The sequence below is a fragment of the Aplidium turbinatum genome, chromosome 2 (assembly GCF_918807975.1).
Source record: "Aplidium turbinatum chromosome 2, kaAplTurb1.1, whole genome shotgun sequence".
Classification (NCBI taxonomy): domain Eukaryota; kingdom Metazoa; phylum Chordata; class Ascidiacea; order Aplousobranchia; family Polyclinidae; genus Aplidium; species Aplidium turbinatum.
In genome coordinates this window covers 39,471,504-39,534,657 of record NC_137473.1, presented here as the reverse complement: position 1 = coordinate 39,534,657, position 63,154 = coordinate 39,471,504, and the positions used below count along the sequence as shown (strand labels likewise).

Sequence of the window (63,154 nt, the reverse complement as noted above, 5' to 3'; positions counted from 1 at the left end):
AAGTGAGTGGTACAGGATAGCCTACTTCCGAAAAGATCTCGAACCATACAGGCTGCTACCACTGTACCGTCTGCTCTATAAACTTTACGTTTGCTAGCTTCTGATGCAAATGTTTGCAGATTTTGACGCTATATTCTCTTTTCAAACCGGCTTGGATCATTAACACACTCATTAATGAACTTTTGCCTTTTTTCTTGTCCAATCTCAACCACCGTAAGAAGAAACTTTTCGGTATGATCTGATGCTGCTGTACCTGTCTCAATTTAATCGCTTTGAAAAAACTTACCTCAACAAATTAGGGCAGCAGAAAATCAAAACTTCACTAGGCTATGCCATATGGGAACTGTGGGCAATGTAGGACTTCGTTTTGACTAATATTGGTACAGGTACCGTATGGGGTAAAACAAACTCTGATGGCCTGGCCCTGGGGGGTCACTTTTGGGGGGTCTTACATCATCTTTCCACCCGAAAATATTGTTAGATTTGATATTTTTGTGATGTCCTGACATAAGACTTCGTTTTGACCAACTTTGGTCCATGTACCTTATGGGGTGAAATTAACCCGTGGGTGGTCACTTTGGGGGGGTCTTACATCATCTTTCCACTCAAAAATATCGCCGCTTGAATTCAAAACTGACTTAAGTCCATTTTTAGCATTTTGAGATAATTGCAAATAACTGCACTTGACTGTACAACTGAACAAATTTCTTTGACATGGATGTGCACACAGAGACTTACTATTTACCAGTGATAGGCAATATGTTGGTCTACAAAAATCACTGAATACTTTGTCACTAGGTGGTGCCATTTGTGTTTTTTTTGTATGTTGTTGGACTTAAGTCTTTCTTGCTCCGAAATATTTTTGATTCATTTTTATGTAAATGGACATAAGTCTAATTTATCCTGAATGTTAAGGTACGTACATGCTGAAAAACACGAATGAATTGTTTAACACCAGTGCAGCATCATTCATTTTCATTTGATGAATCACTTTTAGAGGTAAAGTATCACAGCATACAGCAAAATAACGTAATTTTTACTCAAACTTTCATGTTCAAAATTTCTTTATCACAAATTTAATCATTTAATCATACCGACACAAACTCTTCCAAAAAACTTTTTTTTTTCTTAACAAACTCTTACACTAACTGTGAATTTGCAACATTTTCCCAAAAGAGAGTAAAACTGCTGTGTAGTTGTGCTGAATTATCTTTTTCTGTTTAATTCACATGTTGCCGTTTCATACAGTCAGTGCAATTGAACCTTCAGTCACTATTTAAATTTAATGTACTTAAACAACTACCACTGCTAACTCAACTACTGTATAGCACATAGTCACTACCGCACTTAATTTGTTTATCAAATCCAATGCACTTCAATAATTACCACTATTGCCAACTCGATTAAAATTCACCAGCACAATCCTCTTATTAAATTTACTCTATTACTATCATATTTGCTAAATTCAATGCACTTTCATTCACTTTACTACTGGAACAACTTATATATACCACCATAATGCGTAATGGCTTTGACTAGTTCACTGGACATAACAGAATGATGCGTTATCATTGCTGACTTGATGTTGTTATCATCAATATGCATAACTTCAAATGAAAAGTGTCTGCAAAGAAGCGCTGGCACTTAATTCTGAGCCTAGTTTATGAAATTATACTTCAATACTGTCTTTGTTGGGAGTGACTGGAAGATTTCGAAAAAAGTCATGATGTTGAATTGGAATCGAGCCTTTGAGGCAGAGTTTTTTAAAATCATTCTTCTTATCCATTGAAGTGCCAGGAAATGATTTATATAACCTTGGCATAGTGGTAGTGCTCAGCTTCGTCTTCCTGTATTTTCGAAAATTAGGTCTAGTTTTCTGAATGTGCTTTCACTGTAGCTGTTGTTGGCTCTACTTTGGTGATTTTTAGTTACATGATTTTGGACCAGTAGATTCTTTCTCCATTGCAATCATTGACATTGGCTTTCATCATTTTCGAAAACTGAGCTTTTGAAATCAATCACATCACTATGTTGCATTCAACTGGTTGATGCCTTTTGAAGGGAGTCATAATCAAAGTTTGCCATTGTGCAGTAGTGTAAATGGTCATTTTGCTTGCAGCACGTTCTATGATTGAATGGGCTGTGTCATTTTAGTTTTGGCTATGCTCAGATACCAAAAAGTTCAAGGTGATTTCATCGAAGCCATAAATCTCGAGAGCAATAGCCGGCATGATATAAACCATACAGTTACTGTTCTGGCCACAGCATCAATCACAAAACAAGTGAATTTTCTTTACACCATAGGTGTTTGCTTTTGATAAAAAACTAAGAAGACATGATGCTACTTCACAAGAACCTTTTCTTGCATGACCTTCGTTCCACAAAAATCAAGCAGTTTGCATAGAGTTCAAATTAGTCACAGTAAAGTTGTAATTTTTCAACCTTAAACGGTAATACAGTAAAATGAAGATGCTTTTCCATGAGGTGAAAGCAATCTTTTTTGGAAATCGAATCCTGCAGTAAGAACAGATGCATTATTGGAAGCTTCCTTCTTCATTTTTTCTTTATGCTCTCTTGCAAGTTGTTTTTGTTGATCAGCCTTCATTTGATTGGTAACAAGATGTTCTGGACTGGAGTATTATCAAAAGCAACACAGCTATCGCATTGATCCTTCTTTGGTTTGTGAAATTTCAGATAGAATTGTTGGGTTAATACTTGGTAATATGTGGAATAATTATCTGGTTGAAACTTACGTTCACTGCAGCATTCAATATACATTCTGTGCATCTCTGCTATAAGTGGAAATGATTGTTTAAAAAATGTTAAAGATGTTACAAACAAATGACTGATTCATTCCTGTACTGTCATGAAAGTGCGTTTCCCCGCTAGAAGGTATAACCAACAATCTTTTCTGATGCTGTATTGGTATAAAATATGTATTCCCTAAGAGATCATGGCAAGACTGTGTGGTTTCTGTTCGTATCTTACGTACAGGTGTACAACTGTACATGACATATTGCAGTTAATCTGAAAGTTGCTTAAAACTCCGAACACATAGATATAATGTGCATACGACTTATTCAATTAAACCGCACTTGCCATGCTGCCAGTTGAAGTGCAGGCCAACTGCTATAGCTTTGTTGCAAGGCAAAGTGATTGTTATTATTATGATGTTGATACAATGCAAACTTCACTACTTGCCAGTAATTGGACATGGACTTACAACTAAAATTACATGGATAGTCATTGGACATAAGTCCAAAAAAATATCTTAAGTCCAAATTTTTTATAAAAAATTTTATCTTATGTCCATGCATGGACATAAGTCTACATGGAATTAAAACTTGGAAAAATATGTGGACATAAGCCTATGGTATTTCTGTTTTTAAGGCAGGTACAGCTTAGCAGATTTGCTCATAATATGGATGAAAAGTGGACTTAAGTCAGTCTTGAATTAAAACGGCGATATTGTTAGATTTGATATTTTTGTGATGTCCTGACATAGAACTTCGTTTTGACCAAGTTTGATCTATGTACCCTATGGGGTGAAATAACCCCCTTTTGGGGATTTTTAGGGGGCTCTAGGGTCCAGACCCACCCGGTGGGGTCAATCTTCCATACTTTTTGTGAGTGACATGGTTGACCCCAGTAACTTCAAGGGGTCAAACCTTTTGTACCTTATGGGGTGAAATCTTCTGTCGTAGGCTCCCGGTCTATAACTTACTGCTGTTAATAACTTTTGCAGTTGTAAAGAAAACAATGGGCAGTTTTTATATTTTACCTCTTCTTATGTGATATTCTTTTTCATTCATACAAACACCGTTCATTACCAGTCATTACACAAAAACTTTACCATCCAACAAAATCTCTGCACTGTTAACCCACTGTTGAATGTTTCCGACAGAAACTATTTGCAACATTTTGCTGTTGCCCCAGAAAATAGTAAGATTTTATACCTTATAAAAGCAGACTTTCTCACATTTAAGGCAAATTATTAAAATCTTTAAAGTTGGCTAGAAAAACTCTCATTATGTACAAAGTACTACAACATGTGTGGGAGCTGGTGCACAAATCTTCACCATGGTCAAAAATATTACAATGTCATGCATTCGCATTGACTAAAAATATATTCATACGGTAGGGTGAAACTACTTTCCCTTTGGTTTATTGTTCATACACTTCACCTATATGTTTTGGTCGATTCCAATCATTGACATATAATCGTACATAACATTATAGTATTAATGACCAGGGCGGAGTCTTGTGAACCAGCTTCATTTGAACAACATGTAGGCTACCTTAACATGAACTTCAGTGTTTGGCCTGCAACTTGGATCCAGGTTTGCAATAAGTAGATATTAACTTGCCAGTTTCAAATTCGGGCAACACTAAAAGGCGGAAATGCGGAAACAAGCGCGGAAAACTGCCAACAGCTCAAGAGAAGACATTTTGTAAAGTTGAAACGATAGTAAAGTACAAGTAGAAGTTAAACAGCGACTTTAATTTATTATGAGAAACAACACTTTCAAATGCGTCACATTAGGTTGGCTTTTGAGTAAGCAAAAAACTCAACCAAATAACAATTACGAAATCTCATATATTTGCTTTTTGTCATAAAGTATATTCACAAAATTGTCATTTAGGACTGCATTCTTATTTTTTAGAAGCAAAATGCAAATGTTGCAACATTTCATTCTTTCATGATGGAGTTATCGCTATGTTAAACAATATGGACGCCAAGGGCCCAAGATCGTATTTCCGCGTTTTCTACATCGGTGTTAAAGCGCTATATACTTCTGCGGACAATACGCCATTTCACGACCAGCTTATTTCCGCGTTTCCGCCTTTTAGTGTTGCTTTTCAAATTCTGCTAGGTTATATGCAAGCATGGGCGACCAACCATGGGAACCATTATTTTAGTCTGATAATAAGCCTGTTGCAAACTTTGCTTCAATAAATTGACAATTTATTAGCCTACACATAACAAAAAAGGAAGTGGATATTTTTCCACACTTAATGCCATGGTTACAATCAGGTGTTGCCAGAGTTAGGATTAAAGTTAGGCAGGGTTAAGGGAAGGGTTAGAGTTAGAAATAAGATTATGGTTTTGATCTTTGCCCAGGACAAAAAAAAATTTCCAAAATACTAGTTATATACTGTTTTCAACAACTTTAAAATTTACTCAAATTAGAGCAGAATTCCTTATCTGGCAACACTATTGAGGCTATTATTACACTATATAGTGTAAATATAGCCACAGCCAACAAAAAAATAGGATATGGAAAGATAAAATCTTATAGTTTTGTAGTATAGGCCTAGTCCAGGTGCATATTTGCGACCATTTTTTCAAAGATCTCTGAAAATTGTAGTTGTTAACTTAAACAGTTACTCTTTTTTTATTAGAAAGATAAGCTATTTTCATACTTTTGAGAATGTAATAATTTGGTGGTATGGTTGTGTGTATTAAAATTACAATAGCGCACTTTGCAATTGCTATTTTAAATACAAAATGCATCTAAACACCACTGTTATTCTGGCGAAATAATTTTATGTGATAGTCTTCAGATAGCTAAGTCTCTTACAAGTCAGCAGTTGTGAACTGAGCAAATGACAGTTGAGCAAACTGACAATTGAGCTACTAACATTTCAGCAAGTAACTGAAGTTGGCAAATGATGAAACTGAGAAAGTGACAACTGAGCAAGTCAACAAATTCAGTTTAACAAGCGATGACACGATATCAGCAGAAAAACTTGTTGAGTTGTCGCATGCCAAGTGGTCCGATGACCGATTTAGTACAGTACGGTATGTCATTGCCATCACATCGTTACCCGATTTCCCCTCACTATGGTACGTTATGCAAGAAAGAACATAATCGGTCCCTTTTTTTTGAATTCTTTGATATGTCCTGACCTGGAATCGTAAGCAGATCCACCAGCAATAGAGCCGAAGGTGATAAGGATAAGTTATTTATAACCACTACTGGCACTACGCAACCAATGCTGCCACAGCTTACTTTGCAAAATAACTAGAATCACCAAAATATATATATCACTAGATTGGAAAGAAAATCACTAGATTTAAAATGGTTGCGACAAAGCAACGGTCTTGCTTATAATCGTTTTAGAATGTATGAAAATAAGGTCATAATCTACATTACAGCAATACACAGGGCCCCCAATATACAGTGGGTACGACAGAAAATGATAAATACATATATAAATGGAAAAAAATTGGATACAAAATGCAGAGAAGACAAAAACAAAAAACAAGATAACCATAAAAAACTTGACAGTTGCACTTACTGCCCGGATAAACATTAACCTCCTTATAAAAATTAACATTAATGGTACAATACCGGTACTGTTGTTGATAGTGATAATTGTTAACTACAAATTACTCTGTCATATATCGTATGCTTGATCTAATTTTCCTTTCAGTGAAAAATATATACGGGTACTCAAAATATCTCTTGCGTTGAGCTTTTTTACAAGTATCAATTAGCACTTGCTTTGATGGTTTCCAAGAGAAACAAGAGGTAGCATTTCTTGAGATGGTTTGTTTTGCGAGCAATCTGTTAGCAACTGTGGATGCATGCAGGCAGTTCGTTTTCTTGGCTTTGACCATGTTTACTTGCGAAAACACTCGTTCTACACAAGCAGTTGAATGTGGCAACACTAACAGGTTGCACATAAGCTTTGACGATATATTCAACCTCGGTTTTCCAAGACCATTCCTCACTGGCTTTAGCTTTTGCCAGAACTCAGGTGGGCTGAGTTCTAACAAATCATTTAAAGCATTTTTGGCTTGTGGAAGTACCAACCACTCTTCAGCCCCAATTCATCCATTTCGTCTAATAAACCAAGGATGGGAAGCTGCAGGCAAATAGTATAATTGATCTCACACCTCCTGTGGCTGATGTAGCAATTTTTAGATACAACGCTTTGCTAACGTACAAGAACCTGACAAATCAAATCTTTGTTCAATTTGCTTACACAGTTCTACCAAAAATGAAAGATAGTCTAAACAAAATTGCTCTTCATTGTTTTTGAGAGGTTCTTGTAATAGCACAGCTACCACCAACAACAATATTTTCTGTTGCTTTGTAATGGTTAGGGTGGCTTTTGTAATGGTCTTCGTGTAACGAAATATCATTCTCAATGTCCTTTCCATCAGACTGCTCCACCTGTCTACTATTACAGCATTATTTTTAATTCTTTTATTAAAATATAAACAAATGACCTGTTCACCTTAACTTGACTAAAAACCACTAGATTGCACCGAAAACAGCAAAAAGTAACTAACGGTATGTCAATAGGTCAGTGGTTCTCAACCTTTCTTCTTTTGTGGCCCATTTTCATCAAGCAAATATTTCTGTGGCCTACGATTTGTTTTATGCAAACAAAGTTTTCCTTATCAGTTGTATAACTGCAGCTGAAGCACACAGCACAAGCATCTTGTAGTTACAGTGGTTTTTAAAATTTATGCCGTATTCCGCTTTTGACAGCCTCAATTACTATGAATTGGTCCCCCACTATTCAAAAAAAAATATTAAAAACAAATCTGCAGAAGTTCAAGTAGGCTACGCTTTCAGTTATGGCTTCTGTGAAATCACGAAGTTGTCTATTAAGTACATCATAAAGTGTTTTAAAAATTTCTCCCAAAATGATTATTCCTTTTTTCAAGTTACAAATTTCTGCTTAGGAAACCAAGTGACTTCTTTTGAGAACCATATCGTATTAGTAACTTAAAATCAATGTCCGTATATGATGCAATAGAAGGTGGAGTTGATTGATGCAATTGTTTGATTGATCAATCAATTGTTTTGTTTTTTTATGTTATGTTCATATACAATCTTCTCATGTTTTGGCTTGCATTTACTAACCCCCACATTGCGATTGTAACCTTATTCAACGTTTCATTATTTTCTCTAAGTGTTTTCAGTATAATTTTCATTGGTAGTATTTTTTTGTAAAATACGGTACTGCCGCTGGGGTGGAAGCTGACTTGGTGACCTCATAAGGTCTTTCGCTTCCTTCCTCTCTCACTTCTATGTAATGTACCAATGTATTTGTCGTGATAATTTGAGAAAAAAAATAAACCAGTGATTGATTGATAAAAAGCCACCAAAACGATTATGTCAATAATAGACCTTTTGCATAACAAACCAACAGAGCGTGACGTTGGAGTCGTGAACGACCAGCCGCTGTTTGCAATGCTGTGCGATAGGGTTAGTGGCGTAGTTTGCAGGCGAATAAATTGTTTAACGTTTGCTTGAGCTTTTGTTTTGTGGTCTTTACAAGCGTGTATCAGTGTTTCAGATTTTCAGTATAATTTTCAATAAAATAAAACTCTTTTAAGTTGTAAAATTAGGCTACAGAAGTGTTAACCTTCGACCAGTTCTTTACTGTATTGGAAGCGATCTTGCCCGGCAAAGATAGGAAGGATTTCCTATATTATACAGCTTCAAAAGCTAAGCATGCAAATCAAAATGTTGATGCAGAACTTGATGACGATGCTACTTTCGAAATACCTCAAAATGATACAGGAGCACTGCATCTAGGCTACATAGACTAGCGGTGGAAGATGAATTTTTCTTGGTGTTGATGAAGCTTCGCCTGGGTTTGTTTTATACAGACTTAGGCACAGGGTTTGGTATTAGTTCTGCATTCGTACTGTACACCGTATTTTTCATTCATAAATGCATCTCATGTATTTACGGTTGATTAGTTTGAATATATTCCCTCATCGTAATGTTATCATAGCAGCCATGGAGCCAGACTTCAAAAAGGACTACTCAACCACCATGATCATCATAGACTGCACTGAAGTACGTCTCGAAACACCATCCTCATTGCACCGTCAGTCGCAAACGTACTCGAACTATAAAAGTATGAACACTGCAAAGGCATTAGATTAGTGGGAGTTGATCCAAGAAATGGGGGTATTATGTTTGTATCTCAGTTGTACACTGGTAATGTGAGTGACAAAGAAATATGTCAGAGGAGTGGATTTTTCACCTTTTGAAGCAGAAAATAGCTGCTAATGAACTGCACTTCAATGATTATGGCCGAAAAAGGGTTTCTTATAGAAAAAGATTTAGCCATGGTATTGGTCTACATTTGAATATCTCACCGTTCCTAGGTAAGCCTCAAATGAGTGAAGACAAAGTGTTGAATACACGAAGTATTGCACGTCATCGCATTCATGTAGAGAGTGGGCCATAAAAAAAATCGTCAATTTCACATCTTCGACAGGAAAATACCAGTGACTATGCTTGGCATCACCAATGAAGTGGGGTTGGTTTGTTGCATATGTTATGCAGAATGAAAATAAAATGTTGCAAGACAAGGTACCACTAACGTGATCCATAATTCCCGGTCAAATCAAAATGCACACGCTCCACAATGCCGTCCTAAATTGCCTTTCCTAGTCTGTTAGCCAACACTATGATTAAAACGAACAAAAACTGAAGTGTATCGATAACCTACAACAATTCATAAACACAAAAAATTTACTTTCATCTGCCAGCGACCTCACGTTTGCTTGCAATAACAAGAAACGCCTTCATAAACCGTAGAAAACAAGCGATTCTTAACTCTCGGACTCCGCGTAACTCAAACGTCACGCTCTGGTGATTTTGAATGTGCAAAAGGTCTATTAGAATGAAAATTACCACTCTGTAGCAAAAAACAGCGACATTATTCGTTCTAACTATAATAAAAACTACTAAACAAACACACAAGTGTAAAATTAACTATTGTGACTAAATGTTTTCATAAATCCAGCATTTGTTTAAATAGGTCTGTGCATAGGCGCCGACTTTTCAAAAAACCTTGGGGGGCGAGAAAGGTGATGACGTAAAATAGTCTTTAATTAAGGTTAGTGTCTTGTTTATATTGACACCTAGGTCGCAAACCGAATTTATCAATTTTGGGTTTTGTGGCCGTGCTAACTACTGATCTATAGCCTACTACATAATTTTTCATTCAGGCACGTTTTAAACCTTTCAAGGTTTTGCCACCTTTCCCGTTCATTAACGTGCTGGTAGGTCTATATCGATTTTTGTAGTTAGTATCTTTTTCGTCCCGAACGCGTTAATGACGAAAAATAAAATGATTGATCATTAGAACCGCTGCTTGAAACGATTAGTTTTACGCATGCAGTACGCCTAGTCGTAAAAATTTTGATATTGTTAGCTCACAATTGGAACAGTTGGAAAACAAGCCGATAATTCATTTCCTTTTCGTGCGAGTGAATATCAACGATCAAGACAGTGAAGTTATCGAAATAAAACTCAAAAAATCACGATCTCAAGCAGAGTGGAAACTTGCTATCAGTTTTATTAACCTCGTTTTGCTAATTACTTATTTTCAAAGCGCTAACAACGACGAAGTGTTTTCTGTTTTTTATCAAAAGTCTTTACTCTTTATAGTCTTTTATCGAATACCGTATATACTCGAGTATAAACCGAGATGTTCGCAAGTGATTTTCATCTCAAAAAGACAGGTTCAACATAACACGGGACAAGCTGTTGTCTCCAGCTCGGCAGTTTTCAAAATTTTGGCTGAGGCGAAATCATTGCCGACGTAGATTACGGAGGGTGTAATGGCGTTGGCCGAAGTCAAAGTTTTGAATACGTTTATTTGCAGTGATTCAAATTTAATTTTCAAATTTAATGATTTCTTGTCAATTCTAAACCTTATGCACATGTTAAGCAATATGCAAAGCTCACGAGACAAAACAGCGGAAAGAGCTGTTTTAAGAGATCAATTTTTTTATTTTTGCGTCTAGGATATAACCGTTCTCATTACGTAACATTCCATGATCGTTGAAGTTGATGTCAAACCTTAGAGGCCGCATAAAACAATGATGTCAGTTGGCTTGGTGATAATAGCGGTAAGAGGCGTCGTTAATGCAAGCAATATCTGCGACCAAGACTATTAAACACCTTTTCTTTTATCGGTTTTCGATTTAATTCTCACACATTGCGAACAAAACAATGCGATCTGTTGAATCATAATTGATCTCACAGCGGGAAGACCTCGTTGAAAATAGCGCGTTTAATTTAGCTGGTTTACTTAATATTGCAGTGAAGAGTTACGTGACTATTCCAGCAGCGTAAGTTACTCTGGGATCTACTTTGAAATTTCCTACCGTATGAGAAAGCCATGCGATCAGCTGCTGTTTTGCGGGCAAAAGCAACGTAGGCTATTTTTCGCTTTCGGCATTCTTCAAGTCCGTTTAAAGGATCTAAATCTCTTTCGCGAAGTGTTTTATCTTTGAAACAACACTTGTAATAACCATTTTTCTTGCCCCTCAACCATAAATTTACGGGGGGCGCCGCCCCCCGGCCCCCCCGGAAGTCGGCGCGTATGGGTCTGTGGCCCACCTCAAAAAGTCTCCATGGCCCACTGGTTGAGAACCGCTGCACTAGGTCAATCTTGAAATCACTAGATCTAGTGAAAAATCACTAGCCGTGGCACCACTGTACGCAACTGAGTTTAGTGAGCTGTTTTGTTGTACTTTGCAAGGTTGCCAGATTTTAAAGCCATAAATATGCCAAATTTTTCTGAAAAATAAGCTAAAAATATGCCAAATTAAAAACGCAAGAATTCAAGGTCAAATTGCATAAAAACAATGGAAATTCAAAGAAATATTTACACAACTATCAAGAATTCAACAACTAGCAAAAACCCAAGGTTAAAATTAAAAAAAAATTGAAAATTGGAACGAAATATTTACAACTATCAAAAAATTGTGTAAACTTCACCAACTACAAATAATCAACTTCAAAAAGAGCACAAATTCATTCACGTAATGTGTAATACATTTTAGAATTCAGAGCAAACAGTTTAAAATTATTTATTTTCATTCAAATCATTACTTTCACTCAAAATAAGCCAAATTTACAAAAATATGCCAAACACAAAATTTACATGCCATACAACAAAAAAATATGCCAAATTGGCAACCTTGGTACTTTGTAGGCGAGTTTTTGAAGCCCAGAAGGATGAATTTTAAGTCAGTGTTGCCAGATTCTTACGAAAGAACCTCCTTGGCTGTCGCAAAATTACTTGTCACCATCAACTTCCCGGGTTTACCAAACTGAGCGCAATCTCTCAAAAAAGAAGTGAACACCTTTTTGAAGAGATTTTTCTATCCATTTCAATGCAATTTATGAAAGATAAAAGTCTTCGTCTGCTTTGGTGGTGGTTAAATGTTTGTCCTCTCTCTTTCTTAAAGACTTTGAAATTTCCCAAATTTGATCAAAGTTTCTCACTGATCAACGAAACCCTTTAAATCTAAGGTCCTGTCGAGTGTCGACCATCCGCTCTAAGTCTCTGTCTCTCTCCAATCTGCAGAATAAAACTAGAAGTTTCTGAAGCAGTTCAATGAGGCAATATGCATGTTATTTTCCTTTTTCACTTTCACATTTAATGGAGAACCGAAACCAAATTACTCACAGACAACACGCGATGGTCGGTTATTTTTTTTTCCATTTTAATGTATGCTATTAGGCTATATAGCTTCTAAGATTCAAAACTTATTAATGAATATGCTGATAAAACATGAATGCTTGAAAGAACTAAAATTGACAAACGTGACAAAACTAAAAAAGTGACACAACTAAAAAGACCACTGCAATGGTTTAATAATTGCACCATAGAAGCTTACGAAAACATGTTTTGGTCAATCAATCAATAGTTTATTTGCCAGAAACAGGAACAGTACATGGTCGAAATATGCAAGTTGTATGGCCCAGTAACGTAGGCAGGAATTTTGAAAGGGGGGGGGGGGGGGTTGACCACCCAGCGGCGGGGGATCTGGGGGGCCTCCCCCAGAAAATTTTGAAAAATTACTTTGAATTTGGTGCATTCTGAGATCATTTTCAACAAAATATGGCTATAAATATTCCTGTAAAATGGTGCTGTCCGGTGGCATAGCAAAAGGATAAGGTCATGTTTTCTTCGGCATTTTTCGGAAATCAAGCTAAGTCTCTATGTTTTCTTGTTGCTAATTCCAGGCTGAGATGTTTGAATGTTTGGTATTGGCAAAACTCGCTCTTTTAATGCAATTTTGTTTAAAATTAGGCAATTTTTTTTAGACTGAAAGCATCATTCTCAATATCGTGACGTCACAGGCGTGCCAAAGGGGGTTGTAACCCCCAACCCCCCCCCCCCCCCCCCCCCCCTTGGCTACGCCACTGGTATGGCCTATACACTGCAAAAGCGGCACAAGTTCCCATGTGGTACTGACAGGGAGACAACGAAACGACCACACGGTTGGTTTGGTAACGGCTGTCGGCTGGTTGGTACGGTTTGTACTTTGTTATACAGGTTGGTTATTGAGTCTTTATCGTCTGACTTGGTTAATCCTAGTAGTGTCCAGAGATGGGCGTGATCTTGATCTTGAAGATCGTGATCTTGATCTTGATCTTCAAGATCACTTTTTTTTTGGTGATCTTGATATTGATCTAAGATCACTTTTTTTTGTGTGATCTTGATCTTGAAGAACAATAAGATCAAGATCACTTTAAAATTGAATTTTACTTCCTAAATAAAGGCGTTTTTTTAGAACTCGTACTGTACAAAGCAGTTAGTGGCAACTACTAACATTAAGCCACTGTTAATATAATATGTGTCCAACAAAAGACGATAGTCTCCGTTTAATCTGGTCAGTGTTGCCATTTCAAAATTGAAAAAGTTTTCTGTGTTGGTCATAATAAAGAAGTCAACTTCCGTGTACTTTATGTTGACGCATAATAAAAAATGATTTAATTTTGTTCACAATTTCCATGTGTGAATTTTAAAGAAATGTTTTCTTTCTTTGACTCAATTTTAGATGTTTCAAAACTCTAGAATGGCGGCGTTAAAAAATCTGGACTCTAAGACGCCGACTTTGGTCATGTAAAGTGGTGTATTGCAGCAAATCAACCAGACCAAGACTTGTTTAAGGTCTGAGTATGGAGCGGTTTGTCTGACCTCAGGCCTCTGAACTTTTTTGAAAGCAGACAACAGCATCAAGGTTGCCAGATAGGTAAATGGTGCAATAAACATTGACATAACACAGTGAAAGTTAAAACTGCTTAGTAACACGAATAAAAACTCCCACGAACCAGACAAAAATTTGGTAAAAAATGATGCAGTTCAAAGTTTATTTTTATTTATTTATTATAAATAAAACGTATAAAACTAATTGCAAATTTTGCGACTTTTTCAGAACAACTGTAATTAACCTCGGCCTTGGGTGTGACGTTGCGATTCTACGCAAACTACATCAACAATTGATAGGCCTAATAGCAACAGTCACTAACTTATCACAATTCTTAGGCCAGCGATCGAGTAGTTAAAAGTAAAAGTTAGCAATACCAACTATATACCTTTACCCAGGTTGCTTATAGTAATTATTTTTTGCAACATCACTGATCAAAAACTTCATTTTTTTTTCAAGTACACAAAAAGTGATCTTGAAAGTGATCTTGATCTTCAAGATCACGATCTTGATCTTGATCTTCAAGATCACATAGTTTGGTGATCTTGATCTTGATCTTCAAGATCACCTATTCTTGGTGATCTTGATCTTGATCTTCAAGATCACCAATACTGGTGATCTTGCCCATCTCTGGTAGTGTCGCATACTTGTAGTGGCATTTGACGCAGAGTCGGTTACTGAGTTTGACAGAGTGAAGTTTCTGATTGTTGTTGAAATGTTCTTGATGGTGAATTATTCCATCGAATTCATCCACTAAGTGCCGCTAAATGGAGAGCAGTCCTGAAATACGTTGCTCAAGCGTAGCCTACACCCTGAGAGCCGAACCAGGCAACCAGCGCCGCTTGATATTGAGTGGTGCGCTGATCAACGAAGTCGATGCAACACTACAGTTAGTATTTTTTGCCATGCAATAATGAAACTTCTTTTGTGAGCTAATTTCTATCATAGGTCACTGGTATAGGAGAGATTGGGGTCAAGTGTGCAATAGGTAAGACGAGCAAACCCTGATTGTGTAAAAACCAGGCTTGCCAGATTGGCCCTTTTGGGGCCAAATATGTGAAATTCGGCCCTTTTAAAAGGTAGTTGGCCCCCAAAAAAATTGTTTGGCCCCTTGGCCCTTTGTTTTCAATATTTGGCTCTTTTTGGAAGCAGTTGTAACATACTATCAAACTAGCTATTTAAATAAATGTCTTTCGGAAATTGAGACTGAAAAGTGTTATTACGATTTTTTAGACAGTGTTTAGCTGACAATTTTTATGCCAATGCCAAAGATTCGAGTGGAAACACTGTAAAAGATGAAGATTTGGAATTGTTCTTGTAGAATGTAGCCTAGACTGTGTTGTTGCAATGTTGTAACGTTATTGACGTTGTTAACGTTATTATGTTTTATTAGCAACGTTATTAACATTATTGAACAATTTGGCTCTTTTTTACCCAGTTTGGCCCTTTTTTCGACATTGTTTGGCTCTTTTTCTCAAAAGCTGTCTGACAACCCTGGTAAAAACTAGAAGGCAGGTTTTTTATTGTTTGAATCAGTGGCGTGCGCAGAAAATTGTTATGAGATGGTTGAAAAAAATACATGAAGCTACCGTAGCTACGCTAACCAAGTTTTACCGCACGGCAAAAACAAAACTGGGTTTACAGGCTACAAAGTTACAACATGTAGGCAGGGTTGGAAGTAACGACTAGTTGTCACTATTCGATAGCGTTATTTGTTGCTTTCTCAATATCGAATACTTATAGGCTACCCATTCCTTTTAAAAATAAATATCGAATGCGCGTTATTCACTGCTTTTTTATGCAAGCAACGAAACCATTATTCGTTTTTCACTAATCGATATTTAGGAGAACTGCTGAATCATTTTTTGCTGTTCGCTTAGGCTACTTCGTCGTTTCAAAACGAATTTACGAGATTTAGTTTTCGAATTAGGCCTACTATCCGACCTAGTCCCCTTCCGGTTTTCGAACTTTAAAGGATTAAGGAAAATTTTGCCGCCACACAGTTCAGAAAAACCATGCCAGTGAAAGTCGTTAACAGTTTTGCCAACCTTGCGGCTTTCCCGCAAGTTTGGGCTTGTTTTTTTCGAGTTTGCGTATTTTTTTTAGTTTGCGGGTTACTTGTTTTTGGGCTTGTTTTTTAGCCAGTCAAACTTTTTTAAACATTGTTTTTGACATTGAAATTGCGAGGTTTTTATTGTAGTCAACATTGTATCCCTTCTTTTCAACATAATTATTGATTGGAATAGCGTAAACAAATGTCATTCTTGAAGTAAACGCGATGTATGGACATGCAAACGTTGTATTGAAAATTTTGAACTGCTAAACTGCGTGCTTTATGCTAATTGGTATTGGTTGCAAATTATTGGGCTTGTTTTTGTGTCGTAGTAGATGAACATGAATGTGTAGGGTAGGGTTGCTTTGTGCAAACTAAAGTTAACCAGTAACCACGCTATGGTAAAAAAGCAAAATTATGTAGAATCCTATGCAAAATTACAAATGCAATTCACTGTCCACAAATGACCTATCGCACGTTGTAAGTTGGTCAGTCTTTTTTGGGGAGTAGCCTATTAAAAGAATTTACTTAGATTTACGTTAAGACTGCATCGTAGCCTAATAGGCCTCTTGCTATATAGTGACTTGCTTTTACCGTACGTTAGAAAAAGGTAGGTCAATCAATGGTAATTGGCAAATAACTTCTATAACTACAAATATAAAATGTCTCAAAGCTTTGCACCCTTGTTGATACAGCGTTTCAACCATAACCAACATGTCATATTAACTAGCTTTATCATAAAACAATTTTTTAAACAATTATGGTTTTAGCATTAGTAATTTGAGCCAGCATCGTCATTGGTTCGCAAACAAGTCTTCAAATAACCTCGGACAAAATGAAGGACCGTACTGATCTACAACAGTGCTCTTCAGCAGAGGTTTCGGAGAACATGTAGTGGGGTTCCGCTCCTCGATGACAAAAAGACAAAAAGGTTGAAGAGCGCTGGATGATCTAAAATTTTGCGATTGGCCTATTTTGTTAAAAACAAATAAAATTAGTAAATCGCGAGTAGTTTACTGTAGATTGTTGCTCATGGTAGCTAGAAGCTGCAGGTTTGGTCTGTCTATCTTCAGGAGCTTTCGTCAGAATAAAACAAGCCTAAACGTGGTGAACTATTTATAGTAGCCTAGAAGAAAAACGAAATGTAAATTTGGTTAATCAGAGAATAATAATTCAAATTTAACGAAGAAGTTTTAATCTGGTGCGTATGACAACAATTGTCGTCGGAAACAGTCGCTCTGGCTGTGCGTTGTGTGTAAGACAATTATTGTCGTTTTCGTGATCGCAGCTATTCATGGTTGCCTACTTTTAATTTCGCTTTCCCCTATTCGCCTTGTCAGAACGGCGCAATGCAAAACCGAAGAACATTGTTTCAAATGACAAGTGCAGTCTAACAGAAATAATGCAGTGATAAATGACGAAATAATGACGTCCTGTCTACAGTTACATATTAATATATAAAAATATCATAGGCCTACATCCAGGGCCGGATTAACCATTAGGCTAATAAGGCTATAGCCTTAGGCCCTGGAAAAATTCGGCCTTCAATTTTTTTTTAAGGTTAAATTTTTGTAAGGCTGATAGTGATAGGCTACAGATCCAGTACAGTAAGCCTACAGTTTTTGCTTAAAAACGAATGACCGAGTTGAGTCAATACATATGAAGAGCCCATTTCCAAAACCACGTAGGCGCCACTTTTACAGAAATTGAGTTTAGAGCAGGGGTTTTCAGCCTGGGGGTCAAGAGCTGTTTTTCGGAGAGTCGCGAGGCGCTTGAAATTCCAGTGTAGTCTTTTCAATTCTTTTTTGCCAGAAAAGATTAAAAACTGTGTTTTTTTCGCAATTGACCATTCCTCTACTTGAGGTTATTATATCGTTTAAGCTTTCATACGTTGCAAAAGGCTTTAACTATAGGAAAGCATTCGATATTTTTCACCCAGTTCTTGTAGCCTACGTTGCTTTGTGCAAACTAAAGTTAACCAGTAACCACGCTATGGTAAAAAAGCAAAATTATGTAGAATCCTATGCAAAATATAGATTTCTCAGTATTGTTTTCAATGGCATTGAAAACAATTAGTGTCGGCTATTTTGTTTGAAAGTTCTTTCAGCAACAGGTGCACGCATTGACAAACTTAATAGTTAAAAATATGCAGCACCAACCGTCTCACTGAAATTGATTTGAATAAATCCATAAAAGATTGCAATAAATTCAACCGGTGAAAGTACGAAAACGTATATTATTCTCATTATTTTTCTCCTATTAGCTAAGATTGATAGAAAATGGAAATAGCAATCGAAGGAAATATAATAAAAGCCGTAATAACATCGCTAAAATCGTTTTTCGTTTCGGAAGTTTACGTTGGAACAGCAAAACTAAACATAACTGGATGTCTGCATGAATCAAATTTGGTTAAATTTTGCATTAAATATGCTTTTGTTGAATACTTTTATAGGGGTCGCGAGACTACATTGATTGCTCTGAAGAGGTCGCGGTGGGATAAAGGTTGAAAACCCCTGGTTTAGAGTGTCATTAGGTAGAGTAGGCTATTACCATAGGTACCTATTATCCATTTCTTTCTTTTCAAAATCTTTTCCATCTGCTTCAAATTTGACACAAAAATTACGTTTGTTTCCAAAACCAATTCGCTACGCGCCATCATTTGCCATTTTTCTGTTATGTTTATGTTATTTTGCAGTGAATAATTTGAATTTTTCATGTATGTATTCTTATTACTTTTTGTAGCTTGGTATGCAAAATTAGGCCCTTCTCTAGAAAATAGGCTTAGGCCTACTGTACCCTTAATCTGGCCCTGCCTACATCAAATTCAGTTACTATTTTGTAATAACTTTCACACTCTGTTTCGCACTTTACTGGGATCATCAGAAGGATCCTTATTCAAATAGAATCTATTATGTTTATTCACATAGAATCTTATTTCAATAAATTTATTCTATTTGATAAGAACCTTCTGATGATCCCCAGTGAAGAGTGAAACAGGCTGAAGAGTTCATTAGAAAATAGTAACTAAATTTGATGTAGCCTAATTTGCTTTAGCCTACTTGGCTTTTTTGCTTGGCACTTTTTGTGGTAGCCTAAGCTATTAATAGTATTTATTATTTAATAGCCTATATATATCACACGGTGATCAAACTCAATCTTAAATGTAGCTAATTTACTGGAGCTTCAAGTTAACCCTTGTAAAATTTTCTAAAGAGATCCGTTTTTTTTGCATATTGGCTTTTTGAAACGTTAACACTGCCGCATGACAAAGTTAATTTAAATCAAATACTGTTCTATTTGGACTTTCAAAGCTAACATATCTGCTATGCCTTGGGCTACCTAGGCCTACTGGTTGGTAGGCTATGCCATAGCCAGTGTTTTACGTTGACGCTGAGGCTCAATTTATTTCTTAGTTGACGGAAATGATAGCGCCGTCAACTATGTTACTGGTTTCAAGCGTCAAGCGCTATGAGTGTTTTCATGGAAAATCTCGTTTCACAATGTATTCTGGCCAGCGCGACTCATCCGAATTACCGGCTTTCGCGTTGGTTGGAATGGCTACCTGGAATACTAACAAGTGGAAGAAGTTTTCCAAATGGTGATCAGGGCCTCCAAGAGAAATCAGGACTGGTAGGGAAACAACACCTAAAATGGGCCCTAAAATTTTTTTTTCACTAAAAATAAAAGCAACGAATTTGTATCATGCATTGCATCATATGTTTTAAGCTGAACTGGTCTACTTTCTTCAGCGTGAAATTGAATTTCTTTTAAATTTAGATTTTAACAACGTAGCCTATCAATATGAAAAAAAAACTTCTTTCAATATGAAAATCAACAAAAATCACTCGACTACACTTGCAGCAAAATTGCTAAGGTTGTTCACTATTTTGTCTAGAAAAGATTGATAGAGTCGTATGGTCTGCACATCTCATGCGCGCCAACCAGTTTTTAAAAATGTCGTCACATAAATGCATATGCTATATACTGTCAGATATCAACATCTACACATAGCCTACTGCTCCATATCCGACACTGATTTTGGTGACTGGGCAATCCTTAACCAGATGATTGACGTCCTGAATGATGGATTTGCAGTGTGGGCATCCAGGACTGCTGAAAGTGTGCGCTAACGGGCCAAACGTCACAAAAGTACCCCATCTATGTAGTGTTTGGGCACTGCGGGCGTGTTTGCTGATGATCCTGTTATCCACTTTTGTCTGTTTGCTGGGTGGAATCTTGGAAGAGCCGTTGTTGGGTCGGTGATGACGTCTCCTCTTCTTGACAAATCTGCGTACCAGTAGCCTATTTGTTCCAATCATGATGCGAATCGAACTTATTGTAGCTGGTAATTTTAGTATAGTGGAGAAAAAATTATAAGCACAGTGAAGCTTCCGATTATTGAAGTGCTGTTGCCGGGGAATTGTTCCATCCATTAGGTGCCGCTGAATTGAGAGCAGTCCTTAGAATGCGTTGCTCATGCGCACACTCAGAAAGTTGGACTAGCGCCGCTTGATCTTGTAGCTTCTTCGTTCACGAAGTCACAGTACGCGCTAACCAACTGAGCTATCAGGGCGAACATCTATTCATTGAATATCTAGCTATCCATTGAACAGTTCTTTATCGCTGTATGAATAGGTTAGTCGAGTGAATATTGTTTAGAACTGTAATCCAGAAAATGCAGAGAAGCATAGATATGAAACTGCTAAAAGTAGGCTGCTTAGATGAAACAGCTTTCTTTAGAATTTCCTATCTGGCCGAGTTACAATTGAAAATGACACAACACAAGTTTAGCCTGCAGTCGATCAATTAGGCCTACCCCAAAATGATATGACATCTGGACAACACTATGAACTCCAAACAGATGCAATGATATCCAAAAGCAGACAATAGGCAAAAAGGGTTTAATTCCCTTAAATTGAATCTTGCTTGAACATTTTTAATCTTTCCAGACATGTTGGATCAATAGCCTACGCCTGGCCAACGCAGTTTTTGAAGTCAAGGTTAAGTTGGTCAAGCAAAAATAGTAGGCTACACGCTTAGCCAAATGCAACATCACCAGTTTTCAAGTTAAAACAATAGAAATCCTTTAATGATGCAGAAATCAGTAGGCTTAACAGCATCAAATTTTACATCTTAAAGCAATTTAAGTTAACATCGCCTACCTTAATACGAGAATGATTTGTTCTTGATGAGAAACATCTGAAATAGCATCTACCATAATCGAAAAATACTCGAAACTGCCTATTTCATTCTAACTGCCTATTTCATTCAAAAGTTTTTAAGTTGGCACACTATTATTTTAGTGGCAAAAATGGGCCCCCCTCAAACGTGAAAAACGAAAAACTACTCGTTTTTCCTTTACAATGCTACAGTATGTTAGGGGAAAAAGTTGCCCGACTTCCCCTCCTCTCGGAGCCCCTGATGGTGATCACTCATATCGTGAGCAGTATCGAGAACGAGGGATTAGAGAGAGAAAGCGAAAAAGCAATGAATGTCGGAAGTTGATGATACTTTATTTCAAGAGCTTTATGCCCCCGAAAAGAGCGATGTTGGTGCAGTATGGACCTCGAAAGATTTATATATGCTAAACTATCACAGCACGCTTGGAACAGTGATACCTTTCCGAGTAAAGGTTACAAGGCTTGTTTTTGAAATACTGTACAACACACCAATACTATCCAGCGCTGCTGTGGAACGCATGTTTTCACTTGGAAAGGACATTATGCGTCCCAAACGCAACAGATTGTTGGATAAACGTTTTGAAATGTTTGTGTTTCTACAAGGAAATAACTAATAGGCTAAGCACTAGCAGCCAATTACAATACAGTCTCAAAACATATTCTTGCTCTTTATTTATAGCTATTGTTAGAGCCCAAACTTGGTTGAAATACTTCTGTTTTGTGAGACCCTGGCTAAAATAGCGCTAGAAATTAGCGCTGACGCCGTCAATTTCTTTAAGAGCTGACGCAGTACTTTACGCCGTGAAGTTTTTAGGCAATTCGCGCTGACGCTGACAATTTATTTCATTGACGCGTACAACACTAGCCAATAGCCTGTAGGTAAAGTAAAAAGTGAGTTCCATACTTAAATTAGCATCAAGAGATGAGCAGATAAGGTTCTAATTACTAAGCCTTCGGCACTAAGAGAAGTAGGGTGGCCAGTTCCTTTCTCTCGGCCGCCTTTCTTTCAGCAACTACGCTCATCCAATTTATTACACCTTGGGTAGAGCTGTTTTTCAGCAAAGGTCTTCAAATAGTGCATAGCGAAACCTGCCACTATGAGTGGTAAAACAGCTTAAATTTAATCATCGCTTTTTCAAAAATATTTTTTATTGTGTAATTGTTAGCCTATTGTATTGTTATCTGAGATGAGTAGGCTAATTGAGCACTGAGCAGATATGTATCCGAATAGGCATGCATAGTCATACTGTGATGAACAAAATTGACTCTCGGGGTGTGTGCTTGATCAACGCAATTCAAGGGCAGTGGAATAAACTAACTCACAGACGACAGCACTTCAACGAGCGGAACAGTTATTGTCAATGTCGGATCTGTATCAGTGGTTTAAATCCTCTAGTCTACAAGCAGGCTATGCGAAACTGACAAGATGAACCTCTCAAAGCAGCTTTCTCGACCCAGGGCAGATTTACGCAATTGGGCTTTGAACCATTAACGCGCAGAACTGGCAGTTGTCATCGAGGCTCACCATTGTTAAAATTATTCACTACTGTAGGCCTATTGCTAAGTAGCCTCACCAGAAACCTTGACCGATACGTACCGAAACAAATTTCCTGAAACATTAAAATCACTGTTTTTCATAATATGCATCAAAAACACAAGTTTAAATATCGTTTATTATAAACTTAAACATTTGCAGCTTATGAACAGACGAAAATCACAACATCTTTGCGACAATGACACAAGTAACCGAAACAGTACACTGCTTTTTCTTTCATCTCACAAGTTACAGATGCAAGGGAGATAGTCTCAGATGGGCAAGCGGGAAAAAATGAACACAGTAAGGCCTACAACTTTTACAAAACATGCAAGTCTCGAGTAGGCTATGTCCACCTTTGCAAACAAGAGATAAACTCAGCTATTTCTTAAACGTTTAGATATACAAGCAGATAAATTATACAGAACAGTGGGTAGCCTACTCAAATTCTAAACTGCTAATGCCTTTGCTCTCTTTATTGAAATAGGCACATACTAAACAGCCCTTTCAAACAGAACTAAGCTTATACTGCAAATCGTGGTTACTAAAATGCGCATTAAAAACCTTTAAAGTGTCAATGAATCAAATCAACCAAAATCCACTAATTTTAGAAAAGAAACTTATGCATCACTAGTAAGCAAAGCAAGCTCTAAAGTAGTGGTTTACCGGGGGGGGGGGGGGGGGATGCGAGCTTAAAAACGATATTTAATCTTTTTTGCAGTAATTTTAATGTATTAAACTATTTTTTTGCCATTCATATTCTTTTTAAACTGGAAATCACTCGTAGGGCTATATGTAGACAGAGCTTTTGTTGCCCTTGATCTCCAATCTGATTTCGTTATACGTGAAAATACAAGTATAAAATCTTTTAAGTGTTAATACTCATTGTATTATTTATTGAAAAAGCATTAGCATCCAAAACTTTGCCCCTAGAAAAGCAATGTATAGGATTCTGAACTTTATTATCAAGGTAGTTAACTTAACCACAGCAGAGGGCTTTATAAAAAGCTGGAGTTTTTTACAGCTGCCTCTACAATATGATTAAGGAGATGCAGTGAGTCTGAATGCATAATGCGGTATATTTTTCACACAAATGTTTAATGGTTGACCAAAAAAAATCGAATTAGAAGTTTCATTTCCAAACTATACATTTGGAAAAGTCGAGAAAACCAGGAAATCCAGTGAGCTTCAGTAAGGTGGACGCTGCACTTGCAGATGGTAACTTTGACTTTGGACGGACTAATCAAGCAACAGCTCATCTAAATGCCTTGAAAGCAAAAATCATAAAATGGTTTTCAAATGCAGGTGAAAACATGGAAACCAATCAAAAATGTTTTAGAAGAAGCACAAGAGGAATTTTCTGCCGTGAAGTTTAACAGCCAAGTTGGACTTTGAAGAACAGGAACTCGAGATTACGTTTCTATTTACACAATTGTCTGAACTCAAGATATTCAAATACTAACAGTGCTCGGATCCACGATCCACATGTCTTGCTCTTTTTTTGCTGCTGTTGTTGTCAAGACCAAGCACAGACTGCAGAGTGAGAGCTGAAGACTTAAGCAACGTTGCGCAATTTCTAGAGTTAAACCTGGGCGCAGTACATGTAATTGTAGCATTGTTAAAGAGAGGCGCTTCGTAAAAAAAAAGCTAAGAACCACTGCTCTAGGACTTCATAACATTTTGTCCATGAAGAGATAAGCATTGACAAAGATATAGAAAAATGTTGAATAAAGTGGCCATGGCTCAATGCTGAACAGTAATTTGAAATTGCTTGATAGATTTTGATTGCAAGACAATAATATTCTGTTCATGGTAAGGTTCACAAATTAAATTGTACAAAAATCGTATTTTGCAATTCAACAAGCAATACATCTAACCAGACAATATTTTTTCTTCATCAACCTGAGATGGAATTATACATATGTTGAATGAACAACTTAAACACTTCTTTTTTAACTGTCACAATCAAGGTGCAATGCCTCGCGATGGCTTGCTTTGTATCTTCAACGAGCGTGTTGTTTTGGTTGTAGAATTCTGGTGCGATGTGTTATTATCGGTTATGACCTGAAGTAACCTCTGATTACGAAATCTGTATTATGTAAAATGTGTTTTCTGGAATCATTTTCCCTACGTGACATTCTAGAGACTTCTGTTGTTTACATTTAAATGCTGCTTGATAGAACAATGGTTCTTTATGATGTAACCTTACGTAACCTTCTCGAAGTTGCTGGACTGAGCAACCAACTATAAATAGTGGTGTAGTTTGTGTAATGTTTATTATTATGATTATTATTGAGTTGATTATGAGAGTTGTGCTATGAGTTGTGGATTGGTAGTTGATGCAGAAATTATTGGTGATTGAGACTTGAAGTAGTTGAATACAAGTAGATGAGAATTGGTGCTGATATAGATTGTGTTCGAAATTGGAGTTGTTTGAGAGGCCGTTCGTTGAAGTTCTTCAGGAAGTCAGATTATCATTTCACTAGTAGAATTATTCGACATTTAATTGACTGCTTTTCGGTTTGACCCATTAAACTACGTCATTGAACCTTTCCAAGTCTTTTTCCTGGTAAGAGATAGAAAGAAATCATTAACCTTTGCTATAGCCACCGGCTGTCAATATGAAACATACTTTAAAAAAAAATTTCGATTCGGTAATTTACGTGTTTGTGCAGAAAAACAATAAAATTTAAAATAATGATAAAAATTTCTAGAAAACGTTTTCCCGATAAGTGTTGAAAACTGATTTGAAGCAAAGCTCAAACCATCTCCGACTGAAAACACACATCGTGAAAGTTCCTGAATACACCGAAGTAAAATGAAACACTTTCGAAGCCTGAGTCGACACAAAAGCAACACTAAGTGTAAATGTCAGACAGAAATTATGTTCCCAAGGCAACGATTAATATTCCCCGCACCACTTGAGGTTTCGCTCTAAATTGGTCACAAGTGAGAAAACACCGAGTTTCTGCAAGAAAATCAATGCGAACAAACGAATCGTAAAATCATATCGGAAACATAATTTTTGTTACATTTGACTTTTGTTGCACTGATGTTAGTTCCATCTCTAGTCAACAGCGACAGGTCGTCTTCGACACGGGTGCACCTCATACAAAGAAGGATATTAAAGGGTACTAAGTGCAATTACTGCAACACTGCATTATTGTTTATTAGAACTCTTCGTGAACGCTTTTAGCGTAATTGTACAATTTACTTCCAGTATAAAACTCGCTGTTCTTGAGGAGTTCCCCAAGGGATAATTTACCGTCTCCGTCATCGTCTCCAAACGAAATCAACTGAACGGCTTCCTGCTGGGCCATGGGTTCGCTCAGCGGGTCGAGATATAACTGAAAGTCAACAGCAAAAATGAACACGATACTGATGAAGGTGGTGGTGGTGCAAAGTTTATCAATAAATTATACAACTTAATATAACTGCCTGGTTTTATTCACTTGATAGGTTTAATCGCTCAATTGCATACTAGTTGATGGATCCTTGCATAACTTATATTATTCTTCATAACATCCAGAAATCCATGAACGTCGTCGTATGGGCATCGGGGCCGAAGGTCTATCATTGTACCACCCCAGATTCACAATGTTTCCAGGCTACAATAGAAGACTGCTATAGAGCAGCCAGTGTTTGGTTTTATCATCCAAAACGCGCAGACTTTCCACTCCGTTAGGCCGGCTGAAGATGTTGCAGACATTGATGATATGGTCTGCGGTCTGTTCCTCAGCACCACACTCACAAAAGGAGAGAGACCATTCCCCATTGGTGCATTGTTGAGCGGAAAAGCCTGACGCCCGTAAGGAGACGGTTGAAGCGCACACACGCCTGTCTTGGTAGCGTCAAGCCGGGGGACGGGTGTCGGCATCGGGGATTAATGAGTGAAGTCCGGTGGTGCTTGACTTCCATTCAGAATAATTTTGAGGTGAAAAAAATGACATTATAGGCTACAGTACATACCGAATCCTATTTTTTGATTAAAATAGTTTAGGATTGGAATCCACTATTCTCAATTGTCTAACACCAGTCACGACTCCGAGGATGACTTATTATAGCAGTTGCGGTGTTTTTCGTTTGGTTTTATTCAATGTTTACAGAATTCATTTTTTTGATTTTGAGTACATTTTGTGCAAATTTGTTATATTTTAGGCTACTTTTGAGCTTGTTTTATCACTTGTGACGAATTGGACTACTTTTCAGTGACAACTGGGCTGGAAATTTTCAAAACATCTGGCAATCTTGTCAATACCTGACGACTTAATCTACAATTGCTTGAAGCAGGGGTTCCGTTCATAGTGGAAGTATTGTTGTATGTAAACTACTTCGTTCACTGAGATCTCGCTGAATGAAGAGGTGTCTCTAAAGCGCACTTCTAAACTTGACAGAATGATAACCTTCGTTGTTTGCGTTTCATTTTCTCATTTACTGAAAGTGGAGTTTAGTTTTACTGATATCTTTATAGCACTATGCTAAAATTTCATGCATCCAAAAGCAATGGCTCACTTCTAATTCTTTGATGGTCACTTTTCCGTCTTTATCTTGGTCGATCACGTTTCGAAACTCGTCTCTTCTCTCTGCAGCCCATGTGTCCGCTTGGGTGTCGACATCCACGTCCGCACCCACGGCCATGTACTCTCGAACGGTGAGAATCTTGTCATCGTCCAAATCTAAAGCAATGTAAAGGTAAAGGTGAGTCCCATACTTGATCCAAGCATCGGGGGGATGAGAAGATAAGGTTCTTATTATACTAAGCCTTTTGCACTAACGAGAGTAGAGTGCCCAGTACCTTTTTCTCGGTCGCCTTTCCTTCAGCAACTACGCCCACCCAATTTATTACACCCTGGGTAGAAGTGAACGGTGTTTTTTAACAACCAGCTTAAGCCGGGAGTCGAACCAGGATTGCGAGCGCCTTATCCGCTGCGCCATCTCAAAGCAATGTAAGGCCAGATTATAACATTATTCTGTAAAAATAGTGTGATTTACACAGAGAGTTGATCTTCGTACACATCCGGGTGATTCTTTTGTCAACTTTGCTCGTCAAAAGATAAAGTACTTTTAAGGAACGTTATTAATTATATAAAACAACTACATAAACTAACCAACCTGCTTCAAATTCAACCGGTCAAAAGCTGTTCATTGATACACCCAGATCGTATTTTACATACGTCATATTTTGACCAGACACTTTACATAGTTTTACTTGAAAGATAGCATTTAAATTATCATTTGTCATATTTCATTAACAATGTTACATAACCGCTTCTTTTTACAGAGTATCTTTTATTTTGGTTTGCTATTAATTATACATGGTATTGGTAGGGCGTCTTTCACAAAATTTCAGTAAAATCGAAAGTAAAATCTGCCAGATCATGGTACTATTTAATGCAAGGGTCTCAAACACGCGGCCCGCGGGTTGCATGCGGCCTATGAGGACTTTTGGTGCGGCCCGAAATGCATTTTTAAACTTTGAAATAATTAACAATTACAGTACATATTTTTTCTGTAGATTTAGAAAGATAAAATACACTCTAAAATTGCTAAAAAATCTGAAAATGCCCACCAAACTTCAAACGACTTTTTAGCACAACTGTCGCGCCATGTTATTACGTGCGAGAAACTCATATTGTTATGTCACAATCACATTGCTTATTCACTTATTGTGTCGTTATCACAATAGCAACCTTGGCACTTGCTAAAGTCAGTTTTTCAAGCGTTTAGTTTTTCCGTAATTTTTGAAAGTTGATTGCAATATTTTTACTCTCCAGGTCCGTCCTTTCGTTTGCGTTGTTTTTTGTTTTTCTTTTTTTTGCGTTGTTTTTTCTTTTTCGTTTTTTTGCGTTTATTCAGTGTTTTTCCTTCTCTTTGCTATTCTACTTTTTCTTGCGATCTATCGTTTTGGTGTGTTCTTACTACCTTCGTTATTGCGTTTTCACTGTGTTATTTTGTCTATTGATTTCTTATTGTGCATTGCGGCCCTCGGATTAGTTTAGAAATGTTCATTTGAAACTCAGAGCAATTTGAGTTTGAGACCCTTGATTTAATGGAATTCAATAACACAAGAAATGCATGACGTTTTTTTACAATACGAAAAATATTTCAACAGAAAAAATCCTATCGGTATTTTAATGCAGCATGGTAAGTTTGAAGATCTCGCCAACCACAGATTCGTTTTATATTGGTAGGGGTAGAGTATAGGTTCAGCATAGTGACGAAAACAAAAAGATACCAACGGAAATAGGTAGCGGTATTGTGTTATGCCACGGAGCATTCAGACGTGGTTTAAAGGAAGTTATACGAAGCCACGGTAGTAACTGTCTGATATGGCAAACAACCAAGACAACAAATCAGTCGTTTTTTACATTGATTCAACGTCTGCAGACGTTGAACCAATATTAAAAACGACTGATTTGGTGTCTGGAAATGAGGATGCGGGCAGGAGCAGAATATCGTATGTTGACAAACACGCCGCGTATTTTTATTTGTTCAGTCAACCTAGAATGTCAAGGGATTGTACTTTCACCCAGAGTACATTTTGTTAAATTATTTATCTAAGCGTTGCAAATGGAAGCTTTGAAACATACTCCGCAATCGTACTCGTTTCTACCACTGGTCTATTTACGACCAAGTATATAAAACCAGCCTTTCTGAAACAAAAGAAGTAATTAGCAAAAAACAACTAATTTTGCTACAAAAGATTGATGCAAAATGCAACAGATGGTCGTGCATAGTCTGATAAGTTGATGCTTGGCTGCACATATTTAACTTGCGGGTTAATATAATTTTCTCAAAACGCTAAGCACAGTTTCAATGTTGGTAAAATAGCCTCTTCAGACAAACAACCCAATAACCGCGCTATAATAAGAAACTTACCCATATCGTGCATGAAATCCTCAACCAAGTACGCGAGCATTGCCTTGCTAGCTTCAGGGTGTTGAAAATCTAAAAACTGCTCTTCGTTCAAATATTCAACATTCCCATTGTCGGCAGCAGCCTGTCGGTATACAAATAGTTTAGTGTTTTAATTGACTGACAGCTGTGCCTGTGCGGATTGACTTTAAATGCATTTTCAGTTGGAAACTTAATCCTTGTACTTTCGCCGACCCAGGCATCGAGATTTACAGAGCGAATTTTCTGCTTGTAGTGTTGTCTGTAAACTATGTCCTTCACTAGGTGCCGCTGAAGAACTGTCCTTGGGATAAATGGTTCAAGGACGAACAATAATTGCATCGTCATCAAAAATAGGTTTTGTTTCACTAGTGGGGGTGGCCGATTCCTTCCTTGCAGTGATTGTGAGTGACGGTACCCGGACATTTTGCCGAAAGGACATTTTACCGAAAGACATTTTACCGAAAGACATTTTGCCGAAAGACATTTTGCTGAATGGACATTTTACCGAAACTCATTTTTGTGTTATATGTATCGATATTTTCCACAATGTGGTTTAGTCTATCGTTCACAACCTTAGTCCTTTCGGCAGTTTGTCCATTCCGCAAAATGTCCTTTCGGCAAAATGTCCTTTCGGCAAAATGTCCGTGCACGGTGAGTGACAGTCATCTTCACCATTTTATCCTGTCCATCGCATCTTCATACTTTCAGTAACTTGTCTGCCTCCACCTGCTCTTTTTGGAGGTCCCCATTTACTTTTTCAATCCACCTTTAAAGCCAGGTCATACAGTCCACGAATTTTCGATCCACGCTCTCCTTCCATAGGTACCTCGACTCCACAGCCTGGAACCCGCGGCCTAAGCTGATGCACCTTTCCCCGGGTGCATCGCCACCCAAAATCACACCGCTCTTCGCCATTGCGGGCGTGCAGATTGGTTCTTTGAAGTTTCTGACTGTGTTTGCTGTGTTTAATGTGCTCTTTTCGCATTGTCAATTTTTGTACTCGCGCGTTATCGATGCCGATAAAACAGTTCATCACCGTTCAATAAACAAAATTTTGTATGCACAAAATATGAAATAACAAATTTTTGACAAATGTGTTGTACAACGTGAACTGAAAGTGGCATGACGATTTAATCGTCTACTTCTGCCTGTATTCTCAAACAAGGATTAAACATAACACTTCAAAACTTATACTACTAGTACAGTGGTACTACATAGACAGTGATTAAACACCCCACCTGCACCCACTTATCCCGGCTGTCTTCAACTTCTTCCTTTAAGTTTTCATCAATTTCTATCTTCTTTTCAGAGAGCAGCTTTTCCACAATCTTCTGTCTGTATAAAATACTTTTCCAATGGAATAGCTAAGGTACATCTTCATGCATCTTTGGTGACATGAGTTGCATATCAAACATATCACAAAAAATAAGATACTATCAGTAAAATAAACTGGTGTAATCTAAAAACCTTACTATTTGGCACAAACACTTGCCAGTCTGACTATAACATAACACGTAAAGTTCAGAATTTTTTATAAGAGATAGGTGTGCAGTGCAACAGTACTATGCATTGTCAAGCTAAACCACATGTTTAAATTATGGTTACCCGAAAATTGTGACAAAAAAATAATGTCAAACTTGTAATAAAATTAGAAACATATATACCGATTGTATCCTCTTTGTACCAAAAACTCTGTTAAGTATTCATTCCAAGATAACTTTCCATCTTGATCTGCATCCAAACTGTTAAACTTTTCTTTATTTCCTTGTCGTGCTTCATTGAAATGTTCCCTTGTCTTTTTCAATACCCAATCAGACAGTTCGGCCACATCAACGTATTTGTCCTTGTTGACATCAATTCTGTAAGTTATTGCAAGTAAAGGAAAAGTCTATGATATCGAAATTAGCGCAGTCAATATGGACTGCACATCCTTTTTCCAGCTCAGACAAATATTTCTGGGTACCACAGTGAGATATTACAACAAAATAAGACTTAAAACATTCAAATGTGAACGAAACGCAATACAATATACCCTAATACAAATACCGTATATACTCGAGTATAGGTCGAGATTTTCGCAAGCGATTTTCAGCTCAAAAAGAAAGGTTCGACTTATACACGGGACAAGCTGTTGTCTCTAGCTCGGCAGCCTTCAAAATTAACGCATATTTCAAGCGGTAAAATCATTTGCCGACGTAGATTACGGATTGTGAAATGGCGTCGGCCGAAGTAAAAGTATCGAATACGTTTATTTGCAGTGATTCAAACTTAATTTTTAAATTTAATGATTTCTTGTCAATTCTAAACTTCATACATTTGTTGAGCAATATGCAAAGCTCACGAAACAAAACAGCAAAAAGAGCTGTTTTAAGCGATGATTTTTTTTATTTTTGCGTGTAGAATATAATCGTTCTTACTACGTAACATTCCATGATCGTTGAAGTCTATGTCAAGCCATAGCAACCGCATAAAACAATGATGTCAGGTAAGCGCGGATTTATGGGGGGGGCCGGCCCCCCCCCAAAATTTTGTGAAAAATTGTATGTTTCCGCATCAAATGGTTTGATATGCTTCTAAACAGCTGATATTAGTCTCTCGGCATCACAATTGATGAAAATGGTTGTTTTAATGTCTATTTTCTAGCATATCGTATATGTCGTAGTATCATTGTTCATATCTGTTCAGCTTTTTCTTTCTTTTTAATTGATTTTCAAATTTTCGGCCCCCCCCGAAAAAAACTCTTAGATTCGCGCCTGAATTGTCAGGTTGGCTAGGTGATAATAGCGGTAAGAGACGTCGTTTATGTAGGCAATATCTGCGACCAAGACCATTAAATACAGGAAGGCCAAGTGCTAATTTCCACGTGTTAATGAGCGGATTTCGATTCTCGTGCGTCTGAAAACAAAACAATGCGTTCTGTTGAATCATAATTGATCTCACAGCGGGAAGACCTCGTTGAAAATAGCGCGTCAAATTTAGCTGGTTTACCGTACTTATTATTGCCGTGAATAGTGCTACATGACTATTCCAGCAGCGTAAGTTACTCTACGTCTACACTCTACAGTCAAACTTCCTCACCGTATGTCAATGCCAATACTTAGATCAGTGGTCGGGAACCTTTTTGAGTAAGAGAGCCATTAATGCTACATTTTTGGAAATACATTTCCGTGAAAGCCATAGGTTATGCTGTAATGTTTGAACAGTTAATACAATTAACACGTGGTGGCACTGTTCAAATTTCGAAAGTGGGAACGCGTCTTCGCAAGAGGAGAAAAACAGCGGGGGTTTGGGGGGTCTCTCCCACCAAAAAAAAAATGAAAAATTACAATTAATTTGGTGCATTCTGAGCGTATTTTCAGCTCGAAATTGTAATGAAAAGTTTAAGATAAAACTTTTGTGGTTTGCAATTTAGAAGATTGCATTTTTTGAGAACCAGATGCCATCGTCAAAAGAGCCATAGGTTCCCGACCCCTGACTTAGATGAACCATCGAATGGTAGGCTAGTGTCGGGAATAAGCTATTCGACTTATACACGGGAGAAGGAAATATCACCGATTTTCAGCTCAAAAGTAGGGATTCGACATACACACGACCTATACTCTGAGAGTATTTATTTATTTTTTTATTTATTTGATTCAGACCAGAAGATAGAGGTCCATAGACCTATACCCAGTGGCGTACGCAGGGGGGGGCCATTGGGCCATGGCCCCCCCCCCCCCCCCCTTAAAAATGTTTTAGTAGTTAACGACGTAGATTAATGCATTTAATATGTTTTGCATTGCTCTGTCAAAGCAATTACTGTAACAATGTTGTTTTATAGACTAAGCCAATACGAAATACATGGCCCAATCCACCTACCCCACCCCAGGTATGCCAATGTAGCATAGTGTTCTGTAAGCCTATTATAGTGATTAGTGAGAGAAAAATGGATATAGTCTAAACTAAAACCATACTAAGATATCATGAAGACGTCTGGAATATCAATGGCCAGTGGCATAGCCAAGGGGGGGGGGGGGGGTTCAACCCCACTTGGCACGCGTGTGATGTCACGATATTGAGAATGATGCTTTCAGTCTCTTTATGCTTGGGAATGATGGTTTCAGTCTGAAAAAACTAGCCTAATTTTAAACAAAACTGCATTAAAAGAGCGAGTTTTGCCAATACCAAACATTCAAACATCTCAGCCAGGAATTAATAACAAGAAAACATAGAGACTTAGCTTTATTTCCGAAAAATGCCGAAGAAAACATGATCTTATCCTTTTGCTATGCCACCTGACAGCACCATTTTACAGGAATATTCATACCCACATTTTTGTTGAAAATGCTCTCAGAATGCACCAAATTCAAAGTAATTTTTCAAAATTTTCTGGGGGAGGCCCCCCAGACCCCCCGCCGCTGGGTGTCGTCTTAAGCGAAAACGCCGTCGGGCTTTGCCCGCCGGTCGTCAAAATCCCCCCTTTCAAAATTCCCGGCTATGCTACTCTCAATGGCCCCCCCCTTGAGAAAATCCTGCGTACACCACTGCCTATACCTATATAATATACGGTATATTCAATTTATTGTTAATCGTAAGGTTAAAGTAGCTTGTTGGTGCAAAAAAAAAACCGAGTCAAGTGTTGATAAAAGAAAATTTCCAATGCAAAAATAAGAATTCACAATTTTGTTGCTGTAACAACTCAAACTTTTGTTCAATGTCATACTTCTGTCCAAAATAGATCACTTAGATAAGAAAAAGTTTTTCGATTGGCACACAAAAATCAGAATAATTCAAATCCTGCAGCCCTCCTAAAGCAGCTTTGAAACTCAATAATTGCAAAGTGCTGGACTAGTGGACTCAACTCCCACCCACATAACAAAATATGCAACACAGTCATAAATTTGTGGCTATCCGTTCCATGACTTATGTAGTCACATCAACCACAAGCTGCTTAGAGCCTTAGACAGGCAACTGAAAGAGTTAAAAATATCACATATAGTTACCCTATAATTTCTTTCCCCAAAAAAACAACAAACTCTGCAATATATAACATAAATTTATATAACCAAAAGATAATAATTGCTTCAAGCAACTTAATACAAATATTTATACCAAACAATTTTATAAGTATAATCATGCATTACTGTGCACATTTTGCAACAGGTAAGAAAAAATGTCAACACTGCATGACCATAAACCTACATCTTAAATATACTTTGTAGTTTTGTTTTTTGTTCTTTGAGTTCATAATTTCCATTTTCAAAATTGTCAACATCTTCACCAAGAAAAACTTCTTTATGAAAGTTTGAATTAATACTGCCATCCCTTCCAATTTTCACTGCATCAAGATGTTTTGGAGGTGCAATGTCGTCAACAATTTCTTCCTGAAAAGAGCTAAATTAGGCTGAATATTTTATCTATAACATGAATGTCATAAAAAGTAAGTTGATAAAATTTGATAAAATACATAATAATGTTTCTAAAATAATGCAAATTGTTATTGAAAAACGTAAAAATATTATTAATTGCACATAGTTATTAAGAATAGTTTTTACACTTTCCAAATCAACATCATTAAACTTTCTGAGAATTTGGTAAGATACTTGTGCTTATAAACTACTAAACAAACTATTTATTTTTGACAGATGAAGTCTTAGTGATCTCATTAAACTATATCATTGATTACCAATGCACATAAATGGGTCAGTTGTACTTACGTTAAGCTTACTGTCATGTCCATTTGCTACAAAATGAATAGGCTTATCTTCAATAGTTTTATCTACAAAAACATATTTCAGTTATAAATTTTGATACAATAATTTCAGGAAAAGCATAACATATGTAGTAGTAGTAAGCCACTATTTATTTATCCGGTGATGCCCTCGTTACTGAGGGTAGCCGGAAGCCAGATCTACCTTCACATGCCTGCCGCAATTGCCTTCACACCCTGCCTCCAAATCGATCAATCTAAAGCGTCCTCTCTTGTCAAGTCAACCTTGCTGCTTTCCTATTAACCTGCCTTTTTCGTGTCTACTTGGGTCTTCCTTGTTTCCTACAACCCTCCACTCGCAACTCCAGCGCATTTTTTTCAAAACATTATCTCCATCCCTTCTCAAAACACACCTAATTACTAGTACCACCTCACTCCATTTGCTTTCGCCAACTTATCAACATGCTTATTTAACCCTGGAAGCAATTTCATAAGGTTCTACTTCTTGATATTCCTTTTGTCCATCAGCTTCACACCACACTTTGCCCCCACCATAGCTTTCTCAGTTCTTCTTAAAATCGTCATTTCGTTTTCCGGTAAGCACCATGTCTCATTTCCGTACATACAGCATTGCAGATCTCATGCAACTTGTAAAAATTCATTCACTCATTTTCAACAAAAATTGTCTACCACACAAACACAACAACTCTCAACGCTCCCTGAATTTCACCCAACCAACCTGAACTCTTGCATTCACTGCCGTGTCACAACGGCGATATTTTAATATTGTCCAATATTTACATTTTTTAAAGTAAAATCAAACATACAAGCCTGTATAGCTCATATAAAAAAAACATGAACATGCACTTACTAGAATTTTTTTCTTTCTCCAACCCTATTGATTTTCCTAGACATCCGGATGACAGCATTAAGCAGATTGCTACAAATATGACTGGCTTTTTCATATTTAAATAATTTTTTGTCTACCATAAACTGTGAATTGGTTAATAGAAAAACAATATATATATACAACAGCAATCTTAAGGATAATAAATTCTTCTGAAAGTAAAAAATGAAACAGAAGAGACTACAAAAAACTTCAGCAATTTTTCATTTCAACCAAAAATGCAGGCAAATCAAAGATATTTTCGCAAACGCCAGTATAGTCAAGTGGGGTAAAAAAAAATATTTTTCAGAAAGGTTGTCCTAGATTTTTTAGCTTATCAAGTATGACCACTAAAGTTGGTCACAATATGCAGACCATGTATGTCTATCATCCCCCAATGAAATTTTTTAAATCCATTAACTGGTTTGGAAATTATGCCAAAAATACCTGAATTTTTTTTTACCCCAGCTTTGGGGTAAAAAAAAATTTTCATGGGGTAAAAAAAAACACCTGTTAGTATAGCAGCTTTTTCTTCTTTATTATTATAATATATTGATTTCATATGTTTTGCTATTGATTTCATATGTAATGTAAATGATTCTCCACCAGAGGAAAGAAGCTTTGTGTAACTCATATATCAAGGACTGTGAGAGATGCTGAACCCATACTCGAAACTGACCGGATGGGTCATGATGATGATGTAAACGATTTTGCCCACAATTTTTGTATGCACTTTTTATTAAAATACACATTGTGAAATCGCAAAGTCTCATTACTGTAATAAAAACAGCAGCAAGACAAAAAATTGTGTCTAGTATACTTATGCACGCCATCCTGAATTTTATCTGTAGCTCTGGTTTGAACATGCAAGTGGGCGATTAAATTTCGCGGATCGTGAATCCTAAAAAATCAACCAGCAGTTTGTGAATGAACATACAACTAAAAAACAACAGACAGGAAATAAAACAACAGTTTGTGTATGTATGATTGTATGTGTTGTGCACTATCAATCAATGGGTCACTCTGTACTCTCAATCTGCGCTATTGATCGACTAACCCGCAACACTAACCTTAAGCTCGGACCCCCAACTCCAGAAAACATCAATTGATTGTGCATAACACATGCATACATTGTCACTGATGCATCCAGAAGTTTGTTTTTGTATTTTTTGGTGATATACCGGTACTGCTTGGCAGTTGACATAACACCAATACAAAGCCAAAACATTCCATAAAATGCACTGTTTTTTTTACCCCAAATCAACGAATTTTATTGGGGTAAAAAAAAACACCTCAATAATAATTTACACAAACATTTGGAGGCCCCAGTCTTTGTTGCATCTAGTAGCCTCACAACATAGTACTCACAATATAACATTAAAACATTCGGATGCAACCTAGTTCGTACCCTGAACAGTTCGGACCCTCACTTCGTACCCTGAAAAGATCGAGAGAAAAAATTAAAAAAAGCGGAAGTCGCTGATCGCAGTTTCCGCTAACCCTAACTCTAACCATAGACTAATCTATGCTCTAACCCTAACCCACGCTGATCGCAGTTTCCGCAAACATTTATCCGTAGTTTCCGCTAACCGCAGTTTGCGCTAACCTTTACCCTAACTCTAACCATAAAGTAATCTATGCTCTAACTGTAACCCTCGCTGATCGAAGTTTCCGCCAAACATTTTTCCGCAGTTTCCGCTAACCTTTACCCTAACCCTAACTATAGAGCAATCTATGCTCTAACCCTAACCCTCGCTGATCGCAGTTTCCGCAAACATTTTTTCGCAGTTTTTGCTAACTGCAGTTTCGGCTTACCCTAACCCTAATTCTAACCATCGAGTAATCTATGCTCTCTAACTCTCGCTGATCGCAGTTTCTGCAAATATTTTTTCCGCAGTTTCCGCTAACCGCGTTTTCCGTTAACCCTAACCCTCGAGTTTGTTTGTGGAAACTCCGATCAGCGACTTCGGCTTTGTGCCATTAAACTGCGATCAGCGACTTCGGCTTTTTTAATTTTTTCTCTCGATCTTTTCAGGGTACGAACTGAGGGTCCGAAGTGTTCAGGGTACGAACTAGGTTGCACCCAAAACATTCATACTACCTATCACTAAAATTTAGCAAAAACCTTTAATAAACTCCTCCGAACCTTTTTTTGCACCCTTCGCTGGCCATATTTACTCTATTTAACATAGCTCTTCTTTGTCAAGTCCAATCTTTTTCCTCTACCCCTCAAAGTAATCTTCAAAGACCACTTAAACAGACACTAAAAAAGTTGAGTGAATATCTACTCATTTTAGATGTGAGATGGTAAGTGTTTTTTTTTACCCCAATAACCCCACTATTTTTTTTTACCCCACTTGACTATAACTGATTTGTTGTTTAGTAGCATAATGGTCGAAACATTTCGTCAACTTGAGCAAAAAAGGATAGAGCCAAAAAAAGAAGAAATCATACTCATATGAAAGCAAACGCTTAAACTGGAAAATTAAACTGTCTTCAGTGCAAGTACTGTTGCTCTATCCTTTCTGCTCAAGTTGATTTGTTTTTATTTTTACTGTTGTATGTTTCGATTCTGCGTTTACAAGATAATTTCAACTGTGTGGGTTTTATTACTTTCATTTGCCGTTTGTTACTTTTCATGAATAATATCTTGAGTCGCTTCTAAAACATTTCATAGTAGGTTACGATTAAAAAGTTGTGTGGCCCGATAACTCATGTGTAATTGACAAAGTGGCCCGCGACCACAAAAAAGGGTGCTGGTTTAGGATCGGCCGCCTTGGTTAGTGACGTCACAAAAATCTGTGACGTCATGCAAAAAAACGCAACTACTTGTAGGAAGGGTGCAAAAACGCGGAATAGAAGTAAAAGCGGAAAGCCTATTGATTTTTAAATATTTGTAGGCATTATTATTGATCTAGCGCTAACTTAAACTGTTACTATTTTGTACCAATTCTCAGCAATTGAATTTTTACAATAAAAATACTTGCTTTATTAACGTAACAACTTTCACGTTTATATGTTATCTACAAAACGAGCAATCGTGGTTCAGTATAAGCCGCCCACAGTTTGCTGTGATCGATGAATACTGCCTCCACCAAATATGCTGTAGCTTTCTCATTTCTGCTTGGATTCTAACAATTTTACTATCGTTGGATGGCATTATGATTCATCTACTCGAATGGATTAATTGCCAGTCTAAAGTAGGCATTACATTTATGTAGCGCTAACTTAAACTTTACTATTTTGTACCAATTCTCAGCAATTCATTTTTTACAATAAAAATACCAAACCAACACAAATTAAAAGAGTATGTCTTGGTTTATTCATATGTTAACTTTCACATTTATATCTAATCCACAAAACGAGCAATCGTTGTTCAAACGTAACCGCTCGACGAAGCTTTTTACCAAAACAATGCAAACACAAAGCGATCAGTTTCGAGTGTTCATTACAAGCTGCCCACAGTTTGACGCGATCGGTGAATAGTGCCTCCACCAAATATCCTGTAGCTTTCTCATTTCTGCTCGGATTTTAACAATTTTACTATCGTTGCATGGCATTATGCTTCATCTACCCGAATGGATTAATTGCCCATCTAAAGTAGGCACTATAATTATGTAGCGTTAACTTAAACTTTACTATTTTGTACCAATTCTCAGCAATTCAATTTTTACAATAAAAATACCAAACCAACACAAATTAAAAGAGTATGTCTTGTTTTATTAACCTAACAACTTTCACGTTTATATGTTATCTACAAAACGAGAAATCGTTGTTCAAACGTAACCGCTCGACGAAGCTTTTTTCCAATGCATTTTTCAAGGCGATTCGATCGTGGTTCAGTATAAGCCGCCCACAGTTTGCTGTGATCGATGAATACTGCCTCCACCAAATATGCTGTAGCTTTCTCATTTCTGCTCGGATTCTAACAATTTTACTATCGTTGGATGGCATTATGCTTCATCTACTCGAATGGATTAATTGCCAATCTAAAGTAGGCATTACATTTATGTAGCGCTAACTTAAACTTTACTATTTTGTACCAATTCTCAGCAATTCATTTTTTACAATAAAAATACCAAACCAACACAAATTAAAAGAGTATGTCTTGGTTTATTCATATGTTAACTTTCACATTTATATCTAATACACAAAACGAGCAATCGTTGTTCAAACGTAACCGCTCGACGAAGCTTTTTTCCAATGCATTTTTCAAGGCGATTCGATCGAGGTTCAGTATAAGCCGCCCACAGTTTCATGTGATCGATGAATACTGCCTCCACCAAATATGCTGTAGCTTTCTCATTTCTGCTCGGATTCTAACAATTTTACTATCGTTGGATGGCATTATGCTTCATCTACCCGAATGGATTAATTGCCAATCCAAAGTAGGCATTATATTTATGTAGCGTTAACTTAAAGTTTACTATTTTGTACCAACTCTCCGCAATTCATTTTTTACAATAAAAATACCAAACCAACACAAATTAAAAGAGTATGTCTTGGTTTATTCATATGTTAACTTTCACATTTATATCTAATCCACAAAACGAGCAATCGTTTTTCAAACGTAACCGCTCGACGAAGCTTTTTTCCAATGCATTTTTCAAGGCGATTCGATCGAGGTTCAGTATAAGCCGCCCACAGTTTCATGTGATCGATGAATACTGCCTCCACCAAATATGCTGTAGCTTTCTCATTTCTGCTCGGATTCTAACAATTTTACTATCGTTGGATGGTATTATGCTTCATCTACCCGAATGGATTAATTGCCAATCCAAAGTAGGCATTATATGTATGTAGCGTTAACTTAAACTTTACTATTTTGTACCAATTCTCCGCAATTCATTTTTTACAATAAAAATACCAAACCAAAGTATTTTAAAAACTCTGAAAGAGGCCAGTGACACCCCTTTTTGGGGTTGGCAATGAGCATGTCTTGAAAAAAGATTACTGCTTATAGTTTTTTTAAAACACTGGAGTGAAAACCACTTATAGTTTTTTTTTTTTTTTAAACTCTACGCATGGACCAAATGACTTCAAACTTGGTAACATGTAAGGGCTCTTGATAGCCCTCAATATGGGTAAACTAAAGTTTTCTCCCAGAACCATTGTAAAATTAAAGTAAGCGGTGTCTCATAACTGGACCAAAGTCACCCCATTCTACTTCTCGTATTAAGATAGGCGATGTTAAACTGCTTCAAGACGTAAAATTTGATGCTGTTAAGACTACTGATTTCTGCATCATTAAAGGGTTTCTATTGTTCAATCTTGAAAAGTGGTGCTGCTGCGTTTGGCTAAATGTGTAGCCTACTATTTTTGCTTGACCAACTGAATCTTGACTTCAAAAACTGCGTAGGCCAAGCACATTCATCCAACATGTCTGGAATAATTAAAAATGTTCAAGCAAGATTCAATTAAAGGGAATTAGTAAACACTTTTTGCCTATTGTCTGCTTATGGATATCATAGCTTAAGTCTGTTTGGAGTTCATGGTGTTGTCCAAATGTCATAGGCCTATCACTTTTGGAGTAATTGATGTTTTAATAGTAAAGTTTAAATTAGCGTTAGATAAATGTAGGCTACTGTATACCTTGGACATGCAACCAATTGATTCGGGTAGATGCAGTATCGTGCTTTTCAACGATGGTAAAATTGTCAAAAAAGCTTCGTCGAGCGGCTACGTTTGAACAACGATTTCTCGTTTTTTAGATATAATATAAACGTGAAAGTTGTTAGGTTAATAAACCAAGACATACTCTTTTAATTTGTGTTGGTTTGGTATTTTTATTGTAAAAAATAAATTGCGGAGAATTGGTACAAAATAGTAAAGTTTAAGTTAATGCTACATGAATATAATGCATACTTTAGATTGGCAATTAATCCATTCGGGTAGATGAAGCATAATGCCATCCAACGATAGTAAAATTGTTAGAATCCGAGCAGAAATGAGAAAGCTACAGCATATTTGGTGGAGGCAGTATTCATCGATCACAGCAAACTGTGGGCGGCTTATACTGAACCACGATCGAATCGCCTTGAAAAATGCATTGGAAAAAAGCTTCGTCGAGCGGTTACGTTTGAACAACGATTGCTCGTTTTGTTGATTAGATATAAATGTGAAAGTTAACATATGAATAAACCAAGACATACTCTTTTAATTTGTGTTGGTTTGGTACTTTTATTGTAAAAAATGAATTGCTAAGAATTGGTACAAAATAGTAAAGTTTAAGTTAACGCTACATAAATGTAATGCCTACTTTAGACTGGCAATTAATCCATTCGGGTAGATGAAGCATAATGCCATCCAACGATAGTAAAATTATTAAAATCCGAGCAGAAATAAGAAAGCTACAGCATATTTGGTGGAGGCAGTATTCATCGATCACATGAAACCGTGGGCGGCTCATACTGAACCACGATCGAATCGATTTGAAAAATGCATTGGAAAAAAGCTTCGTCGAGCGGTTACGTTTGAAAAACGATTGCTCGTTTTGTGGATTAGATATAAATGTGAAAGTTAACATATGAATAAACCAAGACATACTCTTTTAATTTGTGTTGGTTTGGTATTTTTATTGTAAAAAATGAATTGCGGAGAGTTGGTACAAAATAGTAAACTTTAAGTTAACGCTACATAAATATAATGCCTACTTTGGATTGGCAATTAATCCATTCGGGTAGATGAAGCATAATACCATCCAACGATAGTAAAATTGTTAGAATCCGAGCAGAAATGAGAAAGCTACAGCATATTTGGTGGAGGCAGTATTCATCGATCACAGCAAACTGTGGGCGGCTCATACTGAACCACGATCGAATCGATTTGAAAAATGCATTGGAAAAAAGCTTCGTCGAGCGGTTACGTTTGAAAAACGATTGCTCGTTTTGTGGATTAGGTATAAATGTGAAAGTTAACATATGAATAAACCAAGACATACTCTTTTAATTTGTGTTGGTTTGGTACTTTTATTGTAAAAAATGAATTGCTAAGAATTGGTACAAAATAGTAAAGTTTAAGTTAACGCTACATAAATGTAATGCCTACTTTAGACTGGCAATTAATCCATTCGGGTAGATGAAGCATAATGCCATCCAACGATAGTAAAATTATTAAAATCCGAGCAGAAATAAGAAAGCTACAGCATATTTGGTGGAGGCAGTATTCATCGATCACAGCAAACTGTGGGCGGCTTATATTGAACCACAATCGAATCGCCTTGAAAAATGAATTGGAAAAAAGCTTCGTCGAGCGGTTACGTTTGAACAACGATTGCTCGTTTTGTTGATTAGATATAAATGTGAAAGTTAACATATGAATAAACCAAGACATACTCTTTTAATTTGTGTTGGTTTGGTACTTTTATTGTAAAAAATGAATTGCTAAGAATTGGTACAAAATAGTAAAGTTTAAGTTAACGCTACATAAATATAATGCCTACTTTGGATTGGCAATTAATCCATTCGGGTAGATGAAGCATAATACCATCCAACGATAGTAAAATTGTTAGAATCCGAGCAGAAATGAGAAAGCTACAGCATATTTGGTGGAGGCAGTATTCATCGATCACAGCAAACTGTGGGCGGCTCATACTGAACCACGATCGAATCGATTTGAAAAATGCATTGGAAAAAAGCTTCGTCGAGCGGTTACGTTTGAAAAACGATTGCTCGTTTTGTGGATTAGGTATAAATGTGAAAGTTAACATATGAATAAACCAAGACATACTCTTTTAATTTGTGTTGGTTTGGTACTTTTATTGTAAAAAATGAATTGCTAAGAATTGGTACAAAATAGTAAAGTTTAAGTTAACGCTACATAAATGTAATGCCTACTTTAGACTGGCAATTAATCCATTCGGGTAGATGAAGCATAATGCCATCCAACGATAGTAAAATTATTAAAATCCGAGCAGAAATAAGAAAGCTACAGCATATTTGGTGGAGGCAGTATTCATCGATCACAGCAAACTGTGGGCGGCTTATATTGAACCACAATCGAATCGCCTTGAAAAATGAATTGGAAAGAAGCTTCGTCGAGCGGTTACGTTTGAACAACGATTGCTCGTTTTGTTGATTAGATATAAATGTGAAAGTTAACATATGAATAAACCAAGACATACTCTTTTAATTTGTGTTGGTTTGGTATTTTTATTGTAAAAAATTGAATTGCTTAGAATTGGTACAAAATAGTAAAGTTTAAGTTAGCGCTAGATCAATATAATGCCTACTTAAAACTTGCAACCAATTAATTCGGATAGATGCAGTATCGTGCTTTCCAACGATAGTAAAACTGTTAAAGTCCGAGCAGAAATGAGAAAGCTACAGCATATTTGGTGGAGGCAGTATTCATCGATCACAGCAAACTGTGGGCGGCTCATACTGAACCACGATCGAATCGATTTGAAAAATGCATTGGAAAAAAGCTTCGTCGAGCGGTTACGTTTGAACAACGATTGCTCGTTTTGTGTATTAGATATAAATGTGAAAGTTAACATATGAATAAACCAAGACATACTCTTTTAATTTGTGTTGGTTTGGTATTTTTATTGTAAAAAATGAATTGCGGAGAGTTGGTACAAAATAGTAAAGTTTAAGTTAACGCTACATACATATAATGCCTACTTTGGATTGGCAATTAATCCATTCGGGTAGATGAAGCATAATACCATCCAACGATAGTAAAATTGTTAGAATCCGAGCAGAAATGAGAAAGCTACAGCATATTTGGTGGAGGCAGTATTCATCGATCACATGAAACTGTGGGCGGCTCATACTGAACCACGATCGAATCGATTTGAAAAATGCATTGGAAAAAAGCTTCGTCGAGCGGTTACGTTTGAACAACGATTGCTCGTTTTGTTGATTAGATATAAATGTGAAAGTTAACATATGAATAAACCAAGACATACTCTTTTAATTTGTGTTGGTTTGGTACTTTTATTGTAAAAAATGAATTGCTAAGAATTGGTACAAAATAGTAAAGTTTAAGTTAGCGCTAGGTCAATGTAATGCATACTTTAAACTTGCAACCAATTTAATCGGATAGATGCAGTATCGTGCTTTCCAACGATAGTAAAACTGTTAAAGTCCGAGCAGAAATGAGAAAGCTACAACACATTTGGTGGAGGCAGTATTCATCGATCACTGCAAACAGTGGGCGGCTTATAGGCTACTGAACCACGATCGAATCGCCTTGAAAAATGCATTGGAAAAAAGCTTCGTCGACCGAGCAGAAATGAGAAAGCTAGGAGGCACTATTCACTACAAATATTAAAAAATCAATAGCCTTTCCGCTTTTACTTCTGTTCCGCGTTTTTGCACCCTTTTTAAAAGTAGTTGCGTTTTTTTGCATGACGTCACACATTTTAATGACGTCACTGACCAAGGCGGCCGATGCTAAACCAGCACCCAAAAAAGTTCGTCGCTCCTGTTGTAGAATGTAGACTGTGTTGTTGTAACGTTATTATGTTTTATTAGCAACGTTATTAACATTATTGAACAATTTGGCTCTTTTTTACCCAGTTTGGCCCTTTTTTCGACATTATTTGGCTCTTTTTCTCAAAAGCTGTCTGACAACCCTGTTTACGTATGGCAGTTGCAGTTTGCCACTTGCCAGTAGAGATGCAGCGAACCCAAAATTTTTATCCGCACACCGCACCGCAACTGACTCATCTATCCGCGCACCGCACCGCACACCGCAATTTATCTGGAACTTTGACACTGCACCGCACCGCACACCGCAAATTACAAAATTAAAAAAAAATATTTTAACGAGTTATTGTTTAGAAAGTCAATTGTAGGAAAAAGCATCCATGGCATATAACTGGTAACCTAGTACCAATACAGTTGTGCACTAATTGGCCAGGCTAACCAGATCATATTCTCTTATCAGCAATGCATCTAAGTTCTAAGACATAATACAAACTAAGACAAATAGAATGTTCCTGGATCCAGTATCAGGACTTTTGAACACTTTTTGTAAGCAATAATGCAATTATAATGCCAGTGGCTATATGAACTACCGTACACACACAAGAGTAAAACTTATAGCCTGAACTCACTGGGCTAACTGATATAGTAAATAATGCGGTAGTTGCGCTAGGCCTATAGCCTGGTAACTGAGCTTATCAGCTAGGCTACTAACCAAAAACATTCGTACAGCTTCCCTGACAAGCAAGCCCTAAAACCCTGTCAACTGCAAGCCATTTGCAATTTGCATTTGCATAGCTTTCCATCTTAGGGTTTCCGAAGGGAAAAATAACTGATCCGTGTTTCCAATTTAAATTTGAAGTTTCATAGCTGATTCTTGAAAAGTTGAAAGTTTACGTTTACGAAAGTTTAATTTCTTGAAAGTTTACGTTTACGAAAAATTAATTTCTTGAAAGTTTACGCGGCAAGCGGCGCGGCGCGGCTTTGTCATTTCAACCTTCCACGCGGCGCGGCGCGGCACGCGGCGAAAAAGTCAAAAGCGGCCGCGTACGCGGCGCGGCGCGGCGCGGCTTGCATCACTACTTGCCAGTAGTAGCAGAGAAAGTGATGAATTGCAGGTAACGTAGTGTTGCCAGATGCCGCCTAATGAATTCTCTACAACTGTTCTGCTACTTCGCAAACGGAATTTCATTTAACAATCATTTTTTCACCGCAAATCAACTCCAAGAATTCGTTTCCAAGCTAAATTTGATTTCTAAAAAATATCCTCTTCATTTTTTTAAAACAAAGGTCTGCACCTGTTTTGAAAAACTTTTTCCATCTCTGGTCTGCTTCATTACCTTCGTTCGTATGCTGTAGTTATTTTTTTTGTGTGTTTCACAACATCTGTCCATTTCCATAATATCGTTTTTTTTGCATTCTGACAAAGAAAAGTAGAATTAAATTAAAATGAATTGATCTCTGAAGAAGAATTCTTACCTGCTTTTGAAGCAGCTTATCTTCCAATTCAATAGAGATTTGTTAGAAGACAAAAAACAAACCTAGGATAGCGACAAGTCTATTCGCCTCTTTCAGCGTTCCAGAGTTGAAAATTTCTTCAACTTAAAATTTTTTGTCCAAAACTCCAACGGTCAAATGGTCATCTAGTCCAAGGCTTCTCAAACGTTTTTTGTACTGCGACTCATTTCGGAAAATAATTTTCTATGCCACCCCTTGGTGGGCAGTTTACAGTGTAAAGTTCTTAATGTAAGCCAACTTGTAATATTTTTGGCGACCCTAAAATTACGATTTGCGACCCTGTTTGCGATTACCACTCGAGCAGTGCTGGTCTTTGAGTGTGCAAACCGTGCGATCGCACAGGGCCCGCAAATTAGGGGGCCCGCAATTTACTCAGAAAATGCAGTAATTTTGTCATTTCCTATGGAAAAATTCAACAAGTGAATTCAACAAAGGAATTAACAACAAGAAAACACAGAGACTCAACGGGTGCAACCTATTTCGTCCCTTGAACATTTAATAGGTAGCCTACCTTGAAAAGATCGAGAAAAAAAAATGCAGAGCCGAAGTCGCTTATCGGAGTTGCCGTAAACATTTCAAATTTCTCTCGATCTCTTCAGGGGACAAAATAGGTCGAAATTTGATTTTGTTACTTCGATTTCAGGATACGAAATCGGGGTACGAAATAGGTTGCATCCAGACTCAACATAGAAACATAGCTTTATTTCCAAAAAATGCCAAAGAAAGCATGATTTTATCCTTTTGCTATGCCACCGGACAGCACTATTTTACAATAATATTCATACCCAAATTTTTGTTGAACATGCTCTCAGAATGCCCCAAATTCAAAGTAATTTTTCAAAATTTTCTGGGGGAGATCCCCGCCACTGGGTGTCGCCTGCGGCGATCACGCCGTCAGGCTTCCCCCGCCTGCCGTCAAACCACTCCCTCCCCTTTCAAAATGCCTAGCTACGCTACTGAATTGAATCATTGTCATTGGGGCCCGCAAAGCATATTCCGCACAGGGCCCGAAATACCCTAAGACCGGCACTGCACCTGAGGATGGTAGAAGTAGGCCTAAGTAAGTAAATAAGTGAGTGAGTGAGTAAGCTGTCCATATCGCAAGAAATATCTGTAAAGAAAAATCTCGAAAGTAAAACTGAACTGAATAGAAAGCTACACCTTAGGCGAGATTCACGAAGGACAGTAGGCCTAAGTATGCTGAAGACAGTACCGTATTGTATGTTCGATGTGAACCTCGTCCTCGAAAAATATTTTAAAAATTCCTCAAAAAATATGTGCATAAATATATAAAACATATTTCTGAAACTAACATGTTGCGTAAAAATTCATTAGCTTGAGCCGGGACCTGTAGCGGATCTAAAAAAAAGTAGGAGAAGCGCACCGGAGTTTCGACAAAGTAGCCTAAAACTTAAAAAAAAAAATGGACAATGGAAAAGTTGAGATCCGAAGAAATAGCTAGTTTGGAGGAAGTTTTGGGAGGCCTGCTCACCAGAAAATTTTCTTAAATTTTACCATGTTTAAATTGCTATTTGTGCATTTTGTGGCTCGATACAATGGTTCATTGTCAAATCTAAGACACTACGTTTTTGTGAAAGTTGGAGTTAGGCCTATAGGCCCAATAAAGTTTATTTAAAAGTTTCAATTGAAAAAAAATGAAACTATTTGTAATAGTTTTAGCCCACATAGGTCTAGGCCCAGGCTTTTTGTTGTGTAGTAGCATTGAAATTTCCCCAGGAGTCTTTCCATCTTTCCTTAGCCTATAGCTAGGCCAAGTAGCCATGTAGGCTAATATCCTAGGCGTTATGCAAGGCAAATGTTACCTCATAGCCTAGGGCCTAGGCAGAGGTGGGCAGTAACTAGTTAAAAAAGTAACTAGTTACATAACTAGTTACTTTTTGAGTAACTGTAACTGTAACTTCGTTACTTTTTTGAAAAAGTAACGATAAGCGGTAACTAGCTACTATTTTATCGTTTTTCAACAGTTACTAGTTACAGTTACTTGATTTCCCAAACAAAAGTTGGTCGTTTGTTTTTCAGTTTATGGCAGTTTTTTTGTAGTGGTTAAATTATTTGTTTGGGAGAGATTATAGGCATTCGGCGACAAGAAGTGAGGTTGTGTACAGAAAGGAGCTGTGTAAACTGCGAGATAGGATTTTGCGGTGTACCAGCGACAAAAAGAAGGTCGCGTAAACTGCGAGGTAGGATTTCGCAGTGTTCTATACGGATTGATGTCTGTGACGCCACAATCCGTTGTTTGTTCCCCCACTAAGCTGTCTGTTTTTAGAAATTTCAGCTTCTCCTTTTTTGTAAAGCGATTCTTTTTTTGTAGATTGTGATTATATAGCTTTGAACACAGGTAGACGAGGTAGTCAGTAGTCGAAAGTCAAAATGGATAAGGTTTTGTCTAAAGTATCAGAGACTGAAACAAACCCCACTGGTAATGCGACCAATATGCCAATCTCTGGACATTCTGCAATCAGAAGAGAAGGCATATATCGACGGTCGAAAACAAAAAAGTCGTAAGTGACATTTTGAGAAATTCCCTTTTTTGCATTTTCAAAACCTATGCACTTACGGCTATCTACTACTATTTTACTACTATAATTACAGATATTAATGCTCAAAGTAAATGCATTAACAAAATTCATAAAAAGAAAATAAAGGTGTTTTTTTGGCCCTTTACTCCAAAGTGTAAAAATGCACTTACGACTTTTTTGTTTTCGACCGTCGATATGGGCATGACGAGGAAAACACTACAAGAACTTCGAAACAGCGACAAGGTGGCTGTCTGCCTGCCATTACTACCCGATTGTTGAAATTTTTGGAAAACAGATTTGGCCATGTTTTTGATGATAGTGACTGCCAGTTAGCTGCTGCTTTTCACCCACAATTCCGACTTTCTTGGCTTTACAAGAGTGAAGAAATTAAGACGGCTCTACATCTCAAAATTATTAACCTATTACAGAACCACAGCAATTTCAACATCGACGATGCAACAAGCAACAGCGACACTGATGTTGACAGGCATGCAACAGATGACTTTTTTGCTCTATTATTTGAAAACACACAAAAAAAAAGGAAGCGAGTGCCGCAAAAAATTTAAATGAATTTTTCGAACGTAACCCAACAAAGGCAGTTGCGTCTGATGCATTCCCCAATGAAGCCATGAGGCGTTTGTTCTTGCGATACAATAAATCCTATCCCATCCAGTGCTGCTGTTGCAAGACTGCTCTAGTGCTCTCCCTTGGAAAGGATATTTTGGAGCCAAAGCAAGCTGGACTTCGCGATCAAAATTTTGAAATATTGATGTTTCTGAAAGGAAATTGATGTTGTGACTCTTCGTTCATTTTACTGTAGATACCCGTATAAAAATATTGACACGCCCTACTGCTTATCACGGAGTGTCCTGTGCATGTCGTTTTTTCGATTTTTTATTGTTTTATATTCGGTAGGCGGACGTTTTGGTTTTGGGGTTAGATTATGGATTCTTAGAAGCATTATAGTATGTGGACAGCTAGCAGAGTAGTCGCTGTTTTGTAGTTAGGCAACAGCTACGAACAAAGTATCATCTTGCCCTTTATCATGTATTTTTCAACTTGTACTTTATAGAAAGAAGAATAGTTGTAGATCAGTACTCATATGCATCCATTTTCTTGGAAAAGTAACTGTAACTAGTAACTGTAACTAGTTACTTTTTAAAAAACGGTAACTGTAACTGAAACTAGTTACTTTTTGAGCGAAGTAACTGTAACTGTAACTCAGTTACTTTAAAAGTAACTAGTGCCCACCACTGGGCCTAGGCTACCTGTATGAGCACTGGATCCAATTGGCAATTTAATCATTTACTAGTTTATTAGTTTAAGAGCAATGTGATGACTTCGAAATAGTATTATTTTCCTAATTTTTGAAGGCCACACCAAATTTCTACCCTGACTGAAGTCCACTGCAAAAAACAAGCGTGTCAATGCAGCCAGTTATGATAATTTTTAACCAGAATGTGATTAATTAATAGGCTAGTAAGTTATCTAATTAATTAAAATGTGATTAACACGAGCGAAACAACTTTGCAAAATTGGAAAATAACAAAAATTTTTGTTTCGCTTTTGGGGTCACATAAACAAGTGCCCTTTTGTTAGGGTTGAGCATGGAGTGGAGCCGAGTGGAAGTGGAACTAGAGTTTGACCGATTTTCAGAAAATGGAATCGAGTTTCTTTTTTCACAAAAGTTTTGGAGTGGAGTGGATTTAAAGTTTGGTTCTTTACATTTTAATTAAATCAAATAAGTTCCGCACTACGGTAGTTCTGTTTGAAGAAGAAAAAAACAAAATAAATGTCCTCACGATTTTCGACCCAGCAGTAAAGCTTCTGACCTAGACCTAGCCTACTAATGTTGATAAAAAATGTTTGTAGGCCTACCCCTGAGCTATTGCGTGTTATATGCATTGGCTAGCAGCCAACCTTGTTGACTCACAATTTGATTTTGAAGTGGATTCGGAATCTAAAATAAGGAAATATTTCGGAGTCAAATTAGAGTGGAGTCTGGTTTCAAAGAGTAAGAGTAGAGTTTTTGATTAATTGATTGAATCTTTATCCTCGGACTGAGAAAGCTTCTTGCAGAGCTTAATCCTGGCAGTTTCGCATACTTGTAGAGGCTTTGAATCACTGACGCAGGCCCGGTCACCGAGATTGACAGAGTGAAGTTTCCGATTGTTGAAGTCTTGTTGCCTTTGTTGAAGTTTCTTCGTTGCAGAAGTGACGCGCTAACCAATTGAGCTATCGGGGCGGGCAAAATGTTGGAGTCTCACAAACTACATTCCGCTCAACACTGCCTCCTGCAGCCTACCTGCCATTGGTGGGCGCTTAAAGTTAAAGGTGAATCAGTTTTTAAATTATTTTTTAACTTAGATAACACAAAACTTGTCTTAACTTAATGACTATTGAACGCTCTTTGTGACCTAAGACAGGGGTGTGCAACGTGCGGCCCGCGGGCCAAATGCGGCCCGCAAAGAAAAATTGTGTGGCCCGCGAAGATGTGCCAGTTTTAAATTGTGTGCGGCCCGCGAAACGTGTTTATAATTTAGTTTAGTCTGGTACGTGCGAACAATTCATTGTAGAGTGGATTATTGTACATTTCGCATCTTCTGTTAACCATTTTAGAAATCTCCCACAGGCGACGGCTAATCCGATTGTATTTAATTATTTGGAACGTCAGTAGATCAGAGGCACAGAATTGCCTAGAGAATAGCTCAAACTATGAAACCGTATTCTGACGTAATTTTGTGAAGCAGTGTCTTATCGATGTCGCAGAAGAAATGTGGCCTAAAATGAAGAGTGAGTTCGAGAAAATAAGTCTGTCACGGTGGACGATAGCGAGGCGTATTCATGATCTTGCCTGTGATGTTAACTCTCAGGGATAAGGTGAAGAACTTTGTTTCATGGAGTTTTGCGATCGATGAAAGTACGGACCAGAAGGACACAGCACAGATTGGCCTTATTTGAAAAAGGAGTGGACAAAGACTTGAACGAAAGGGAAAAGCTTCTGTCACTACAGTCAATGAAGGACACGACAACTGGTGCTGACATCTTTACTGAAGTAATTGATGGTTTTGACAAGTTTGAATTGGACTCGTCCAGTTGATGCGGAATCGCAACTGATGGTGCTCGATCCATGTCCGGAACTGGGATTGGATTCATAGGTCTCTTGAAGTCTGCCTTGAGGGAGAGAAAAATCGATGATGACAGGAATTTTTCATTGTATCATTCAACAGCAAAACCTGTACGCAACACCCTTGAAGTTCAAACACGTCTTGAGCCCGGTTATTAAGGCAGTAATTTCATTCGAGCACGAGGGTTCACCCATTGTCAGTTTCAAAAGTTTCTGGATGATCTCAACACGAAACATAAAGATCTGCTTTACTTTTCCGAGGTGCGTTGGTTAAGCAAAGGCTGCATGTTGCAACGATTTTACGAACTGCGGTAAGAAGTCATCAATTTTTTGATTTTTACCGAAAACATCTGAACCAAGATGACTTTTCACATTCGAAAAAATTCATGGCTTCAAAAATGGCTCTTTTTAGCTCAACGTTTTTGTGCAAACAATTTTTTTCTAAAATGGGCGTCGTAAAATTGCCCTATTGATCGGTTCTGACAGACAAACACTTGGAAAATGGACTTCGAATTGCGAGCACTTCCATTAAAGTAAATTTGGAAAAAGTCGTCGGGAAAAGAAGCCAGCTTTAAATTTCTCACTGAACTCATAGTCGGTGTAACAATACATTTGAATAGCAGTTTTCTTCAGAAATTTATGCGTCTTAACTTAATATTTCTGCAAGGAGATCACCTCTAATAATGCCATAAGATCAATAACAAAAAAATAAACTACTTTTTTGTGCCTGCAACTACTAGAAAGCATGTGTTAAATAAACGTGCGGCCCACGGTTTCACCCAGATATTTATATATGGCCCTCCTTTAATAAAGGTTGCACACCCCTGACCTAAGATTTGATAACCCAGTTGCTTAGGCCTGCAACCAAAAGCCGATCTAGAAAAACAATGGGCAATAATTATAATAGTTTGAAGTGTATATCAATGTAAAAATATGTGGAAAGTTGAGGTTTTTCAAGCTATCAAGTTCAGCTGGGACTTACTTATAGTTAGGCTAAGTTTAGCTTGCCTAAGCTGAAGGAATTATACTCACCGGAGCCCAGGGGTGGATCCAGCAAGCAGCCAGGGTGGGGGGTGGGAGATTCCAACAAAACACAATGATGTGAAGGCCTGCGCCTACATTAATTCGACCTTGAAAATACACTGTGAATAAAATTGCTGTTTTATGTTTTTTTGAGAATTATTTTAATGTTTAAATGTTTAAAAAGAACATATATTTCGCTACATAATAATGAGCATCTTCAGTTCTTATGCAAATAGATTCTATTTGAATAAGAACTGTTATATATTCTTTTTAAACATGAGGCTGGTTGAACTTTATTTTAATAATTCTCAAAAAAGTTTTTCGATGTGATCAAGTCAACCGCTTCTTGCTGACGGCGTGCCAGGGTTAGGTCTCGGTGTCTCAGAAGACATTCACTGTTCTATGTTTTAAGGAGTTTTGTTGTGCTCTTAAAAACGTCTTCCTTTCAGGTCCAAAAATCATATTGATAAGCTACCGGGCCCAAATTATCCTTTCAAAAAGAATCTCAGCAGCCCTCTCCAATACTGACTTGCAATATAGCCTAATGTCCTTTCCGCCGTCGTTATTAATTTTATAATATTAAAGTATAGTAGTCTGTCATTGAGCGAACAAAGCTAGAAAATTTTTTTGTACCGGTACAATACAAAAAATATTGCAATTTTTTCTCGGTTTTTGAAAGGCACTCGACCAAGTGTCCCTCCTGAATCCGCTAGTAGGCTATATCCATAACTATTCAAAATTATTTTATCTTCTGAACTGGATGCTGCTAAGTAAAGAGCTATCGTTGAAGTGCCATGTCCAACCCAACTCTAACTACGAGGTCAAGAATATGTTTTAACAACCGTTGCTTAATCTTACAATTTCTTTGTATGCAATACTTATATTTGCTTATCCCTTGAGCTACTGTAGGCTAGGCTACTTTTTTGCACTTGCCAGGCTGAACATCAAAAAAACGAGAAAATGATAACATGCAGGCTATCCGAGAAAACGAACTTGGACAGTTGTCCACAATAGACCACAAACCATTAAATCTTTGTCATTATCCGCCCATGATCCTTGATATAGGCCTACCGTAATTAGCATAATTATGAATATGATTCCCATTTGAGTTTTTGTAAGTTGTAATTATGTACATTTTAAATACGCGTTGCATGCTTCGCCATCATGAATGTGTGCTTTAACTCATTGAATAAGTCATTTGTATCAGCATGATAAAACTTGTAACAACTTATTATTACTTGTTTATAAAAGAAGAGGTTTAATGTGAAGAGGCTTGGTAAGAAGAAACTGTTTTATTTTTTAAATGGTTTAGTTGTGTTTGCTTTTTAGTGCAGACAATGACATCACTGTTCTTTCAAATCAGAGCCATATTTTTCATCTGTCCTTTTCTCTAATCGTCAGCCGGTGGTTGTTCATTGAACAAGCACTTACGTCTGCACTGTTTACGGTTCGTTCTCTTACCTTATTTGAGCATAACCGCGTTTGATCGGGCGTAACTGCGATTTATTGCTTTATAACCAACAGAATTTTTTCGCCGTATGGTGGTATAGCTTTGTAAACATTTGATTACATCATTTTATGACGTATAAGGTGAAAACTGCGTTATTACAGATACAAACAGTTGCAATTATCTAGCTCGATGAACAGAATCCAGACAAAACTTTATTTCAGTCAAGGTTTGCTAGTTTGAGTAGAATATTTGGCCTACTGTACAGCTTTTTGCAGACGAGCGTTGGGCTTCACAGTTCGACTTTGTCTTGACTGATTTTTGCTCTAGTTTTATGCTATTCTTTGGAAAAGGCTGAGGTCTAGCGACAGCGTCTGCATGTTTTCATACATCATCATTAGGCAACCAGTAGATGTGAAATTCAAAGTTTAGTTATTTAATTTGAGCGAATATTGTTTAGTAACTTGCATCTGTGAGTTTGTGTCTGTATGAGACCAGGGCAGAAAAGACTGTGGGGATAAAGTTGAGGATAGGTACAGTCGATAACTCGATATCCTATTCCTATCATAAAGATCTCCAAATTTCGAGTTAAGCAATGTTAGAAAGTAACCTACACTTTAACTTGTTTCGTGATTTCCGTATCATGGAGAGGTTTTAAAATCTTTTTGGTTGGTTGGTTTGGTTTGGTTTTTGAATCTTTACCTCGGATTGACAAAGCTTTGATAGGTTATTCCTGGTAGTGTCGCATACTTGTAGACTGTAGAGGCTTTTATGCCTACATTTAAAATGTTACATTCACACTTTCAAAGACACCGAAATCTAATACGGATAACTTTGTTAATTTGTTTACACAGCGATATTGTAAAGAACTGGTGTTACTAGGTATTTCGCTAGTAACTATAGACTGCTGTGCCTACTTAACTGTAGTATGAGGCTGCAATTATTAGCCTATATTGTAGTTTGTGGTAGCCTTAGCTTACTTCAGTTTACGGTAAGTAGTCTTTTTCAGTACGGAAGCCCACACTGCACGCAGGTAGTCTACTCAGAAAGAGCTTACCGGCACGGCACGGCACATCGGTTATGTCTTTAGAAAAGGAGACAAATAATAATTTTCTCATTAGCCCACTAATTTCAGTTCAGTTCAGTTCAGTTGTTTTTTTATTTCTGACCATCATATCAACACAATACACATCAACATAGCAAAGGTCAAGAAAAAGGTAGAAGCGACAAAACGCGAACGTTAAAACGTGCTTGTGATCGAAGTAAGTTATTGAGTTGAAAAAAATTTGGCACGGTCGCAACACCTTCAGAAAAATTTAAGATATAAAGGGAAAATTAAAAAAATAAAAAATGTTACAAAACAAATAAACATATAGCCTATAGGCTATAACTTTATTAGCTTACATAACTTTTGTACTGTCTGAGCAGGGTAGGCTTACATTAGGGCTTTGAACTTGTGGACTTTGGTGTTTACCTCGGACTTGAACATCCAATTTTTCCCAGACAAATTAAAGTCTAGTTTCATTTAGTTTAATTTTTTGGTTTGATATAATTATTGTAATTGTTTCAATTTTGTAAAAAAAACAGTGCTCTCATACTAACATACGTTTTTCTACCATGATTGACATGCAATGCCAAACATTGTTCAACTGTTTATGATTTGGATTACGGTACTTTTCATTCGACACACGCAAAAGATTTGTCTTGGTGTTGCCAAATAAGCTACTAATGTGTGTTTTAAAAATGTCAATAATACTTGTGCGATAAAGTTGGACTTGGACAAAGCATCTTGCAAGACACTAACATCTTGTTCAAGAATCATAGATTAAGTGCTCCTTGGCCCCAAAATACGACGAAGCTCATACAATGACAAATAACGACTACTAGACAATCGTAATGCATTATACCTATAAGACTACAAGAAAAATATGTTAGGTCTTTGCGCCTCAGTTTGCGGCCGTAAAAATGACACTAATTAGTTTCCTGAAATCATACCATTGCTAAAAAACCTCAGCTATTGCATAGTAAGCCTACTGTCCGCATATCGATTTGCTGTTATTGGCAACCTATTACGAATCATCGTGCAAGTGAAACCTTGTTTTCATCAAGTCATGAAGGCATCGGCACTTTTGTTATGTTGACAAACGTAGATATCGCGTAAAAACCAAACTATAAAAACATCCTTATGTTTTCAGTGTATTCGTTGTTTACTGCTTTATGATCGATGAAATGAAATGAGCAATATATGAGCATAGCTCACTGTTCTACAAGCCCATGCAAGAATAAAAAAGATCGAAGTTTGATAACATTGAAGCTGCAAGAAGTTCAGTGTTAGAAAGTTTTACTTAGCGACAGGTTCATTGTCTGCATTTTTGCATCTATGTATTTTTATTCGGATGAAGCTAATTATTTTTTATAGTTGTGATTTATGAAATGTTATGTTTGTAGCAGAAAGCAGTTGGGCTACTTGTCTTCTTATATATACATTCTCAGCGTACAAACGTATTTCTTTTTGCATAGTGGAGTATGTAACTTCAATATGCGTTAAGTTAAATCCTAATCAACATAAAAATGACCAATTCAGATAACTGGATAAGTTTTTGGTCATCTCACACGGGCATTCAACACTTTTCAAGTTTTGTTTAAATTTCACAAGCGTTCATTGCAACACCAAAGAAGCCACAGAACGACATGGGGTGCAGGTTTTCGAAGTTTTGATAAAATATCTTTCATTTGATCGTTTCTTGATGAAGTCAGTAGGCTACAATCTCTATCGACTGGTAGTTTGTTGAACAGCAAGTTGAAGAGGTCACATTTATACAGCAAAATCTGTTGAGTTCCACTTCACCGGTTTTAAGTACTTGGTGTGAACCGTCACAAAACGATTCTCTATTGACATAATTACATCATAGTGTAGGTACAAAGACATTTTGTCTCAGTTGGTGTGATTGCTTTCGAAAAGTTTACTATCACCGGTAATTAAATTCAAATTATTCGATTATTATATACTTTTTGTAAAAATGTTGATACTTCCGCATGTCAGACTATCATGGCTTTCAACTTGCAAAGTTTAAACTAAAGCAGTGTAGTTTAAACTTGACATTGGGTAGAAATACTTTGTCTAACCTCGAAAACACATCGAAGATCTTAATGACAAAACAAATGTTTTTTTTTTAAGTTTTGATTTTGTGAGGTTACGTTGAGCTGCGAAAGAAATCGTTCAGGCTGACATGGAAAGCAACACAAAAATCAGGGCCTCCTTTTCTTTGAACTTCGTCGTCGGCTCCAGCTCGTATCCGAGCATTGGTTTTGTCTTCAAATTGAATTTGGTTTTGGATGGTGATGTCGTATGTGGCTTTGGAAGCCCAGTCTATGATGGAAAAGACGTGGGCAAAAGTCACATTGTATGGAGGGTGGGGGACGTGGTAGTTTTAGCTTTTCTTTTCTAGTGTTTCGTTTTTCTTGGGCTTTTTGTATCCTGTTTTTTTCAAAAATTTCCGTGCCTTCCCTAGTTCTTTTTCTCCAAAGTGATCTGTCGCTAGCAAGTAGTTCCCATGAATCCAGATCAATATTTGCATGGTTGAGGGACACTTTCAGCTGATCTTTGTATCTCATTTTTGGTCTTCCGGGGGGTCTCTTTCCTGTCTCTAGTTCACCATAAAGCATTATTCGTGGAAGCCTCATTGGGTCCATTCGTATGACATGCCCTGTCCAGCGAAGGCGGTGTTTCAATATGGTGGCTTCTAAACTGGGCAACCTAGCGCGATCAAGGATTGCATCGTTGGTAAGATAATCTTCCCAACGAGTACCTAGCATTTGCCTCAGCTTCCTCTGCTGGAAATTCTCAAGACGTTTGATGTCACGGCGGTATAATGTCCAGGTTTCACAAGCATAGAGAAGGGTAGATAGAACGACTGCCCGGAAGACCATAATTTTTGTGCGGATGGATATAGCATGGTTGTTGAAGACACGATGGTTAAGTCTTCCATAGGCACAGTGAGCTGCTTTTATACGTTGCTCAATATCCTTTGCACATGTTGGTGCTGTTGAAAGTATGCTACCAAGGTAAGAGAAGTAGTCTACTTCACCTAAAGGTGTTGCGTTGATATTGATCTCTGGGGAGGTGTGGTCAGGTGGCGTTTGGTTGAGTATCCTAGTTTTATCAGTGTTAACTTCCATTCCAAAATGCTCATAAGAATTGTTGTAGAGGGTGGCTATCGTTTGGAGATCATCAGGAGTAAAAGCAGGTGTGGCATTGTCATCGGCAAACTGTAACTCATGAATTGCATGAGCAGAGGTTTTCGACTTAGCACGGAAGCGAGCAAGATTGAAGAGCCCTCCGTCCATGCGACAGCGCATGTTGATACCAGGGGAGGTTTGTGGGACCTCGTTAAGCATTGCAGCCACATAGAGTGAAAAACATGTAGGTGCAAGAACGCATCCTTGTTTGAGTCCACCTGTAACGGGGAATGGGTCGGAGAGGGTGTTTTGGTAACAGACTCTGCCAAGCATGCCATCATGGAGAGCACGGATCAAGGTAATAAAGTCGTCAGGGCATCCAAACCGAGCAAGAACAGACCACATAGCAGGTCGAGGAACTTTATCAAATGCCTTCTTCAGGTCCCAAAAGATAAATGAAAGAGGTTGTTGTTGTTCTTGACACTTTTCTTGGAGTTGTCGAGCACAAAAGATCATATCTACAGTGCCGCGAGAAGGTCTAAAGCCACATTGGGACTCTGGGAGTACGTCCTCTGCTAGCGTGATAAGACGATCAAGGAGAATGCGGGCAAAGATCTTGCTAGTGATGCTGAGGAGTGAGATACCACGGTAGTTGTTACAATCTTCTCTATCTCCTTTCTTAAACACTGTAACTATATTCGCATCTCTAAAGTCGCTTGGAAGTGTTTTTGTTTCCCATATCATAAGAATCAGCTGCATTAGGCGGTCCTTTACCTGGGGTCCTCCGTAAAGAAGAAGCTCTAGCGGAATGTTGTCTGGTCCCGGAGCTTTGTTTTTCTTCATGTGTTTGATAGCCTTATTGAGTTCATTTAGTGTAGGTGGTGTGGACATCCAATCGCGGGTGGGATATTGTGGAGTATTGCGGAGAAGGTCACTGTGAGGAGATGAGTGGTTATTTAGCAATGTTTCAAAATGCGACTTCCAACGATCAATGATTCCTTCGGTGTCAGTGATAATGTTTGAGCCAGCTGCGTCTTTTAAACCCCCCACTGATGACTTAGTCGGTCCAAAGATTTCTTTCGTCGCAGCGTAAAAGCTGCGCATATCTCGTTGGTCGGCATATTTTTGCAGATCTTCAGCTTTCTGTTGCCACCACTTGTTTTGCGCCTTACGAATTCCTTTTTGGCATGCTGTGGCAGCTTGTCGATGTTTTAGTTTGTTGGTTGGAGAAGGATTATTTTCAAAAGTGAGTCGTGCACATCGTTTACTTTCAATAAGGTTGGTGATTTCTTCGTCGTTTTCATCAAACCAGTCCTGCTTTTTCTTGTGTTTGTAACCAATTGTTGCTTTAGCTGCAGCGGACATCGCGTCTCGGAGTGTAGTCCATTGGTCTTCAACTGTGGCGTTATCTAGAAGGTTTAAATCATGCAGGTTTTTATCAATAGCTTCTTGGAAGGATTGCAAGGTGTTGGGATCATGAAGCTTGCTACAGTCAAAACGACGGTGGGAAATGTTTGCCGAGATGCGTCTAGTTGGTCTACGGATCTGAATGTTCAGGCGGCATATCAGAAGGCGATGATCTGTCCAGCAGTCATCTGCTCCTGGCATAGAACGTGTGAGTTTCACATCTTCTCGGTCTTTTGTTCTTGTGAGGACATAGTCAAGGGTGTGCCATTTCTTGGAGCGAGGGTGTCTCCATATAGTCTTACGACGGTGAGGTAATTGGAAAAGAGTGTTTGTTACGATTAGATTTTGTTCAGCACAAAGACCCAACAGAAGTTCTCCGTTTGCATTGCATTTCCCAATACCATGATGGCCTATGACACCCTTCCACATGTGATGGTCCCTGCCAACTCTGGCATTGAAGTCACCTAGCACGACAAGTTTGTCTAGATAAGGAACTTTTCGGATAGTATGTGTGAGCTGGTTATAAAAGGAGATCTTATCTTCATCTTCAGATGTGAGTGTTGGAGCATAGACTGAGATCAGGGTGAGGTAGCATTTCTTGGTGAGTGGAATTCTTATCGTCATCATCCGTTCATTGATTATACTTGGGACAAGATTGTGTTGGTTTACAATCTGGGAACGGATAGCAAAACCTACACCATGAATGCGCGGCTCGTCAGTGCTCTTTCCTTTCCAAAAGATGGTATAGCCAGATCTATCTTCTCTTATCCTGCCCTCTCCAGCAAATCTGGTCTCGCTGAGAGCTGCCACATCGATGTTGAAGCGTGCAAGTTCTTTACATACCAAAGCTGTGCGACGTTCTGGTCGGTCATTGTTGCTTTTGTCTTGTAGTGTACGGACGTTCCAAGCACCCAATGTGAAGGGTAGCTTAGTATTCATAGGTATATGTGTAGGTCGACCGCTATTTGGGTAATCCGCCAGCCGCGGTAAGCTGGCCAGATGAGATTTGCGGTGTCCGATGTTTACCCCACCTTTTCTAGGGGCTTCCCCATGTGGGGTGGGCTGCGGGAAATCCTAGATAGGCCAGCCCAGACACGGGTCTTGCTACCGGAACCCAATGTCACCGCAGTTCATTGGGAGACGATCATCATAGATCCGCCGCCAATGTGTGAGACCGGGCTGGAGGCTTCCAGCTCTACCAAGCCTGCCCCCGTTACCCATAATATCATCGCCATTGGGCTTTGTTTTGGTCCTGGTCCAAATTGAGACAAAGGCCATTCGCTTGTGTGGTTGTTTAAGGTGGTCGTGACTACGCGAGGGCTACGCACACACTCTTGGCCAGCTCCATGTCCACTGCGGTCCAATAAGATCGGAACGTGCAGATTCAGGGGAACCGGTTGCAACGGGCTGCCGGGTGCTCTGTTTATTGAGGCCCGCCTTACAGGATGCCTGCCCGTCAGACACTGCCCTCTTCCGCCATAAAGAGATTGCCGTTGGGGACTTTTACGTGTGTCTATTAGCCCCAGGAGTTGCTAGGGATTAGCCTAGTTTTCAGCCTGGGTTCACCTCTACACCACGTTGAGGCATCTCCATAAGATGGGGGCTGAACAAAGTCAGCTCCCTAGACACTCCGATTTTCTTTGAACTTAGGTTATGTATTTTCATACAAAATGTGGTTTGTGGTACCATTTTAGCTATGTTTGCCTTCTCTCGACACAAAGCCTTGGCTCTGCCACTGTTAATATTTTGCTGTTATGCAATTACAGCACCAAAATATATTTCTTGACTTCAGTGTAGTTACGGTGCATGATGACGACTGGCCAATAAATTTCGTTAATTATTATTAATTTAGAGTTCTCTGGTATTTTGGATACCGGTACGAAGGCTATGATTTTGTTTATTCAATGTGTTTCAACGTCAAGCTTTTGTCCACAAAAAATCCGACAATTCAAACACTTCAAATGTGTGGTACTTGCAAATATTTAACAACTGCTAACTTTAATTTTTTAGCATTTACTGTAAGCGCTTAGTTCATTGTTTGGCACATTTCAACTAGTGATACGCGCCACAGTCCACACCAGCAAAGGAGAACAATAAGTTTTATAATCTGTATGATAATTCGATTTGTTTGAGCATCTTTTATCATTTTATGGCGTCGAAAATGTATTTATAGTGATCCCAATGTATAATTGGAATAATTGAACTGCCTTGACAGAGCACAAAAATTGTGTAAGCTACAAACGTTTTGCA

The 63,154-nt window shown here is 37.7% G+C and overlaps 2 protein-coding genes across 3 annotated transcripts; both read right to left on the bottom strand.

The window, feature by feature from the left end:
• Nucleotides 1-22,879: 22,879 nt before the first annotated feature.
• On the bottom strand, nucleotides 22,880-36,330 carry LOC145765092 (45 kDa calcium-binding protein-like). Of its 2 annotated transcripts, XM_082576840.1 has the most exons (9): nucleotides 36,218-36,330; nucleotides 35,354-35,415; nucleotides 34,839-35,020; nucleotides 31,322-31,516; nucleotides 30,896-30,992; nucleotides 29,640-29,760; nucleotides 27,273-27,436; nucleotides 26,026-26,107; nucleotides 22,880-25,326 (listed from the first exon to the last, which is right to left on the bottom strand). In XM_082576840.1, the coding sequence occupies exons 1-9, from the start codon at nucleotides 36,309-36,311 to the stop codon at nucleotides 25,301-25,303; spliced, it is 1,023 nt and encodes a 340-aa protein (XP_082432966.1). In that variant the 5' UTR covers nucleotides 36,312-36,330; the 3' UTR covers nucleotides 22,880-25,300. The 2 variants fall into 2 exon arrangements, with proteins under 2 accessions (XP_082432966.1, XP_082432965.1); XM_082576839.1 differs by having other exon boundaries at nucleotides 22,880-26,107.
• A 21,803-nt stretch (nucleotides 36,331-58,133) lies between these two features.
• On the bottom strand, nucleotides 58,134-61,843 carry LOC145764285 (uncharacterized). The gene is made up of 2 exons (XM_082575907.1): nucleotides 59,332-61,843; nucleotides 58,134-58,207 (listed from the first exon to the last, which is right to left on the bottom strand). The coding sequence occupies exons 1-2, from the start codon at nucleotides 61,841-61,843 to the stop codon at nucleotides 58,134-58,136; spliced, it is 2,586 nt and encodes an 861-aa protein (XP_082432033.1).
• Nucleotides 61,844-63,154: the final 1,311 nt, after the last annotated feature.

What these genes read in the sequence shown, in the direction of transcription:
- LOC145765092 (XM_082576839.1), bottom strand. Translation starts at nt 36,311, where the DNA reads ATGAAAAAGCCAGTCATATTTGTAGCAATCTGCTTAATGCTGTCATCC. An exon ending in GCCGGGATAAGTGGGTGCAG is followed by an intron (nt 29,761 to 30,895) that starts GTGGGGTGTTTA and finishes GTATACCGACAG; the next exon opens with GCTGCTGCCGACAATGGGAA. An exon ending in TGACCATCAAAGAATTAGAA is followed by an intron (nt 26,108 to 27,272) that starts GTGAGCCATTGC and finishes GTTGACTTTCAG; the next exon opens with TTATATCTCGACCCGCTGAG.
- LOC145764285 (XM_082575907.1), bottom strand. Translation starts at nt 61,843, where the DNA reads ATGAATACTAAGCTACCCTTCACATTGGGTGCTTGGAACGTCCGTACA. An exon ending in TGCAAAGGATATTGAGCAAC is followed by an intron (nt 58,208 to 59,331) that starts GTATAAAAGCAG and finishes TTATGTCAATAG; the next exon opens with AGAATCGTTTTGTGACGGTT.